This window comes from Macaca mulatta, chromosome 12 (genome assembly GCF_049350105.2).
Source record: "Macaca mulatta isolate MMU2019108-1 chromosome 12, T2T-MMU8v2.0, whole genome shotgun sequence".
Lineage (NCBI taxonomy): Eukaryota > Metazoa > Chordata > Mammalia > Primates > Cercopithecidae > Macaca > Macaca mulatta.
Genome location: NC_133417.1, coordinates 79633243 through 79684610, shown reverse-complemented (window position 1 = coordinate 79684610; position 51368 = coordinate 79633243). Strand labels below are relative to the sequence as shown.

Below are 51368 nucleotides of genomic sequence, written 5' to 3'. Positions count from 1 at the left end.
GTCAGAATACAGGATTCCCGAGTCTCTGGGAGAAAGTCACATAACAAGAAACAAAGCGTTTCTCAAATCCATCTAGATTTGTGGGGAGGGACTTGCGGAGGGACCAAGGGGCTCTCCTGGAAATAAGACCTGAGTGACTTCTTTTGAATATCTCTGGCCTCAGAATAAAGCGATGATGTTCCTAGGCCCAGAGGCCTTGAGCAGACAGAAGCTGGCCTCTGATTGTTAAACCTCGAAGTCCTTGTAATTCACCCACAGAGGGGGGCTCTGAAATCAGTGGAACATGTGGGCTCTGAGAGCATCCAGCCCCCTATTGTCCTCAGAATCCCACCTTCCTGACGACATCCAGATGTGTCAGCATTCCATGGGTCTGATTAGCTGTAGAATATGGTATTTCCATGTTCCCAGGGTTCATCTGAGTTAACTCTGCTGCTAATTGGATTTGTATCTGGCAGTGGTGACATCAAAAAAAAAAAAAAAAAAAAAAAAAGGTTTTGTAGTCAATTAGGTTTCCCTGGAACACACAGGAAGGCGTTGTCCTGTCAGCGCTGAGGTGTCTCTGCCTTAATGAACTGCCCCAGACAAAGGCACAGAAGAACATTATCATGCCTGAGTGCCTGTCCTTAGTGGCTTCTGTTGAACAAGAAACTGAGCTGGATCTGGGCACATGCAAGCTGGCTTTACTGCACTCTCAAATCGCCTGCTTCCCTGGGAACACATCTGAATGTGATCAGGTGCATTAGAGCCACTTTAAAAAATCATCCCCAAGGAAATGAAATGCACAAATGGTATTCCTGCAGCCTAATGACCGAGGGCTTGGTTTAACTGCACCAAAGGCAGGAAATGACCACATACAAAGCCAGTTACAACCCCCACTGCCCCCGTAACCCAACCACATGGCACACACCTGGAGGAAGGGAAGTGGAATTCTTCCTGCAAGGTTTTTTTTGGGTCTAGAACAAATTATTCTTCAAATGTCTTAACAACCTGAGTGTGGGTGAAAGTGATGCTTAGCTGTATCTTATGGAAAAGATGGCATGTTTTAGAGAAGAATCATCTAGCTGGCTGGGGACCGCAGGAAGGGCCAATGGCCACTGAGGGAAACCAGCAAGGCCTTAGCTTTTTTCCCCTTTGGGTCTTGGTGGGTCAAGTTCTGCCACTTTTTTTAGAATACTGGGAGTCTCCAATCTCTGCCCCAAAGATCTGGAGGCACTTCCTGCTCGAAGGGAAGCGGAAAGGCAGGGAGAGTTCCATATTCATCCCTCAGCAGCAGTCACACTGCCAGGACTGGGAGTGGTCTGAGAGGAAGTGGGCTCTCTCCGGGATAGTGGGGAGCCCCAAGAGGAGTGACCTTGTGAGGAGGTGGCTTCAGTCACAGACAGTGGTGGGAGTGAGCCAGGCTGTGGTCAGTCTGTGGTGAGGAGGGATTCCATCCAGGGGCGGGCAGCACCCAGCATGTGCTCTGCCAGGCCAGCCCCTGGGCCTGAGGTCAGCCTATGCTGTGTTTGCCTTCTGGATCCCATGACCTTTCTGTAAATGTGATGCAACGTGGTCCAACCGCCCCTGCTATGGGAACTGGAACTGCACATTTCCTGCCTTTCATCTTCAGCGTGTTAGGAACGAATATGTCAAAATAAGCAAACCACAGCACCGTCACTGGGGCGAGGGGCAGGGCTGTGGCTCTGGGGGAGCAAAGAGGTCTCCAAGCAAGCTGTGCCAAGAGAAAAGCCTGGGGCGTGTTGTCTGCCCACACCAGGCCAAGCGAGTCTTCTGCTGGCCAAGGACAGGGGTGTTGCTCAGTCAAGGTGCACAGCCTGTGTGGGGACATGTGCTATGGTTGTCAGGACCCAGCTAATTCTGGGTTCTTTCTGGGTGATGCTGGGAAAGGTTCGCTGTGGAATTTTATCATTTGCTGGAGAGCGTGAGGCCCTCCCTTGATCTCCTGCCATAGTGGGATTCTGGAGAAAAGCCAGGCTTTGGCCGGGCGCGGTGGCTCAAGCCTGTAATCCCAGCACTTTGGGAGGCCGAGACGGGCGGATCACGAGGTCAGGAGATCGAGACCATCCTGGCTAACACGGTGAAACCCCGTCTCTACTAAAAAAAATACAAAAAACTAGCCGGGCGCGGTGGCGGGCGCCTGTAGTCCCAACTACTCGGGAGGCTGAGGCAGGAGAATGGCGTGAACCCGGGAGGCGGAGCTTGCAGTGAGCTGAGATCTGGCCACTGCACTCCAGCCTGGGCGGCAGAGCGAGACTCCGTCTCAAAAAAAAAAAAAAAAAAAAAAAAAAAAGCCAGGCTTTGAAAAGGGAAATTCAGAGAGCATAAATGCAGACCGTGAACGCAACAAGCATAACTTTTGGGTAATGACACTGATCTTTAAAAAATCAAACATGTTAGAATTTATGTCCCAAAGTGGGGTATCCTTGTGCCATCTCCTTGGGGGTGGCAGGGAAGAAGGAAAGGGTGTGCACTTACCCTATTCCGATACAGGGGGAAGAACTGCCTAATTAAAGTGTGAGAACATTCAGACACCAAATACAGAGATGGTCCCAGATCTGCAGAGCCCAGCATTGCCTGGCTGGCTGAATGTTCTCCTTAGTCCCAATTTGCTTTCGCTCCTTAATCCCAATTTGCTTTCTCTCTCTAGCCCCCACCCCACCCCACATCTTCACTGCATCCCCACAGCAGGCAGCCAGTTTTTTTCCTTCAGCCTCTCGTCCCTGAAGGCACGGCTCTTTCTCCCAGACACCAGGTCCAGTGTAAAGATTCAGGCCACATAAACTCCCAGGAAGCTCCCTGGAATGTCTCCCTTGGGTCTCTGACAACAACCTCCTATTTCTAAAACCTGCTTCCCAGTTCTGTCTTTGAATTGTTCTCTCCCTATTCCCTTGTTCTCACTTTCTAAGCTTGCTTCCTCTGGCTCTTTCTGTGCCCTTCCTAAGCCATATGGGAGGGGGCAGATGATCTGTCTCTGTCTCAGGGAGGAATTTCCATCTGCAAAGTATCGGTCTTTATACATATGGTACAAGAATAAGCTCTGGTTTAGGACAAAAAGGGATACACAAATGCTGTGTCACTGGCAGGCTGGGGATGCTTGTCACAGAGTCAGGCACTAGGAACAAGTTCTTAAGGTGACCATTCTAATCAATGACAGGGTCCTCCTTAACCAGCACCATGCCAATTCACCTTCGGAATAGAAATGAGCACAGAAGTACATGCCTACAAATTTTTCAAGTACTTTTCTCTAGGAAACATGAGCCAAAGATCAGTCTCCAGGACTGATATTTATATTTTTAAGAGGCAGAACTTGAGGGGCCCTCTGAGAGGGGTCAGCAGCTTCGACCTTAATGCAGGTTTAACTGCATCAGGTCTGGAACTGGCCTGGCTAAAACAAAGACCGTCACAGTCCCATCTCAAATTAGGGATGCCTTGTGGTGCATTTCTTCCCACCCAGAATGTATCCTGAAAGCCCCCATCCTAGGAGCAAGGGGGAAAACATCAGGACAGCAGCTGTTCGTCCAGGACAAGGGGGGCCCAGTCATCCTCTGAGCCTTCAGTTCAGTGAGAGTCTCATGCTCAGAAAGGTTTCTCATGCCTGCCTGGGCTCCCCATGTTTCTAAGAAAGGAGGTGCAGGGTGGCAAGAGGATAGAGCCAAGGCTAAAAGTCCCCAGAATCCTATCTCCTGCTCTCTTAGCTCAGGTTCTCAACACCAGCCAAAGTTGCCTTTGTTGTTTTTGAAACGAAAAACAAGCATCATAAAGTCAACTTTCACCAAAACAACTTTAAGTACTTCTGAAAACAATTTTATGGAAAAACAGAAAAGAACCAGACTGCACAAAACTGGCGCAACCACTAAGAAAGAAAACAGGTTTTATTCCTTTGATATGTTGCACAGATTGGGAGGAGGGGATAAAGGCATTGCATAGAGTTCAGTTAGGAGGCTGAATATCCGGAACCGTATGGAATTTCCCCTGATTCCAGCAGGACACGTGCCCTCTGAAGGACACTGTCTCTGATTTTGCTGAAGGACATCTCACATTGGCGGAATTATTTCACTTGTACCGTCGTCCCTTGGAGCTGCACTCCTCAAAAGTGACTGTCGGTGGTGCTGTAACAGCAGCGGATGAATGCATCCCCCAGGGGCGCAGGGATTGCTCAAAGGGGCCACAGACAGACAGCACTCATCTTTGAGGTCTGGTATTTTAAGCATTCATGTGCATTTTGCATTCATATTTATTTTCACAGAAAAATCAAACTTTATATTGTTCATTGGTTGAACTCATCTATAGTCCTGGCAATGGACCACATAAAGACAGGAACTGGAAATCTGGACCAAGGTCAAGGGCAGAAACTCTCTCACAGGACTAGGACTGGACCTAAGCAAGACTGTGTCACCACAGTGGGCAGGGAGGGGCAAAGCGTGCAGTAGGGGGTGATAAATGGTAATCCCAGTCAAAGGCAGGGACTCAGGCACCAGGAGCTGGGAGGTGCCACGGCCAGGTCTGGAGAGTAACGAGGACAGCTCTGGGAGGATGCTCTCAGGACTCGGGGACCTCCTGGCCAGTGTGGCTTAGCTGAGGAAGGAGGAACTTCCTCAATGGCCCTGCCCATGCTGAGCTCACCCATGCTTCTTGGGATCTCACCTGACAACAGGATGAGTCCCGTTCCCTTGGGTTGGAGGCTTCCTGTTCCTTCTTGAACAGTCCCTGGAGTTCCTGTGCAATGACAGGGGACTTTGACATGAGATAGGAATAGGCTTTGGACTGCCTCACCCGGAAGCCAGGTGGGGCTCTGTCCCAACACTTCTCAGGATGAGTGTCAGCACATTTTTTTCTCAGCCGGTTTCTGGCTGGAACTCCAACAGCTAAGCAGCCATACTTCTGGGTTTACAAGTTGTTATTCTATCCCTGAAAGTATTCAACAACATTTGGGTTTTAGTCATAAGATAGCTAATGCAATAATTTTGTTTGCTTTGCAGCAAATTAAATAAAGAATTGGAGCATATTATATAAATGGTTAAATCGATTAATTTATATTTTTCCAAATCCTCAAGTAAAATTGAAGCTCCAGACAGATGCACTATGTTTACCCAGGAGCTCCAGGCCTCCCACCCAGGGACTGCCAATGTGCCCAGAATTGTGACAAAACTAAGCTAGTGCCACTAATGCATTGACTGAGCCAGAACACACAGAAGGAACTCGTAGAAGTTGGCAGTTTAAATAGTACTGATCATGGCCATATAATAGGCTAACAAGGCTAATGTACTTAAAATAGTATGACAGATGAAGTAGTGTTTGAATAAAATTCAGCCTTAACTAGCCAATCTTTAAAAGTCTAGCTAGATAATTAGGGAGCTGACACACATGTTTTAATTTGTTGTAAGGCCTCTGTAACAAAGAGAGAAGGTAAAACGTCATAAATATTGAACACATCTACACTCTTTCCACTGAACTGCAGAACACTAAATCATTCTGTCACATACAAGGCCCATCCTCCTCACCCGTAATTAGGGAAGCATTCCCAAGACCAAATTACATAGTACTTAAGAAAATTATGAAAATGAGAATGTAAACAATATCACATTTGACCACAGCACTTGTCAAATGTACCCTGCATATCACGGACTTTCTCTAAAGAAACCTGTTCGTGCATTTATTAGTGTCAAAAGACAAAGTTACAACAGATTTCATTTAAAGATCTTAATTGGCTTGTATTTGCAAATCTAGAATATCGGGCAATACCTCATTCTACAAAATAGAATGAGTGTTCCCGTGAGCCGAGCAGAGGATGTTGGTTTTATGGTCAGAAAAGGGTTGAGGAAAGCAGAAACGGAGAACAAAAAGCAGATTGATTGTTTCAAAGTTACTTTCCTTGTAAAGGTTGAAGCAGAGGGGCCTTCCTTGTCATGCCAGCTAAAACTGGCCTGTTTGGGGATTGGGCTGTTATCTCCGTTTCTTTCTTGATTTCTTGGAAGATCAGATAAACAACTTAGTTTTGGCTTGGTGGGTGTGAACTTCAGCCTGAGTGACTCCATTTTGGTTTGGTCGGCTAGGCCTAGTGCGGGAGCTCAGTCCAAATCAATGGCCTCCTATCAATGTCACGTAACATTACTCTACACATTTTAGGACTAAAAGAGAGCAGCTTAGATTATTATCACGTGTAGAGTCCTCACAGGCACATTTCACTGTGTATCAGAAACCCTTTATGAATTCTGTTTGATCTTCATCAGACATTTACCCAAAAGGATTCAAAATGGTTTACATGCTTTGGAAAAGACTAAAGGCTGTCTCCCAAATTTCCAGCTCTTTGATATTTGGCCACTTTTTAGCCAAAAAGATATGCAAGTCTTTGTTAGAAAATCATGTATTAACGATTAGTGGACAACTAACTACCATTGTCTTAAAGAACAGGAAAAGAAGAGAGGGAAGAGTCCATTAAAAACTCCAACAATATTTTAACATTTCTTGTATTGTCAGCTTTATGATATTTTGAGAGCCCTGAAAAACTTATCTTTGGCAGTTTTTTAGGAGAAAAGATTACTGCTTATCATTTTTCAGTGTGTAATGAATATAGTAACTATCCCAGCTAGACATGAGGTTTCAAAAGCTAAATTCAGTCGCTGATTTGATTGCATTTTTTGCACCAATGCAATTAATTCCACTGGAAGATGATAGAAAAATTTCATTATACAAAATGCATGAGAGGTGAAAAATAATGTTTAACTAAACTCTTTACCAAGGCTATTACTGCTTTGAGGAAAATCACTTAAAAACAAAATTAAAATTTCTAAATTATCTGTGACTCTGCTGAGATAGATATTATAAAATACTGTAATATTAGTGCAAATTTTTTTCTGAAGTGAATTCTTTATTAATTTCATTTTTGATCATTCTTGACATAGTGGCAACAGTAGAACATTCTTGGTTCAAATTAAAACTAATTAAAATTTATTTAGGGAACACAAGTGAATAACAATGTTAACAGTTAGCACCTCTCAGAATAGAAACTCAAGCAGCTGACAAAATGGAAGTTGAGAAACATTCATGGCTTTGACTATTCCAAATCACAGTAACGTTTGCTTATGTAATTGAAATAAACCCAGGATCCTACATGGTCCAGTCTTGGCACTGGTTCAGTCCAGCAGAAAAATAGAATTGAAAACAAATCTTTCCTGCCTTTTGAGAAAATGCCAAAGGTAGGAGTGCATTTTAAATATCCAACAAAGCGCCTCAAAAATAATGTTTGCACTCCTCTCCCACTCTCAAGTTATCTGGCCAATTATATCTCCTCCCTCTCTATTCCCCCAACTTCTCCAGACACCCAGATACTTTCCAATTCTCTTTTTTCTCTGCCTCAGTTCATTTTTCATTGAACTTAGCCTCCCAGGCTTCCTTAATTTTCCTTCAGTCTGTTATTACCCAGACTGTGTATAACAAAGAAAAGTTCAAAACATACTTTTTGCTACCAGCAGGGGGTACAGGAAGGACACATCGGACTCTGCACCACACTCATTTTTCTTGGTTTGTGTCTGTCCCAGAGAATATGAGAAGCTGGCCACGGAAGAATTCTTTCATCAAAGCATTTCCTGCATTGATCAAGTGGTTGGACCCCGGAGCTGCCGTGGCGAAGGCCTGGCTTCGGTTCCTGTTGACTCTGTGCAGTACTGTAGCCACAGTCCACGCTTACTTCTGCCAGGGGTCCACTGGGTCAGAAAGTACCCCAGAGGCAAATTATCCCTTGAGAGGAAGAGGCGCAGATTTTTCTCCTCCTTCTGAAAGGAAAGTTAAGAGAAAGATTACATATATAATTTAATGTACACACATGTATATTTTAAAAATCAAAGCACAGCTGTTCTAGATGAAGGAAGGGTGGGAAGCAGGGAGCACCACCCTTTTGGCCACTCCTCCCCGTCTGCTATCTCTCCTCCTTCCCTTCTCTCAAGGCCACCTCAGAAGAGTTTCTTGGAGCACAATTTGAACCATGAGTGTAGTGGAGAGAGCATCGTGTTTGGGGTCAGAAATATCAGATTCCCCTCCTGGTACCTGTACCTAAGTGAGCTCAGACACATGACATATGTCACGTGCACAGCTGAGCTGTTGCGAGAATGAGGTGATAGGTAATAGGATTGCAGTACAGGGTGATTTCCCCTCTACCCTTAGACCCAAAGGAAAAGGGAGAGTGTGAAGCAGGACGGGGGCAAATCCATTCCTGCCCCTGGAAGAAACAGCACCAAGGTTGGGGGGACCCATAATGATGGTCAGCAACCTCTTTTTTTTTTTTTTTTTTTTTGAGGCGGAGTCTCGCTCTGTCGCTCAGGCTGGAGTGCAGTGGCCGGATCTCAGCTCACTGCAAGCTCCGCCTCCCGGGTTCACGCCACTCTCCTGCCTCAGCCTCCTGAGTAGCTGGGACTACAGGTGCCCGCCACCACGCCCGGCTAATTTTTTGTATTTTTAGTAGAGATGGGGTTTCACTGTGTTAGCCAGGATGGTCTCGATCTCCTGACCTCGTGATCCGCCCGCCTCGGCCTCCCAAAGTACTGGGATTACAGGCGTGAGCCACCGCGCCCGGCCAAGTAACCTTTTTGTATGTAGTTAGAAGCCTTTGTATAATCTAGTGCTAACAAACCCAATCATTACTACAGACTGTCAGCCTGATTGCATGGCACTGAGCTTGGCTGAAAAAAACAAAAGAAACTGACCATTGCAGACAGGCTGAGACATGACAGAGGCAGGTCATCTGGTGTGAACCGGATGAAATCTCACGCCCGAAGAAGCCTAGATTTGCACATGAATTGCCTTTGACTCTTCAGCCCTCCAGTACAATTACTCAGAACTGTAAGCTTGTGAAATAGAAATGCAAAGTCAGGCTCTTTCAGGGGCTGAAAGTTGACCCCCCTTTCTTGACTCTTCTGAGGAGCACCTGCAGTTCCTGAGGTGCCTTTGTCACCCGAAACGGCCTGCTGGGCTGGCTTGCTGGAGTTTCCAAAACACAGGCCCTGGGGGGCACAGCAGGAGAGACACCTCGTCCGGAGAAAGCCTCTAGCGCTCAGCTGCTGCTTTAATAACCATTTGTTGCCACCTGCTGGCCACTGGACCAAGGCACTCCATGCTGGAAACAGGAGTTTGGCTAAGCGTTAGCCAGGCCCCAGGGAGCTGCACCCAAATGTAGACAGACTGTGTTTTCTCCAAAGAAGTGACCTTGGGAGGATCCACAATTATTCCATTCATTAAGCCACACAAGAAGGTGGATTTTATAAAAGAGATATACTTCATTCATGCATTAATCAGTCAATTGCAAACACTTTTGGAGCTACATGCCAGGTACCCTGCATGGCACTGGGGGTGATTGATAGTCACATTTTATTTTATCCCCAAATGACATTATGATCTTCTACCCTATTCATTGGTAGTGTGATCTTCTACCCTATTCATTGAATTAAGCTTTACATCCATTCATTCCCTCATCAGCAGTTATTTACTGACTGCCTACTCTATGACAAGCTGTCAGCCAAGAGCTAAGGATACAGCGGTGAGCAGAAACAGGTGCCATCTCTGCACTCACTGGGTTGCAATCTAGTGGGAGAAACAGATGTTAATCAGATAATCACACAAATAAATGTAACATATGCACCCATGACAGGTATAATAGAAAAATATAACTGTGAGAAGAGCAGGTCTAAGTGACTTTGGTTGATTCTAAAATGGAGATTTAGCTATTTGATGATATGCGTTAAAATTATGTAACATGTTTTCATTTTCTGACCCAGCACTTCTACTCTTAGAAACTCATCCTAAGGCAATAGTTAGGAAATTGGGCTGATTTATATGTATAAGGATGTCCACTGCATGATTATTTATAAAAGCAAAAATTAAAAATAAAAAATGAAAACGTCCAATAAGAAATTGGCTAAACAAATTATGATACATTCAAAAAACAGAACATTCTCAGGCATTAAAAATGAAAATGGGGAGGGCACAGTGGTTTACGCCTGTAATCTCAGCACTTTGGGAGGCTGAGGTGGGCAGATCACCTGAGGTTAGGAGTTCGAGATAAGTCTGGCCAACATGGTGAAACCTCATCTTTACTGAAAATACAAAAAATTAGCCAGGCATGGTGGCTCACGCTTGTAATCCCAGCTACTCGGGAGGGTGAGGCAGGAGAATTGCTTGAGCCTGGGAGGCAGAGGTTGCAGTGAGCTGAGATCACACTGCTGCACTCCAACCTGGGTGACAGAGCAAGACCCTGCCTCAATTTAAAAAAAAGAAAAAAGAAAAAGAAAAGAAAAGCATATATAGTAAATCCCATTTGAAACTGTTTTTTTTTGAGACAGAGTCTCACTCTGTTGCCCAGGCTGGAATGCACTGGTGCTATCACAGTTCACTGTAACTTCCAACTCCTGGCCTTAAGTGATCCTTCTTCCTCGGCCTCCCAAAGCACTGGGATTATAGGCATGAGCCACTGGGCCCAGCCCTCTCTGGAACATTTGTAATGTTGTTGATTGGATCAAAACATTATATATTTATTATTGTTGAATATTATTGTTAGCTCATTACATTCATCATGTAAATATGCTGTATGCTGTTATTTTTTCTACTCAGAAAAAGGCACAAAACAACAACAACAACAAAATTCTTTTCACTCTGCTCCCACCAGCTCCCACCTAATTTCTTTGTTACCTTTTGCAGTAAAACCTCCAATTTTGCCCCCTTAAGCCGATTTCAGTCAGGTTTCACACACAGGAGGTTGCCAGTGGCCTCCATCGTGCTAAGCCCCATAGCCGTTTCTGTCCTCATCTCATGGGCTCACCCCCACCCCCACCTCCTGCACTGGCCTTCACCAGGCTTCCAGAACTCTACCCTCTTGTGGACCTCCTCCTGCCTCACTGTGTCCTCCTTCTCAGTCTTCTTCGCTGCACTCCCCTCTTCTTCTCAACTTTTTTTTTTTAATGACACAGAGTCTCACTCTGTTGCTCAGGCTGGAGTGCAGTGGTGTGATCATGGCTCACTGAAGCCTCAACCTCTTGAGCTCAAGGGCTCCTCCCACCTCAGCCTCTCAAGTAGCTGGGACCACAGGCACACACCACAGTGCCCGACTAATTTTTTTATTATTTTTCATAGAGGTGAAGTCTCACTATGTTGCCTAGGTTGGTCTCAAACTCCTGGCCTCAAGTGATCCTCCTGCCTCAGCCTCCCAAGTTACTTACCAACTGTTTTTTGTTTTTTTTTGTTTTTTTTTTTTTTTTGAGATGGCGTCTCACTCTGTTGCCCAGGCTGGAGTGCAATGGTATGATCTTGGCTCACTGCAACCTCCACCTTCCGGGTTCAAGCGATTCTCCCGCCTCAGCCTCCTGAGTAGCTGGGATTACAGGTGCCCACCGTCATGCCTGGCTAACTATTGTATTTTTGTAGAGACGGGGCTTCACCATGTTGACCAGGCTGGTCTTGAACTCCTGACATCAGGTGATCCGCCCACCTCAGCCTCCCAAAGTGCTGGGATTACAGGCATGAGCCACCACGCCCGTCCTCCAACTTTTTAATGTTAGTTTTCTTCTCTTCTCTGCCTATACTGATTGCTTTGACCTTATCCTGTTGTGGCTTTAAGCAACATCTACTCTAGATCTCCCAAACTACTGACTCAGAAATCCAACTGCCTGCTCACATTTCTAATGGGCACCTCCGATTGATCACGTTCCAGGCAGAACCCTTCAATTTCCCCCGCCTTTAAACCTGCTCATCCACGGTCTTCCTAAATCCGCGTGTTGGCATTTAAATCCTTCCTTATGCTCAAGCCAAAACCCTGCAAATCATCTTAAACACCTGCCGTTTTCTTGCATCCTAGATCAAATCCTTCAGGAAATCCCATTAACCCTCATGTCAAAATACATTTCCCAAATCTAACGACTTCTTATCACCTTCACTGCAACCACTCTGGTCCAGTTCATCACCATCTACCTCAGGGATTACTGCAGTAGTAGCTCCTAATTTACACCCCGACAGCCTGGTGTCCTCAAAGCAGCCAGAGTCGACCTTTGACAGCATATGTCAGATGGTGTCACCCCTTGGCTCAAAACGCTGCAGAGGCTCCTCATCTCACAGAGAATGAAAGTCGAGGATGCATGTTGCATCCCCCTTCCCTTGGGCTGCTCCCTGACCTCATCTCCTAGCAGTTTCCCCACTCTCGCCCTGCTCCAGCCTGCCAGCTTCCTGGCTATGCCCGAGCACGCCAGTCCCATTCCCCTCAGGGACTGTGTTGCTGCTCACTCTGCCTGCAATGCTCCTGCCACAGATACCTGTCTGCATTTCCTTCAAATGCCACCTCCTCAGTGAAGCCCACCCTACCTGCTGTGTTTAAAATAGCCATCCTCTTCCAGCTGTCCTGGTCCCCTTTTATCCCACTCTGCTTTTTCTTTTTCCTGTAGCATTTCTTACCTGATGACACATTAAACAATTTACTTTCTAGTTATAACAATTTACTTATATAAATTACATATATGTTATTTATGTAACATATAAGAAAAAGATATATAAAGATATATATTTATATATAAATAAAAAGATATATACATATTTTTTACCATTTATATATTATATATGCTTACATATTATTACATAATATGTAAACATATATATTATATATGCTTACATATATTACATAATATGTAAACATATATATTATATATGCTTACATATATTACATAATATGTAAACATATATAAACATATATACATAAATATATAAACATATATTACATAATATATGTAAACATATATAAACATGTGATATATAATATATAGCCATATATTATATAACATGATATATAAAATTGTTTAAAGGATATATATCTTATTTGTATATTATATAACATATAATATATAAATAAATTGTAAAATATATATATATTTTTTAATTTTCCATCTCCTCCAATTAGAATGTGTTTTTCCTGAGCACCAGGAATCTTTGTCTGCTGGGTTTATTGATGTATTCCAAACGCCTAGAACACTGCTTGGCACATAGCAAAACCCAGTGAAAAAATTTTTAGTGAGTGAATGAATGGAATGTATGGAAAATGGGTCTGAACAGACACAAACTAAAACATTAAAATAAATATTCTGGGTAGAAGGAGAGCAGGTATTTTCATTCATCTGTTCTCTAATTTCTCTATAATAAATTCAAATTACTTGAATAATAAACTTTTAAATAAAAAATAGGTTACTCCTGAGGATAATATTAATAGCAGTTTTAGTAATTTATTTTAGTCTACGGTTTCAACTGTTCACCTTTAGAAGAAATTTGGTAAGCTAGTGGCAATGAGGGGGGAAGCCTCCAATGATATCACTGTGAAGACCCCATGCCAGGCAGTGGGAGAAATTCTGTCCTGAGTTGAGGTTCCCCTGACCCTGTAGGGAGTTGACTTGAGAGGTGGCAGATTGGAGAGAAGAGACAGAGAAGGAGAGGAAGCTAATACAGGGAGGGTTATTGAGGCATGTCTGTCATGGGCAACAGGGACTCACTCCCACAGAGAGACATCGTAGGGCACGCTTGGGGGTGACCCAGTCCAAGGGGTGAGGGAGAGGGGATATTTATACTCCAACATTGGTTGAGGCCTGTTTCTGTAGGCAGTAACACTTCTGCATCTCAGGCTTGTTTCATGTGTTCCCATCGCCAAAAAAAAAAAGAAAAAAAAAATCCCTCAGTTACAAGGTTGCAGGCATTGGCAGTAAGCAGAAAGCCAGAGGCACCTGGGTGGGCACAGAAAAGTTCTCAACAGATTCCTCAGTTCGACCCAGTTCTGCTGTGTGGGTGGGACTCCCGTGTCCGTTGCTGTCTGAGGTTCCTGGCTATGCCCCTGGGAGGTTCTTCCTTGCCCACTTTCCCTCACTCACTGCCACATTTGAAGGAGGGGATGGAGAGAGCACCCTTTTTGGAAGACTGTGCAGATCTTGGAGCCTGCTTTCAGGCTGTGCGTGTTTGGGAACTCAAGGACTGCTTTAAACCTTGAACAACCAAAACTTTTGTAGCCTGGGTTAGTGAATTCTTTGGCAATATAATTCCTTCAAATACTGAGTAAGCTTCTGCAATATTTGTTTCCAACATTCCCACGTGCCTATATACACACATGGGCTTCTTTCCTGGACACACCTTTCCAATCGGATGTATTTATTTGCATCCTAACCACTATACCTCTCTCCTTCAACTTAATAGCAGCCATCGTGAAGCCATCTGAAAAAAATAAGCTAGGCTATGAAGAAAGCATCCTTAAAGTGATCTTTGCTGTTGTGATGAAGCTGCCTGTTTAAACACAAATCTTAAAGGGCTTTGGTTGCTCAAAGCCTTTATTCCATGTTTTCACTTACTCTTTGAAGTTCAAAACAGAAGACTCCACATTTCTGGACTCATTCTATTTCTTTTCATTTCTGCTCTTGAACCAGCACATTTTTGCCTCAGCTCAGCTCTTCCTTGTACTGACTTGCTAAACAAAGCCAGAAAGAGCTATCGTGCACTAACTTTGGGTTTACCAACCTCTTCTCCGGGAGTTACGGGCTCAGTAGACACGTTGTTCACCAAGTAATTGAGGACAACAGTTTATGAAATTATTTGGTACTATATAACATGGGTCTTCATCTTTTCAGCCTCCAATATCAATTTTCTTGCCTTCTGCTGCAGTGCTACATATTTTAGAATTTATTTATTTATTTATTTATTTTTTTTTTTTTTTTTTTTTTTTTTGAGACGGAGTCTCGCTCTGTCGCCCAGGCTGGAGTGCAGTGGCCGGGTCTCAGCTCACTGCAAGCTCCGCCTCCCGGGTTCACGCCATTCTCCTGCCTCAGCCTCCGGAGTAGCTGGGACTACAGGCGCCCGCCACCTCGCCCGGCTAGTTTTTTGTATTTTTAGTAGAGACGGGGTTTCACCATGTTAGCCAGGATGGTCTCGATCTCCTGACCTTGTGATCCGCCCGTCTCGGCCTCCCAAAGTGCTGGGATTACAGGCTTGAGCCACCGAGCCCGGCCTTAGAATTTATTTTTAACCTCAGGATACTAGTGCAAAGGGCTAAACTTTTTATTAATTATGGAACACTAGCTGCTGTACAAATAAACCCAAGGATTTTGATGGCTCAACACAATACATGTTTTGTTTTCACTGAAATAGTGCTGGGTGGTGACCAGGTGGGTAGGGGGTTCCCCCTCCATGCAGTCGTTCAAGGATTTAGAATATCAAAAGCAACACACACCTTCAGAACATGGTTTCTAAGGTTGCCCCGGGGACCATGTCCATTCTAGCCGGTCAGAAAGCTGGAAGGGCAGGGCTGAGTCTGAGAATATTTTTCCACTCATGCCACTGGCCAGAGGTCAGTCTCATGGCTGCATTTAGATGGAAGGGGCTGGTCAGAGGGTGGGGGTTGTATTTCTCCCACAGGGCTATTCCGTGGAAGGGAGAGAACTAAATTTGTTTTAGCAAACAGTTAACTGATCTCCCACAGTTTAAACAAAAAATATAAATAGTATGAGCTTGCAGCTCTCTCCTCTGCCCTCCGAGCCCCTTCTCTAATGATTTGTTCGAATCCACTGGAATGAGAGGATCTGTCAGGATGTTGTCGTGGGCTTGAGGTGAGAGGACCTTTCTCACCTAGTTCCATGTGGGAAGGAGGCCTGGAAGGACAGGCAGGATACTTTTAAATAACTGTCTCCTTCTGTGAACCCACCTCACGCCCTGCAAAGAAGCGCAGCTCGGGTAACAATACTTCTCAGACTGAGAAATTACTAACTGCTGGTTTTCAGGATGTTTTTCAAGCAAAAGAATTGAAAAGCGGAACCACTCTGCTCTCTGCTTCCCTGAGTGAGAGAGTGGGCAGAGGAACGGATGGAATGAGGCAGGGACCCGGAACAACTGCTGATGCGGTGGGACACTTTTTCCCGGTAATTACTCTTCACTTGAATCACAGTGCACAGGACGTGGGCAATTTGCTCCAGCTAATGGTTCGTGTGGGATAGGTATTGCCTGATACAGAGGCAGGGGTTGGAACAACCACTCTGGGGGCCAGTAAAGTCAGTTTTATGGAAGAAGCTGTCTTTGTTAAAAACCAAACCCAATCAGCATGGGGGCTCTCCAGCAGCGGACTCAACACCAGCTACACTCTTCTGAAATCCAGGCAGTCACAAAAGCCCCCCGGCACCCTCAGCCTAACACTGAGGCAGAGGAAATGAAACTGAAGCCATGTTTGCAGAATGTGGATTTTTGTGGTTTAGGACAAACAGCTGACTATCTACTCAGACCAAATGTCCCTAATCAAATCAACCCACAGAGACGAGGTTCTGGTTTACACAAAAGGGAGGCGGTTTGCTCACCATTCAAAATAATTCCTTCCTTTCTATACATTTTTTTTTTTCATTAAGATCTGACTCCTGGTGCATTTAAAATATAACGCAGTTCATACTCAGCTTGTCAAGGGTAAGCAATTGTGTAAAGCGAGGCACATTTGTAATGGTGTACAGTGCCAGTAACTCCCTGGGCTCCAGGGCTGAGGGCAGCCCAGCTGTCGCTCCCGCAAACAGGTGGTGTAAAACAATAGCTCTAGTGAGCCGACTTGCTTTCCAAACCCTCCAGCAGCCAAGCGCCCAGTCAGAGTGCCAGTGAGAAGTACAGGCCACCACTCTGCCCTGGTCCACACCAGCTCCGGTGGCCCATGGAGCCCTGGCCTCTCCTCCTGCTCTTTAGCCTTTGCTCAGGTAAGTGCTGGGGTCAGGGGATCGGGGAGGGCTCTCCTTTGAGGCTAAAGTCCTGGAGGCCCCCAATCAAAGTCTTGCTTCTTTGATGAGACCACAAAACGGCAGATCCTCCCCAACCAGAGGCTGCTCTGTCAATTTCTTCCTGATGTTAGCTTGATTGAGTTTTTGGATAAAGATTTTTAGTTTGCGTTATCTAATTAAAATAGAAACTGCCTGATCAAAGACTTCAAGGTACACACACACGTCTCTCCCTCCATCATGCCTGGCAGCCAACTCATCCCTCTGAACACTCTGCACCACTTGTAGGACCTGGACCACTTGTGGACCATGGTAGTGTCCTGGGGTTCATATTTAAACAACGACAGAGACTTAGAACAGTGCCTTATAATCACAAACAATGGAATTAACAAGTCCTTTTACTGCCCCAGGAGAATTCTAATAATAAAGAGGACTGATTGACAGCTACATGTGCTGGAGATAGAAACCAGTTAATAATCGTAACTAAACTCTCTCCACAGAGACAGAAGTATTTTGTAATTTTTTTGAATTTGTGAAATAAAAAAGAAATTCCATATGAATGCATTCCTATCTACTTTTTTTTTTTTTTTTAAAGGATGTTACTATATATAGGTTTGGGTTTGAATTGAAACTATAAAACCTTGCACGGCATTTGACCTGCATTCTACTCTGGAATGTGTCCTAACACAGCAGCTGAAACACCATCCTGAATCCCAGACTTCCGCTAGAGGGAAACAGGAGATGTTTGCTGATTGCTTCACATAAAAGTTTACTGGTGATATCATCCCAACTGAGAAACAAGGTGGCTGACATCCTGTGATTTTTCATTTCCAATATTGCTCTGAAAAACACAGGCCTTCTGGGCAAGAGGCAAAAAGCTTTATTATTAATTTTTTCAAATAGCAGAGTTGAGTGAAAGAGCCTAAACTCAGATAAATTATATCCTGTGGGATTTGGACTCTGTCCAATCAAAGCTGACTTGGTGTGTGTGTGTGTGTGCAAAACGACACTCACTGAAAAATTCTTAAATGATATGCTTTAATGTAAAAATCCTTAAGAGAGCTCTTAGGATTTTGGTTATTGCTAACCAAAAATGCATGATTAGCTTGTTAAAGAAGTATGTGATATGTATTTAGGGCAAATCTCGAGTTTGCTGGCATTGATTTCCATGGGTGTTTTACAGAAATTTAGAGCTAGATCAGGCAGTCCAACATCCTCAATTTTTTATTACAAGGAAGCTAAAGCTGACCTGCCCAAGGTCACTTAATTTATACATTTTGGAATGTGGTCAGTTGGAGACTCGGTTTATTACATTCACAGTCAGAAAACACAGCCTGAACTAGCCAAAGGTAGCAAGAGATACAGGATCAGGTTAAGATAATAATGATCTAAGATAATAATGATCTAAGATAATAATGATCTAATAAGGACTAGTAACAGTTCAAACTTTGTTTTGACCAGCCCGGGGAGCTATTTCCTACAGACAAATACAAACTGAACCAGTGTGGTACAAAAGGAACACTTTGAAATTGTGGTTGAGTTTCCCTTCTTAGAATCAGTCCTTTGTGGACAAAATTGTCATTTATATCAGGGACCTTTTTCTTGTGTTAGCTTAACACAGCGTGATCTCTGTTCTATTTATACAGCACTTTTCACTTCAACTTTTTCTTCTCTTTGCCTCTGGAATCCCAAGCACTTCATTGCCATCTTTCTTATGGCATATCACTTTCCAACTTGTTCACAGTTATTTACGTAAATGACAAATGTCAATCTCCATGAGGGTAGGAAGAAGGATTCACTTTTGAATATCTCAGAGGTCCCAGAATAATGCCTTGCTTACAGTAAACGCTCAATAAATAGTTCATGAATAAATTAATGTTACCATCATCTGACTAAAGATTACAAATATAATCTTGCTAAAAAGGGAGATTTGACATTATTTAATATTTTATCTGCATATTTGTTTATTTATGCCCTACCTTTTTACAAAAGTATTTACTGTGATTCACTGAATCCGTGAAGAACTAATCCAACTCTCCAGGCCATATTGGAGTTGGGAAGGGAATCATAGAGTTCTGACTTTGAGTCCTGTGAGTTTTCTATCACTCTACCCTGCTTTGGGGAGGAAAAAAGAAAAGAATACCAGTGAACCAATCTAAGAAATGAAGCCCTCCTTCCTTACAAATTCCTTAAGGAAGGAACAGACACCTTGTTATTGGCTAGGGTGGGAGAGGAGGAGGTGACTGTCGCTGAAATGCTGATTATGCCTGCTTCTGTCATCCTCCCCTTCCTCTTAGTGGGCCATAGGGTTGCTCTGCGTAGTCCTCCTGCTACATAATGCTGACCATCTGCTCTGTCCTCTGCTTTCTAATATGTTCTTCCTGTCAAACTGGAGTGAACAGTCATTTAAAAATAAGCAGCCCAAGGCAAGGCCAAAGCAACAGCTTCAAATTCAGTGGCCAAGGCGCTCAGTAATCCATTCCAGTCTGCAACCCCACCGTGGGAGGGATGAGGCCCAGGATAGAAAATGTATGGAGGACAGAAGGATTATCAAGTCCCAGGGGCTCAATGGGGTGGTTGCAAAAACTGGATCTTCAAACAACATATTCCCTTCAAGAGTCCTCAGATGCAGATGGTTTTGGGGAAATGTCATGTGAAATCTCTGCATGGTTGGGCACTGAGTGCCCTTGGAACATTTTGGGTTCAGAAAATTTGTGAAACTAGCCATGTGAGGTGGCTCTTGCCTGTAATCCCAGCACTTTGGGAGGACAAGGTTGGTGGATGGCTTGAGCTCAGGAGTTTGAGACCAGCCTGAACAACGTGGCAAAACCCCGTCTCTACAAAAAATACAAAAATTAGCTGGGTGTGGTGGTGCGCACCCAGGTAATTTTTGTATTTTTTTATAGAGATGGGGTCCCAGCTGCTTGGTTGGGGGAGGCTGAGGTGGGAGGATTGCTTGAGCCTGGGAGGTCGAGGCGGCAGTGAGCTGTGATTGTGCTACTGCACTGCAGCCTCAGCAATAACCTGTGGAAAGGGGAGATCTGGTTACGTGAATGAAGGCAAATGCATCATGTGTCTACTTCCTCTCCCAGCTCTGAACACACAGTCCCCAATGCACGGAAGGCTTGAGTTACAAAGATCCTTCATAAGACACTTGGGATTTGGAACACATTTTCTCCTAGGAATAGTGGCACTTGCAGTTGTGAGTTTCCAGGACAGCTCACAACACACTGTTAGTATCAAGAGTTAGTGCAGGAGCTCAGCGCAGAATGACAGGATTCTAAACCGAGCTTTGCCCTTACTGGTCACATGACCTTGGACAAGTGGTCCAACCTCCCTGAATCTCAGGTGAGGATATCTGCCCGCCTGCTTCATCTGAGGCTGATGAAGATTGAAAAGAGCTGTAGATAGAAAAGGGGGCCGTGGGTTCTGAGAGTATTAGATGATATTGCTCTCTATCCTGAAGGAAATGTAGTAAAGATTCCTTGGAATCGCTCGTGTTCCAAGTAGGAGCCCCAAACCCAGGTCAACAAAGCACAGTTTTCACTCTACTTTAACAAGTTAACTAGGACGTGTACCTGCCAGCAGTGGTATTTTTTAAAAATCGTGGTCAAATACCCATTTCATAAAATTTACCATTTTAACTGCTTTAAAGTATACAATTCAGTGGCATTAAGTACCTTCACATGTTATATGACCATCACCACTATCTATTTCCAGAACGTTTTCATCACCCCAAAGGGAAACATCATGCATATTAAGGAGTCTCACCCCATCCCTCTCTCCCCCCAGTCCCTGGTAACTCCTGCTCTGCTTTCTCTCTGTATGGATTTACCTATTCTGGATACTTCATGTAGATGAAATCATACAATATTTGCCCCATTATGTCTGGCTTCTTTCACTTAGCAAAATGTTTCCAAGCTCCATCCATGTTGTAGCATGTGTCAGTACATCATTCCTTTATTCCTTTTACTTGTCTGAATAATAGTTCATATGTATACCATAATTTGTCCATCCATTTACCTGTTGATGGACACTTGAGTTGTTTTCACCCTTTGGCTATGGTAAATAATGCTGCTCTTCTTTTGGGTGTGGACCTAGGAGTGGAATTGCTGGATCGTATGGTAACTGTGTTTAACTTGTTGAGGAACTGCCATTTTACATTCCCACCAGCAACATATGAGGTTCCAGTTTCTCTGCAGCCTTCCCAACCCTTGTTATTTTCCACTTGTTAATTATGGCCACTCTAGAGGGTTTGAACCAGCATCAGTTTTGGCTGTTCATGGCATCATGAGATCTGACGCAGCCAGTACAAGATTTCATTACACTGCTCTGAAACACCAAGATTGGCTTTTTTGTGGGCTTTTTTTTCGTGTGTGTGTGTGTGCCTGTGTGTGTGTGTGTGTGTGTGTGTGTGTACCTGGCAAACTTGATTCAGCCATGCTGTATTTAGGAATGTCACCTGTCCAAAGTACAAGTGTTGTGATTATCTGGCATACCCCACTGTCACCGGGTAAGGGACTGCACCAGTAACTGTAATTGGAAAACAACTTAAGGCAATAACGGCTGCATTTGGGAGCCTTTCAACAAGGAGGGCTGTGTGCCTTCCATTAGAAGGAAGGAACTGAGGCATGAGCCTCAGTTCCTCATGTTCATGTGTTTGGAGGGTGGGGAGCAGAATCTGACAGTGTGGGTGTCATCTGCTGTCTCAGCTGGCCTCGTCCTGGGCTCCGAACATGAGACCCGTCTGGTGGCAAAGCTATTTAAAGACTACAGCAGCGTGGTGCGGCCAGTGGAAGACCACCACCAGGTCGTGGAGGTCACCGTGGGCCTGCAGCTGATACAGCTCATCAATGTGGTGAGACAAGAGCACTGGGGGCTGCCCACACACCCGGACCTCTCACCCCTGAGTTTCCTCCCCTGGGTCCCCTCTCTCCCCCCAAAAAATGATGCCTTATTTTTTTTTCCAGGATGAAGTAAATCAGATCGTGACAACCAATGTGCGTCTGAAACAGGTAACTTAGCCAGATAATCGCATATATGTCACTTTTATTCACCTGAAATTAAACCCGGGCCCAGAGGAAATCAATCTGGGTAACAGGGATATATACCAAAATGTTGAAAGTAGATATTTGGAGATGGTGAAAGCATGGATCCTGTTTGGTTTCAGTTTTGCTTTTTTTTTTTTTTTTTAAACTTTAGGGCTTTTTCTGTGTGTATTAGTTTGCTAGGGCTGCCATAACTGGGTGGCTTAAACAACAGAAATTTATCATCTCACAGTTCTGGAAGATAGAAGTCCAAAGTCTAGCTATTGGCAGGGTTGGTCCCTTCTGAGGGCTGTGGGGAAGAATCTGTCCTAGGCCTCTCTCCTCAGCTTGTAGATGACTGTCTTCATGTTCAGATGGCGTTCTTCTTGTGTATGTAATACATATACGTATGATATATATGTATATTTAAATTCATGTATATATCTTTAAATTCCCCCTTTCTATGAAGACACCAGTCATATTGAATGAGAGTCTATTTTAATGACTTCATTTTAACATAATTACCTCTCTAAAGAACCTATCTCCAAATTAGGTCACATTCTGAAATACTGGGAGTTAGGGCTTCAGCGTGAATTTTAGGGGGACACAACTGAACCCATAGCATTGTGCTTTCCAGTTTTGCTGCAATGGGCACATAGAGGTGGAGTACCCCTTTCCCAAAATGCTTGGGACCAGAAGTGTTTCAGATTTTGGATTTTTTTTTAATTTTGAAATATTTGCATATACTCACCAGTTAAACATCCCAAATCTGAAAATCTGAAATTCAAAATTCTGCAATGAACATTTCCTTGAGTGTCACGTTGGTGCTCAAAAAGTTTTGGATTTTGGAGCATTTCAGATTGCAGATTTGGGATCCTCAACCTGTATTACTTTTCTTTTGAGACAGAGTCTCACTCTGTCGCCCAGGCCAGAGTATAATGGCACGATCTCGGCTCATTGCAACCTCCACCTCCCAGGTTCAAGCAATTCTCCTGCCTTAGCCTCCCAAGTAGATGGGATTACAGGTGTGCACCATCACGTCTGGCCAATTTTTGTATTTTTAGTAGAGATGAGGTTTCACCATGTTGGCCAGGCTGGTCTCGAACTCCTGACCTCAGGTGATCCACCCGCCTCAGCCTCCCAAAGTGCTGGGATTACAGGCATGAGCCACCACGCCCAGCCATTACTTTTATAATGTAGAAAAATATATGGTACTTTTTAAAAATGATGCTGCCTGCTTGAGGAAAATGTTCACACTAGGATCTTTCTCCTTTCCTGGGGGTGGACAGGGTGACATGGTAGATCTGCCACCTCCCAGAGTGACTTGGGGGGTTCCTTTGTTTTCTCATCTGTAGAATGAGGTCAGTAATCACCCTCCCTCATGGGACTGTTGTGAGGACTAAATGAGTTAATATAGGTAAGGTGGTTGAAACAGTGTGAGCACATCATCAGTGCTGTTTGCTGTTCTTATTTACTGAAGTGAAAGCTGAATTCTGAATCCAACTTTTCTTATGGAAGCACAATTTCTGTCAATACTGAATTCCCATGCACATCAGGGCTCTTGATAATCTTAGATTTTAAAAATAAATCTAATAATCTCCTGTTTTTGACTTTTTAATTAGCTGTATGTCTTTGTTTCTAGCAATGGGTGGATTGCAACCTAAAATGGAATCCAGATGACTATGGCGGTGTGAAAAAAATTCACATTCCTTCAGAAAAGATCTGGCGCCCAGACTTTGTTCTCTATAACAAGTGAGCAAACTGCATGGGTGGTGGAGGGCGCTCCTGGGGCAGGTGGAGTAAAGTGCCCTAATGGAAGGGCTGCGCGCTCGGAATGCTTCTCACCACTGCTAATATTAAATCACCCAGGATGGTGGCTTACACCTATAAACTCAGCACTTTGGGAGGCCACGGTGGGAGGATTGCTTGAGGCCAGGAGTTTGAGATCAGCCTGGGCAACGTAGCAAGACAACGTCTCTAGAAAATTAAAAAAATAAATCACTCTAAACCAAGAGCCAAGTTGATGGGCTAGGGATGCCATACGGTGTCTCATGACTTAAAGAGAAAGGATTACTGCAGCCAAATTGAATCCAGGCTGAGCGTGGGGGACATTTGATCCCTGAGAGCCCCTGAAGCACGTGTGGCAACTTTCCAAGGCACCCAAATACCCTATCGCTGAGTTCCTTGGAATCCAGTGTCCTCCCTACCAAATATTTCTGAGCCTACTGGGGTTGTTACTCATCACATCCTGAACGCCTTCCTGACACCCACTGCTGCTGTTGGCCTGGGATGCCTTCACTGCCCGTCCACTGGGCCCCACGACAGACTGCATGTTGTGAAATTATAATATTATTCAAGACGTGCTAGTCTAATGACACATTCATTAGCATACGCCCTTCATTTGTCAGGAAATGCTCATTTTCAAAAAGCATCCTTCCAGAAGCATGCGACACCGGCCCGGAGGATTTATGGTCTGACATTATACAACATGTGTTGGGGGTCTACAAGCTGTGTGTTCTAGCAGACTCAGGGAAGGTGACAGGGCTAGTGGATGAAAACCATACCCTTTAAGGCAGGCCCTTTCAAGCTTCGATTTTCTGCCACATGTTGTCCAATTATACCTGGGGTTCAAGTTTGAGCCAAATTTTTCGATCATTTGTGTAACCTTTTTGGACAAATGGGCTGATAAAGTATCTTTCAGTTCCTCTTCCAGTAGGAATCTGAGAAGAGCAATTAAAATCCTTTGGTTCTTTTGCCAAACTCACTGAGGAACACCCTGGTGAGGAGAGAACTCTGTTTTACTTGCTTACTGGGAGAGACTGAGACAATCCTATGACTCTGCCCTTCGGGCTGCTTTGCGTGGGTCCAGTGCCACACAGTTTTCCAGGTACAGAGCCCACTTCAGTCCCAAGGAAAAACCAATGGGAAGAAAACCTCTTGATTTATGACATGAGGGACCAACATATGCTATGATGTGCCTGAAATCCCACTGAGACAGACCCCATCCCGCCCATTCAACACCTATTCTAACACCCTGCCCTCTGCTAAATCCCTTGAACACAGACTGTTGTTTATGGAAAGAGTAAGTTGTCCACTGAATAAGGCCAGCAGAAGTGGCTTATTTTGTTTTTTTAGAACCTCCCATGGTGTCTGTATTTTTAAAAATAATAAATCATTGCCAACAGTTGAAAACCAAGAAATATCACATTAAAATCTGTTTTTTAGCCTCTCTAGAAAAATCCAACATTGAAACTTCCAGAATTTTTTTTGAGACAAGGTCTCTCCTCAGTTCCTCAGGCTGGAGTGTTGTGGTGTGATCATAGCTCATTGTAACCTTAAACTCTGAGGGGCTGAGGCAGGAGAATGGCGGGAACCCAGGAGGCAGAGCTTTCAGTGAGCCGAGATCACGCCACTGCACTCCAGCCTGGGTGACAGAGCGAGACTCTGTCTCAAAAAAAAAAAAAAAAAAAAAAAAAAAAAAAAAAAAAATCTAGGTTTCCAGCTTCTGAGGAAGAATCCAAATCTGGCAAGATTGGGCCTTCATTCCCACACGAGCACATCAGGGAACACTGCAAGGTGGCACCTTCCTGACAGGAGAGAGGGGCAGTCTGTTCAGCAGTGTCACCCTGCACTCATTCCTCACCTGTCTGGCCCTGGAGGTATCTGAGTTTGTGACTCCACTCCAGAGAGTTCTAAATCGTTCTTTAAAAAGCAGTAGGCCAGTCAGGCACGGTGGCTCACTCCTGTAATCCTAGCAGTTTCAGAGGCCAAGGCAGGCGGATCACTTGAGGTCAGGTATTCAGGGCCAGCCTGGTCAACATGGTGAAACCCAGTCTCTATTAAAAATACAAAAAATTAGCCAGGTGTAGTGGCGGGCGCCTATAATCTCAGCTACCTGGGAGGCTGAGGCAGGAGAATTGCTTGAACCCGGGAGGTGGAGGTTGCCGTGAGCCAAGATTGCACCATTGCACTCCAGCCTGGGCAACAAAGCGAGATTCTGTCTCAACAACAACAACAACAACAACAAAAGTAGTAGGAGGCCCCTTCCCTAACCTGCTTGTCACAGTAACGAGCCCCTGGAGGTGCTTTTATGTAAAATTCCTGTTTTTTTTCCCCCAACACAGTACATCAAGGAGGCAATAGATGAAGATTAACATTACAAATACTCCTGAGGGTGGAAAAATAATCTGGGATGCAGTGGACCCACGTTACCTGTTATTTCTTTAAACCTGTGGGTTCCTACATTCTTTCCCAGATACTCAGATTCAGGGTTTACTTAGAGGGTGTGCAGGACTCGGTATTTTTAACAAGCACTCCAGTGATTCTTATTATCAAGTTTGGGAAACATTGTAATAGATAAGAAGTGACACTGCCCAAAAGAGCGCTTCTATAATTAGCACCTGAATAATTAACAGCTGTCTCCTGTTAACATTCCCAAGCGGAATGGAATGCTCATCTGTCACTTGGAGCCATTTTCCTCTTTTATCCCAATTGTAGTGCAGATGGTGACTTTGCTATTGTCAAGTTCACCAAAGTGCTCCTGGACCACACTGGCCACATCACATGGACACCTCCAGCCATCTTTAAAAGCTACTGTGAGATCATCGTCACCCACTTCCCCTTTGATGAACAGAACTGCAGCATGAAGCTGGGTACCTGGACCTATGACGGCTCTGTCGTGGCCATCAACCCGGTAGGTGGTGGCCACATATGATAAGGGTGGTTTCAGGAAAAGTGTGATTCGGGTCTCCAACTTTTCCTGGGAAAATCATAGGCTGTCAGTACCAGTTAGAACTCAGGAATCATCCAGGTTGATGGTTCGAGTTGTTTGGCAAGGGAGAACAAAATGGGAGCTTAAATTAATTTGTTACGCCCAGGCTCAGTCTCAAAAATTTTGATGTAATGGGCCTGGGTGGCAGTAGGGCATCAATATGTATTAAAGCTCCCAGGTGACTTGAATGTGTAGCCAAAATGGAGAATGCTACTAGTCCAAACGCCCTTATGTTATAGGAAAGGAATCTAAGACCCCAAAGAAGTAGTGCCCCAGAGTCCCTCCTGGGTGTGTGACCCACAGAGCTGGAATCTGTGGCCTTGTCACTGCTGATTACAAAACGCTGCCCCTCATCAGGGTGACCTGCCTGGGATTTCGAAACCTCATTTCCTTTCTCAGGAAAGCGACCAGCCAGATCTGAGCAACTTCATGGAGAGCGGAGAGTGGGTGATCAAGGAGTCCCGAGGCTGGAAGCACTGGGTGTTCTATTCCTGCTGCCCCAACACCCCCTACCTGGACATCACCTACCACTTCGTCATGCAGCGCCTGCCCCTCTACTTCATCGTGAATGTCATCATCCCCTGCCTGCTCTTCTCCTTCTTAACTGGCCTGGTATTCTACCTGCCCACAGACTCAGGTGGGTGCAGTTGCCATGACGGCTGCTGCTGACGCTGATGGGTCTCGTGCTGCTATTTTGGGGAAAGCCAGAAATAATCATGTGCTAACAAACAGGCAGATCGACCCGAACCATCATCATTAGGAGGGTGTATTTGCTGAGTGGGCGTGTGCAGTGGTGAGAGTCACCGTGAGTGGAGTTCACAGCTGGGGCAGACATCCAGAGCGGCAGGGAGTTGAACATGACCCTCAAGATGCACGTTGTAGCTCAGGCTGGTTAAAGTACATTAACCACCAATACCTATTTGCTGAATACCAACTGTGTGCCCAGAAATGTGCTGGGTAAGGTGTGTGATCCCAGACACTTCTCATGCCATTTCCACGATGAAGTCACCTTCTATATACTGAATAATCCTGGTCTTGCTCCTTTACCCGCTGCTCACCACTTGAAAATAGATTCTGCATATAGAGATATGCAGAATCTATTTCCAGACGGCGGCATCTTCACACACAAGACCTTACTTCCCAAGTGGCTATTCTTTCTCACATATCAGCCTAGACAACTTACTCACCTCCTACTGAGTAATCATATCTGTGACATAATTTTATCAAACAACAACAATCTACTAGAAAGGAGGAAAGGGTACCCATCTGCCTGCCCGCAAGTCACTATTCATAAACAGTTTACGGCAGACAAGTTTGGAAAAAAGAAAGATGCTACAGACAGACCTCAAGTTTATGACAGGTAGCAATTTTTATCAAAATGACTTAAAAAAACACCCACGAAACTTTAAATCCAACTTGCCAACTAGGAAAAAAGATTATTCATTTACTCAATGAATATTTGCTGAACAAATATTATGTGGCAGATAGACCGTAGAGAATAAGACAGAAAGTGCCTCACCCCACAGAGTGCATGGTCCAGTGACTGCATTCGGGGTTTTGTTTTTGTTTTTGAGACTGGGTCTCACTCTGTTGCCCAGGCTGGAGTACAGTGGCGTGATCACGGCTCACTGCAGCCTCAACCTCCTAAGCTCAAGTGATCCTTTCACCTCAGCCTCCTGAGTTGCTGGGACTACAGGCATGTGCCACCACACTTGGCTCATTTTTGTATTTTTTGTAAAAATGGCGTTGCACCATGTTGCCAAGGCCAGTCTCAAACTCCTGGGCTTAAATGATCCGCCCACCTCGGCCTCCCAAAGTGCTGGGATTATGGGTGTGAGCCACTGTGCCTGCCCTGCACTCGTTTTTAAATAAATTATTGCAAACACAATTTTTTCAATCTTCTAATCAAATGCAACTTTTTACATTAAAAAAATAAATAAATAGAGATGGAGTCTTGCTATGTTGCCCAGGCTAGTCTCAAACTCCTGGCCTCAAGTGATCCCCCCTGCCTTGGCCTCCCAAGGTGTTAGGATTACAAGCATGAGCTACTGCACCAGGCCCTCAAATGAAACTTTTAAAAATAAAAACACTGTCGGGGCATTATAGGAACTAACAAGAGTCTCTATAAACCTTAAATGATTTGCACTTGAAAAGCACTTAGGGGCCAGATGCAGTGGCTCACGCCTGTAATCCCAGCACTTTGGGAGGCCGAGGCGGATGGATCACTTGAGGTCAGGAGTTTGAGACCAGCCTGGCCAACATGGTGAAACCCCATCTCTATTAAAAATACAAAAAATTAGCCAGGTGTGGTGGCACATGCCTGTAATCCCAGTTACTTGGGAGGCTGAGGCAGGAGAATCGCTTGAACCCTGGAGGCGGAGGTTGCAGTGAGCCGAGATGGCACCACTGAACTCCAGCCTGGGCAACAGAGTGAGACTCCGTCACAAAAAAAAAGAAAGAAAGAAAGAAAAGAAAAGAAAGAAAGAAAAGAAAGAAAGAAAGAAGGAAAGAAAGAAAGAAAGAAAGAAAGAAAGAAAGAAAGAAAGAAAGAAAGAAAGAAAGAAAGAAAGAAAGAAAGAAAGAAAGAAAAGAAAGAAAGAAAGAGAAAGAAGGAAGGAAGGAAGGAAGGAAGGAAAGAAGGAAGAAAAGCACTTAGGACAAAGATTATGCTTGATGATAAATGTTGGCTATTATTATTATAATTATTAATCAAGAAATTTTATATAAGCGGACAAATATTTTGTATTTGTAGTTGTCTTCTTTTTCACTTGGAAAGGTTTTCCTACCCACCAGGTAGAACTGACAATATGTTGTTAGCATCCGCGCTGTATCCTATACATACACACACATTCTATACATATTCTAGAATCTGGAAGCAGCCAGTAGGGGAAAGCTTCATCATTGAAAGCAGGGTAACACAAGGGTTTCCAGCAGCACCAACAGCAAGGCCAGCCCAGGGAAAGTCCCTCCCAGAGCTTCTCTGCTGCATCTAGTAAAAGATTTTTCATTTACTCAATGAATATTTGTTCAACAAATATTCATTTGTGAGGTCAAGCCTCACAAAAATACCTCAGTGCCATTCAGCCCCTGACCTTCCTGCTGCCAAGTTTGCCCAGCCAAAACCCTCCTGAGATCAAAGGGTCTGCAGAAAAGAGGTGGGGGCTGCGGAAATCCCTGCTCCATTAGTATGCAAAACAAAACAAACAAAACAAGAAATAAGTGAGAAGACAAACTTCCTCTTACATGAAAATGAGACAGTGAGTGGTGTGAAACCACCGTATCAGAAGATCACTCAGGATGCCAAGGAGAACTCCTTAGCCTTTCGGATTTTGTCCTTTTCTTGGGTTTTGGTGTTACAGCTTGCTCCCTTAATAACAGAAAGAAACATGTACTTCCAGGCTGCCCATTCATCTGCTGGGTAATAAGTAGGCCAGGGGTGATTCAGTTTTATGAGGTTTAATGCATCCTGCTGCAGATGGGAAATGCCACACCGAGTCCAGCTTGTCCACCCAGAACTCCTATCAGTTTCCTGGGTTCCACCAAGGATCAGAAATCTGGAGCATGAGATGAAATATTGTTCCGTTTTCTGCTTGGCAGCCTCTAATGGAAATGCTTGCCACTGGCTGCTGTCAGAAAAGTTAAGGTATGGAGGTTACACAGGAAATTCTGCAGAAAAAAATGCTTTGAGATTTCCCAGAATAATGCTTTGAGAACATGTCGGTCACATTCCTCTTACCCTTGGGTTTCAGTGAATGAGTTTGCTTGGGCTGCCACAAAAAACACCACAGACTGGGAGGCTTAGATAACAGAAATGTAATTTCTCACAGTTCTGGAGACTAGAATTCCAAGATCAAGGTGCCAGCAGAGTTGGTTTCTTGTGAGGCCTCTCTCCTTAGTTTGTAATGGCCATCTTCTTCCTGTGTCCCATGGCCTTCCGTCCACGCATCTGTGTCCTAATTCCTCTCCTAATAAGGACACCGGTCATACTTGATTACTCACTACCCCATATCACCTCATTTTCATTTAATTACCTCCTTAAAGTCCCTGTCTTCAAATAGAGTCACGTTCTGAGGTCCCAGGACTCAGGACTTCCACATAGAAATGGTGGGGTGGGAGGAACATTGCAGCCCAACCCAGATAGGTGGTTGTGGGATTTTTTTTTTTTTTTTTTGTCTTTCCAGGGGAGAAGATGACTCTGAGCATCTCTGTCTTACTGTCTTTGACTGTGTTCCTTCTGGTCATCGTGGAGCTGATCCCCTCCACGTCCAGTGCTGTACCCTTGATTGGAAAATACATGCTGTTCACCATGGTGTTCGTCATTGCCTCCATCATCATCACCGTCATCGTCATCAACACACACCACCGCTCACCCAGCACCCATGTCATGCCCGACTGGGTGCGGAAGGTGAGTGGGGAGGCCCTTGCAGACTCCACGTGGGGGCACATCTACAGGCCTCCCCTTCGAGGAACCAATGGGTTTCTAGCTAATACTTGGGGCTATTTAGGAACTGAGTTCTTTTTTTTTTTTTTTTTTGAGACGGAGTCTCGCTCTGTCGCCCAGGCTGGAGTGCAGTGGCACGATCTCGACTCACTGCAAGCTCTGCCTCCTGGGTTCACGCTATTCTCCTGCCTCAGCCTCCTGAGTAGCTGGGACTATAGGCGTTCACCACTAGGCCCAGCTAATTTTTGTATTTTTAGTAGAGATGGGGTTTCACCGTGTTGGCCAGGATGGTCTTGATCTCCTGACCTTGTGATCTGCCCACCTCGTCCTCCCAAGGTGCTGGGATTACAGGCTTGAGCCACCGCGCCCGGCTGGAACTGAGTTCTTTCTGGGCTTTAGAATTTTTGGAAGGAACTTTCTTTGGCCTCTTTTTAGGAATAAATAACTCCTGTAGCCTTCCCAGAGAGAAAAGAAAAACAGAATTAACAAAGCTCATTTCAAATTCAAGTTTAAAGAATCTCTTTAATTAGAGAAGATCAACAAACGGCTCTTTTTATTGAAATGCCGTGAAATTCTCGAGATTTCTTTTGTATGTTTTCCAATTTGTGAACAGACTGGCTGACTTTTTGCTGGTGAAATCATCTGTTGAGAATAGAATGAGGGCTAGAGATGCGGGGTTCCTCATAAGAGAGGGTCAAAAGGTGACTTTTAGTGAAGGACTTGCTCTCAAATATTTACGTTACTGAATTTAAAAATTTAACATTTCAAATATGTCTTTCTTTGACAAAACTTAACAGAGACACTGAAGTCCAGGATCTTTTGTGCAGAATGTAAAATATTTGTCAGGAATTGACAAAAGAAGCTACTGCTCACAATGTACTCTTTTAGGAAGAGAGTTAAGAGTCCCTGTTTCTGTAAAGGCTGTTAGACGGCTCCTGGCAATACCTGTACTGCAGTTTCTTCAGGAACAGGAAACAGAAGAAAACAGTCTAGCTGTTTTGTGGGATATATTGGAAGTGGAGGCGCCCCTTCTTTAACCATTTGATCCGGGTGACACATTGCCAAGGCAGTTTCCATACCTGTAAGGGATCCTGAAGCTTTTAAGCTCATTGGTGGCCCCAGGTCGATGACTGCACATGGGCTCCCTCCGGTGGCGAACTTCTCACATTACAGAATCATCGCTGTTAACCATAGCCATTTCACAGGAAGGACACAGAGGGATCTTTGAAAAAATCTAGTATAGTTCTTTTGTTTTAAGGACAAGAAGACTGAAGCCCAGAAAAACTGAATGACCTGCCCCAAATCACACTGATAGTTCAAAGACAGAGTTTTATGCTTTCCTTGTGGACAATAATTCTCATGCATGGATTTCTTTTCTGTATTAGGTTTTTATCGACACTATCCCAAATATCATGTTTTTCTCCACAATGAAAAGACCATCTAGAGAAAAGCAAGACAAAAAGATTTTTACAGAAGACATCGATATCTCCGACATTTCTGGAAAGCCAGGGCCTCCACCCATGGGCTTCCACTCTCCCCTGATCAAACACCCCGAGGTGAAAAGTGCCATCGAGGGCATCAAGTACATCGCAGAGACCATGAAGTCAGACCAGGAGTCTAACAATGTAAGCTTTGTGGCTTGAAATCCACGCCTCTGGATTTAAATGGTCAAATGCATAAGCACAGATGGTGAGTTGACTTGACAAGTAGGTGGCATACAACAGGCAGCTACTGACCTGAGATGAACCCTGGTGACCACCTCTAGACCACCTTAGTAAGTTATCACTTTGTAAATAATCTATTCAAAAAATAAAGATAATGTCAGCCAAGGGATGGCAGGACTTAGAGATCTACAAATTAAAGGGCCCTTAGATGATGCAAACCACCTTAGGGAGACTCTGTCTAACATTTTCCTCTCTCCCAGGCAGCGGAGGAGTGGAAGTACGTTGCAATGGTGATGGACCACATTCTCCTCGGAGTCTTCATGCTCGTCTGCATCATCGGAACCCTAGCCGTGTTTGCAGGTCGACTCATTGAATTAAATCAGCAAGGATGAGCAGAAAGTGAGCTGAGCCTAGCTCTGCCCCAGAACCTACCAGAGCAAAGAAGGGCAGGAGAGGAAGATTTGTCTGCTTGCTACACTCGCACTTATCAAACGTGTAATCTTCTGTACTTATTATTGATAAGATTTACCTTTATGTAAGTTTATAGCCTTGAAGTGTTTTCACATTGCTTCTCCCTTTAGTTCTGCTGTCTCCCTGAAGAGTGAACCCTCTTTAGTAAATGAAACTAACCACTAAAAAAGTGTTCATTTCCAGTGTCTGGAAGAGTTTTTCCCAGGATAACTGAGGTTTTCTGTTGCATTGTCATTGCTGTTATATTTATGTGTTTACTTATTTTGTCTAACCACGAGACCACTAGGGAGTTGCTGATGTTCTTTTTAAAATGTAGTGTATCCTTTGCTTAACAGTCAGTTTTGTACCTACTAATAAAACCCCATCTACCAGTCCTAAAGAGATAAGGCATTTGATTCAGAGAGAGAGGGAGCAGTAGAAATGAAATAAACTAAAATGCAAACTGCATCAAAAATCCATGGGTTTTTTTGTTTGTTTGATTGTTTTTTGAGACAGGGTCTTACTCGTATCACCCAGGCTAGAGTGCAGTGGCCCCATCTCATCTCACTGCAGCCTCCATTGCCAGACTCAGGTGATTCTACAGGTGCACATCACTACACCCAACTAACTTTGGTATTTTTTGCAGAGACAGGGTTTTGTCATGTTGCCTAGGCTGGTCTCAAACTCCTGGGCTCAAGTGATCCGCCCACCTCGGCCTCCCAAAGTGCTGGGATTATAGGTGTGAGCCACTGCCCTTGATAAAAATTCCATATTTTAAAGCAGATTTCTAGACCTGAGAAGTCAGAGAAGGTTTACCTGTCTCATATGGCACCTGGGCTTGATCAGGGTCTGAAGGGAAACAAGTCCTAACAGTAGGGCCTGGGCACTGTGGAAATCGTCTTGCCTGTATGGGTTGACTTCATCCTCATACCCTTCATAAAATCTTAGAATGTCCCTATTTTACAAATGAGAAAACTAAATTTCAGGGAAATTCTGTAATGTCCCTATTTTACAAATGAGAAAATTGAATTTCAGGGAGGTAAAGTTCTCTGCTCAAACTAGAAGAACTAAGATTTGAATCCAGACTTTGAGATTCCAAAGCAGCTCCAGGCTGGGTCAGTTCATCTGTTCACTGGCTCTCCCAGCCACCCCTGGCTCCATCTAGGCCATCCTGTAACTCTGCTCAGTGTTTTCAAGAATTTCACTCTCAGCAAAAATCCATCCTTCTGTCTTCCCAATTAAAATTCCTGCCTGCCCCCTGCTACCAGCCCTTATTCCAATCATGTTCGAGGTTCAAGTCCTATAAATGAAACCAGAAATGTATTACACATCACCATTTCTAAAATTCTGAAGAAGTAAGTGGAAGAGAAAATGATTTCTTTTCACATTGAAAACTTTAATCCACAATATAGTTTACCCAAGAACTAGAAACTGTGCAGCTACAGGCCAGGCTTAGTTGATGGCCTCCAAATCACCATAATCCAACTGTATTTGTCAAGGTTCTCCAGAAACACAAAACCAATAAGATATGTGTGTGTATCACAGTTTCTAGTTGTAGAGTAAACTATATTATGGGTTAAAGTTTACAAGATGAAAATAAATAATACATATGAGACATCATAAATATATCTATGAGGCTGAAAAGTCCCACAACAGGTTGTCTGCAAGTTGGGATTCCAGTAGCATGACTCAGTCCAAATCTGAAGGCTTCGGAACCAGGAAAGCCCATGGGATAATCCTCAGTCCAAGGCTGAAGATCTAAGAACCCAGAGGGAACATCAGTCTAAGTCCTGGAGTCCAAGAGTCAGAGAGCCTGGAGTTCTGATTTCCAAGGGCAGGAGGAGGAGGGTGTCCCAGCTCCAAGAAGAGAGACACAAGTTTGCCTTTCCCCTGCCTTTTTGTGTTCTATCTGGGCCCCCAACCAACTGGATGGTGCCCACCCACATTGAGGACAGATCTTCCCCATTCAGTCTGACTGACACATCAGACTCCTGTGGAAACAAATATACCCAGAGATGATGTTTTACCAGTTCTCTAGCTATGCTTTAATCCTGTCAAGTCAAGACCTAAAATTAACCATCACAAACCCACCCCTTGTCAACTTGGCACCCATACCCATCTCCTTAAGCCATACTTGGTCTCCAAATAAAGACAATAACAAGTTAATAGTTCACCCAGTGTGATACAGCTATCCTACATTCAACCAAAAATGCATTAACCCCTGCCCCAGAAAGGAGGTCAAGTCCTTGATTGATGTTTACTCCTCCCGTGAGATCCCATAACTTAAATACTATGATATAAAATTAACAATACTTCAATACTGATATAAAGTCAATATCTTATGCTACATAAGAGAGAGGAGTGAACACAAAGATATTTGCTTAATATATGTATATATACATACAAATGTATTTTTAACAAAGGGGAGGAAACACTCATGACAATTATGGTCCTCATTTCTGTAACTGGTTGTGTGGTCATAGCTGGTATTTGTAACTACCTCCTTCCACTACCCATTCTGTATTCCCTTTGCAAGCACCTCAGCTGGTCATGGCACTTTTCAATGTGGGGTGACCCACGCTTTCATTCCTGAAGGGTCTGGGCCATTTGTAGTCAGTTCTGCCTGAATTGGGTTGCAATTTCCCATTGACCTTAATCACAGGGTATGCTAATGCTGAGAGATGCCCCAAGGGATCTCCTGTATTCCAGACACACTCTTCCTTACCTGCATTGCGGAGTAGTAGCCCAATTTCCTTTTGGAAGTCTGGTTAATCACCCCAGCCTGTACCATAACTCCCTTCTTAGCCTGTCAACTCAGGGCATAAGGAGCTCAAAGTGGCCAAGTGGCAGTCTGAACTCCCAGTTCAATGGAATCATTGTTGTGTCTCCTGGTGGAAGCATTCCTCCCTCTGTAACTAAGAACTTCAGGCCAGCAGAGCATAAAGTTGTGCAAATGGGAAACAAAAATTTTACTAGTGGATCACCAGGGATAATGACGAGTGGTGTCACTCCCATTTTCACCCCTTGATTCCTGAGTCCACGAATCCTGGTTATGGGAGAAACAAGACCATATGCTAGACACTGATTCAGAGCATATACAGCCTTCTGGAGAACCTTGCCTCAGCCCTACAAAATGCTGTCACTTAGCTGGTGCTGTAACTGCAATGTCAAAAAGCCATTCCATTGTTCTATAAAGCCAGCTGATTCAGGATAATGGGGAAGATGGTAAGACCAGTGAGTTCAATAAGCATGAGCCCATTGTCACGTCTTTGCCTACAAAGTGAGTTTCCTGGTCAGAATCAATGCTGTGTGGAATATCATGATGATGGATAAGGCATCTATAAGTCCACAGATGGTAGTTTTGGCAGAAGCATTGCATGCAGGAAAGGCAAATCCATATCCTTGTGTCTATTCCAGTCAGTGTCAGTATTGTAGTACTCAGTAAGTGTCTATTCCAGTAAAGACGAAATGCTACCCTTTCTATGATGGAAGAGGCCCAATGTAGTCAAGTTGCCCCCAAATAGCTGACTGATCACTCAGAAAATAGTGCCCTATTGGGGGTCATCTTTGGTCTCTGATGCTAGCAGATTGGGTTTTCAGTGGGTGACTGTAATCAGGTTGACTTTGGTGAGTGGAAGTCCATGTCGCTGAGTCCATGTATAACCTCCGTTCCTGCCACCATGGCCACCTTGTTCATGAGCACATTGGACCATGTCAGGGGTGTCTGGGGAAAAAGGCTGACAATATCCACAGAACAAGTCGTCCTAACCACCTGATTATTAAAGGCTTCCTCTGCAGAGATCATTTTGGTGAGCATTTGCATGGGCCAAAAATATCTTCACATCCTTTGTCCACACGAGAGGTCTACCCACATACCTCTTCCAGGATTTGTCACAAATTTTGCAATTATGTGCCTTCCAAATCTCTGACGATCCAGTCAAACCATGGGATACAGCCCATGGATTAGTATATAATCACACGTCTGGCCATTCTCCTTCTATGCAAAGTGCATGGCCAGGTGCACTGCCTGAAGTTCTGCCCACTGAGAAGATTTCCCTTCGCCCGTGTCCTTCAGGGATGTCCCAGGAAGGGGCCATAGTGCTGCAGCTGTCCACTTTCAGATGGTGCCTGCATATTGTGCAGAACCATCTGTGAATCAAGACCTGGCCTCCTCTTCCTCTTCAGCGGATCGTAGGGTACTTCCCATGAGGCCACGGGTGCAGGCGGAGAGAGAGAAACCATGGGCATTTGGGCCACTTCATGTAACTTACTTGTGTCTGCAGGGCCTGCTTGGGCCTGATCATGTATATACTACTTCTATTTAAAGATGGAACACTGCTGTGCACACCCAACTTTATGGGTTGGTAGATCAGATAACACCCAGTTCATGATAGCCAGATCAGGTTGTGTGGTAACTTGGTGGCCCATGGTCAAGCATTCAGTTTTTACCAAGGCCAAGACCTATCTGTCAAAAGGAGAGTACTTATCTGTAAATGATGGCAGGGCCTTGCTCCAAAATCCTAAGAGCCTCTGCTGTGATTCTCCTATAGCCTCCCTATCTGCCACTGACCCCTCAAGCACCATTGGATGTGCTGGATCGTATGGCCCCAAGTGGCAGAACAACTGGCACAGCAGCCTGGGCCTGTTGCAGAGCCTTCTCCCATTCTGGGTTCTACATAAAACTAGCGGCTTTTTTAGTCACTTGGTGGATAAGCCTGAGTAACACACCCAAATGAGGAATATGTTGACTCCAAAATCCAAGTAGGCCCACTAGGCAGTGTGCCTTTTTCTTGGCTGTAGAAGAGACCAGGTGCAACAACTTAACTTTCACCTTACGAGGGATATATCAACAGGCTCCATACCACTGGACTCCTAGAAATTTCAGAGGTAGAAGGCCCTTAAATTTTGATTGGATTTATTTTCCACCCTCTGACATGCAAATTACTTACCAACAAGTCCATAGTAGTTGCTACTTCATGCTCATAAAGGTCCAAGCAGCATAATGTCATAAACATAATGGATCTACTCCTAGGGTGCAGAAGATCAAACCAAACTCAGACACCAGTCTCCTCTGGAAACCCCCTCACAGCCACACTCAGAAGTGGTGCTTCACCATCCCTCTAGGTATTCCTTAGTTCAGTCAAGTTGACACCTAAAATTAACCATTACAGCAGGGTATAGGCAGGTAGTTGGACTTTAAAGTTTTAATGGCCTAGAATCAAATGCTGCATTTTCTATTTTACTAGCTGTTTGACCTTGAAGAAAGGTAATTAACCTTTCTGAGCCTCAGTCTCTGCATTTGTTAAAGGGCCTTCATTGACTTCTTGTAATGATTACACGAGGACATGGAGATTTTCAGCACCCATAATCACAAACAACATCTTTGTTGTTTTCTTCCTGCCTTTTCATTCATTCCTCAACTATTCTGATCCTGTGGGTCCAGAAACACTGGTTTGTTTTGTTTTTGTTTTTGTTTTTTGTAGAGACTGGGTATGTTGCCGAGGCTGGTCTTGAACTCCTGGGCTCAAGCAACCCTCCCATCTTGGCCTCCCAAAGTGCTGAGATTACAGGTGTGAGCCACTGTGCCTGGCAGGAAGCACTGTTTTTAGAAGGCACCTTACATAGTTCTTTTGCTGGGGTCCTCAGACCACCCTTGAGAAGTATTATTCTTGAAGGATGACCAGAAGTTTGGGCAACAAGGGGAGTGTGGGCTGTCACATAGTTTTCGAGGTCATGCACATGAAAGTTCAGGGTACCCCAACATCATACTACATGCCCATAGTGCACCCAGAGCCAAGATGCATGACCTGCAAGACCACAGGCAGTGGCCCTGGGGAAGGAGGCAGAGGGAGGATGTTTCAGGCAGAGTGCCGTGGGGAGGGGTGGGGCATGTCTGTGTGGTGTGTGTCTGTGTGGTATGATACAGGGTATGTTGGAGACACTGAAGCTTTTTGGGGAGCACACAGGGTGGGAGATAAGGCAACAGGTCGGGAGGTCCTTGGGTGTCATGTCCAGGAAACACTACTTTACCTGGAAGCAGTGAGAATCCACGGGAGGATATTAGCAAAGATGGGACCAGAGGCATGGATGGCCACATGAGAGGTGAGCTGAGAGGGTAGGTCTGCAGGCAGGGACAGTCATTGAGCTTCTAAACCAGCCAGGTGAGAGCCACTGAGAGACCTGAACTGAGCCCAAAGCAGAGTATGTGTTGAGCAGAGGACAGACTTGAGAGATGTCCAGGAGGAGGGTCTGGATTGGTTGCTGGATGGGGAAGAGGAAGCAGGTGCTGAGATGACCAGGAGGGTCCAGTCAGGGGATCCAGCGTGTGATTCTTTGTAAAGACAGGTCAGGAAGAGCAGGTGTTTGTGGAATGGGAAAGCAGTGATTAGTTAAGGGCTGATCATATTTAATGTAAAATTCTCGTGTGACATCCAGGTTCTGGTCCCCAGGCATCTAGAACAGGCATCTAGAACTCAGAGGACAGGCCGGGGAAGGAGGTAAAGATTTTGATCTAATATCTTGGCTTGAGGTGACTGCTAAGGTAGTATGAGGAGTGGGAAGAGGAGGATGTGCCAACGTGATTCTGGGTCACATCAATCCCAGGAGCCAGGAGATGGAACAGGCTGAGGGAGGAGAGGTGGGATGGGGAGAGAGGGGATGTGGAAACCATGGAGGGCCCTGTCAACTGTGTCATCTGAGAGCGCTGTCACTAAGTACTGAAAGGGGGGCTCAAGGTCTGTTGTGCAGGAGTCACTGGCCAAAGTCATGAGCTTCAGCTAAAGAGGTTTTGGTAACATGCAGGGCAGAAGCCAGGTGGCTCTGTGTTAAAGAGGAAACGGGGAGTGAAGAAATGAAGACCAGGAGCTCTTTATTTTTTCCTGAGACAGGGTTTTGCTTTGCTGCCCAGGTTGGAGTGCCGTGGTGTGATCACAGGTAACTGCAACCTCAGCCTCCTGGGTTCAAGCGATCCTCTTGCCTCAGCCTCCCAAAATGAGGGAATTACAGGAAGGAGCAACTGTGCCCAATCAGGAGTTCTTGAGTGAGACAGGCAGTGAGAGTTCAGGCAAGAGTGAGCATGGAGTGTAAGGTCACAGGAAGGGTGTTTTATTTGAATGGGAGCTCTTCAAGCTGTTCATTTCTCAGGCGTGTTCTAGCTGAGGCAAGAAGCCAGAAAAGTACAGTGACAAGAACTGGAGAAGGGGAGTGATTCTGAGGGGACCGGATGGAAGGGCTAGAGGCCAATGCAGAATGGGATGTAGGCCCACCTGTTAGAATGGCTGTTCTCTAACAGTCTAGATCTAGCAAAGGGAGAAGGGGAACCCCTGTACATTGTAGATGAAAAAGTCCTTCATGGTTTCCACGTTCTCTCTCCACATCCCACCTCACCTCCCTCGGCCTGCTCCATCTACTGGCTCCTGCGATTGATGTGATCTGGAATCACATTAGCACACCCTCCTACTCCCACTCCTCACACTGCCTCACACTGCGCGTGCATGCGCGTGGGCACGCGCGCACACATACCCTGAGGAATATTATTTAGCCTTAAGAAGGAATACTGGCTGGGCACAATGGCTCATGCCTGTAATTCCAGCACTTTGGGAGACTGAGGCGGGCGGATCGCCTGAGGTCAGGCATTCGAGATCAGCCTAGCCAACACACTGAAACCCCATCTCTACTAAAAATACAAAAAATTAGCTGTCCGTGGTGGTGCAAGCCTGTAATTAGCCGGGCGTGGTGGTGCAAGCCTGTAATCCTGTCATTTGTGACAACATGGATGAACCTGGAGGACATTATGCTCAGCAAAATAAGCACCAAAGTAAATGAATCAGCATTTCAAAGAGCTGTCTGCACTCTTATGTTATTGCAGCATTATTCACAATAGCCAAGATAGCAGAGTCAACCTAGAGCCCATTGTGGGTAAATGGGTAAAGAAAATGTGATGTGTGTACATGCACAGAGGAATATTATTTAGCCTTACGAAGGAATCCTAGCTGGATGCGGTGGCTCATGCCTGTAATCCCAGCACTTTGGGGGCTGAGGTGGACGGATCACCTGAAGTCAGGAGTTCGAGACCAGCCTGGCCAAATCCCATCTCCATTAAAAATACAAAAACTAGCCAGGTGTGGTGGTACATGCCTGTAATCTCAGCTACTTGGGAGGCTGAGGCAGGAGAATCGCTTGAACCCAGGAGAAGGAGGTTGCAGTGAGCCAAGATGGAGCCCCTGCACTCTAGCCTGAGTGACAGAGCAAGACACAGTCTCAAAAAAAAAAAAAAAAAAAAGGAATCCTGTCATTTGTGACATGGATGAACCTGGAGGATATTACTCTTAGTAAAATAAGCCAGATGGAGAAAGAAAAATCTGCATGATCTCTCTTATCTGTGGCATCTAAAAATGTAGACCGCACAGAAACAGAGAATAGAATAGTAGTTAGCAGTGATTGGGAAGCACAGGGGAAATCAAAGATGTTGGTCAAAGGGTACAAACCTTCAGTTACTAGATGAATACATGCTGGGATCTAATGTACAGCATGGTGACTATAGTTAATCATACTGAATCAGACATTTAAAATTTGAGAAGAGAGTAGATCTTAAGTGTCCTCGCACGCACACAAAGGGTGACTACATGAGGAGATGGATATGTTAATTACTGTGATTGCAGTGTACCAAATCATCACGTTGCACACCTTAAATATGTAAAATTTGCATTTGTTAATCACACCTCAAGAAAGATGGCAGTGGGCGGGGAACAAAACAAAAAGGACATTAGGATTGCATACACGGGAGACCTGGCAGAGGGAGGCTGGCTGACTGGGCAGGGAGAGGATGGTGCTGTGAGCCTATGAGGGGTCCTGGGGCATGTCAGGTGTGTGCAACAGGAGCTCAGGTTCACACTCAATAATGCTATTTGTCTGTGCAGTTTGAAGTCAGGACATGATGGGGAGCAGAGTCTACCTCCTATTTTTCCTACTTCCAATTTCTCTCTACTGTTGAAGAGAGAGAAAGCTCTCACATCTGCAATATTTGGGGAAATTATCATAACATAATGATCTTTTTGAAGACTTTCATCATCCTTTTGTACAAAATTAGTATCAGTTTATAATCCAGTTTCTCTGTCCCTGTTCTAGTAATGGTCACATGATGCCCCTTAGAATAAAAAGGTGTGGTAATCTAAGTAAAGCTGAATTATCAAAATTTAAACTATATATTTGCATTTTTAGAAAATCATTTGTTTATATCAATGGCTAGAATTGATTGTCACATTCATGCATTCATAGACTTAAAAAAAGTATTGAAATAATCATTAGGTTAGAATGATGGGATAATGACATTTTTTCACAATTTTCTATAAGACTATTCTTAACAAATATCTATAAAAGTGAAATGTGAAGAATCTGGGTCTTCGCAACTTTTTAAACCTTGAGAACAGAAGATAAATGTTCTTATATCTAATTCAACTCTAGGACTATTGTTCTTTTAGCCTTATTTTAAATTCAATATGGTAAGATGAGAGAAGCATCAACTGAGTTGTATAAATCTTGAGCATACAATAACTAGGTGTTTTCTTTAACACTGGAGTGTTATTGTCAATTTTATATATCTAATGAAAATAGCAACACATCCTTCTATCCCTGAAGCTGGGACAAATAAAAACTTTTTCTTTTTTTACAGGCATAAACTAGGTGTGGGTCTGGTGTGGCGATTGCTGAGGGTAGGGTCCTCTTTTGGCCTGGGTGACTTGTTATTCAAGTGCAGAAACATGTGTCCGTGAGCATTTGTCTCAGCCTGCTGCTCTTTATCCCACCCTACATGCCTGAGAGTCCTGGAGGATGGTTCCAAGGCCACATTAGGCATTCACCTGTGTCACTTGACTGCAGATTGAGCTCATGGTTGGGCCACTGTCTTACTTTTGCAAGTCTCTTATCCCATTTCTAGCTCATTTTTCCAACACAAAATAATTTTAATGGTGGTATCATGCCCAATAAAAGCATCATGATTAAAATCTAATAAAGGTTCTAAATGCTTGGCTGTAACATACCTGTCAAGAGTGTGGCTACATTGGGTAGGCTTCTCTGCTCCCAGTGCTAACGCGAACCTCTCAGCTGCAGTCAATACATCCTTTTCTTTGCTTTTGCTTCTGTTTCTGAGATGCCTCTCCCCTCTCCCATCTTTAACCTCCAAGACTTGTTTCAGCTCATCCAAATTCATAAACTCATGCTGAATCCCTCACCTTCAGAGGCCCAAGTCTCAGTCTCAGGCCAGCAAAGCACTCATCTTATTAGTCTTGTATTGTAGTGACTTACTTGTCTAATACACAAAAACTCCCTGTTCTCACAGTTGTATTAACCCATAAGCTGTTTTCTATGGCGTGGATTTTCTCCTAATTTCTACAGAGCACCCATCACTCAGTGAACACAAAGTCAATGTTCATTAAATTGAAGAGACAACAGTCTCTACCCAAGCCCAAGGGAATTGGTCAACCAGTAATTGAGGCCCTGTTTTTCACCAGCCCATTCTATGGGTAGATGCCCCAGATATAAAGAAAACAGAAGAGTGCTAGGCTCTGTTCTCTGGTGCAATCTAATTGGAGTGGCATAAACATAGACAAGGGACATGCTACACTGAGAGGCAATCCTCCTTAGATAGAAATGTTTTCGCGTGATTTAACATTGTCATTAACTTCTGGAAGCCCCCTTCATCTCCTTTATTTATGCTAGTCCACCTTTTTTTCAAGCCTACTTCCTATTTTTCAAATCTGCCCTCTCCTCGTCATTCCCATGGCCACCCACACCGGCCTACGTTGTCACTGCTTCATATCTGAATCCCTGCAGTAGTATCAGCATCTGTCTTTTCTATCCTGAACATTGACATTCACCAAAATCCACCAACATCTGGGGAAACAGCAAGACCCATTCCAGTTTGAAGCTCTTGGGTAATTGTGTGACTCCACCTCATTCCTTGTGGGAGAGAATCACTGCCTGATGCCAGTTCTTCCTGGTTGCATTCAAGGCCTTCTCTGCTTTGATCCCACATTTTCTGGCCAACTTCAGCTCCTTATGTTCAAATCATTTGTGTCATTTTATTAAATAAATCAGCTGACAATTGTTTGCCTGCATGACTATTAACTGGGGAAGGACAATAATTCCTTCCCCAGGATAATAAGGCACCATTATCTGCCTTTTCATTACAAAACGAATCTAAAACCTGGTGCCCTTTTCCTTTCCAGTGTCAAGTGACTTATTTGCCCCAGAAATTTCTAGGATGTTGCCAAGCTGATGAAGCAAAGAAACCATATAGTTCCCTTGGCACAAAATGAAAGGATGACAAGGAGAGCAAACCAAATGTAATCATAAAATCGGTTGGGCTTCTGTTCTCCCTTTAGTGTGAAATGTTTAAGATTTCTTGGTCTAGGCCGGGCACAGTGGCTCATGCCTGTAATCCTAGCACTTTGGGATGCTGAGGCAGACGGGTCACGAGGTCAACAGATCAAGACCATCCTGGCCAACATGGTGAAATCCTGTCTCTACTAAAAATACAAAAATTAGCTGGGCATGATGGCACGCGCCTGTGGTCTCAGCTACTTGGGAGGCTGAGGCAAGAGAATCGCTTGAACCTGGGAGGTAAAGGTTGCAGTGAGCCAAGATCGCGCCACTGCACTCCAGCCTGGTGACAGAGTGAGACTCCGTCTCGTTAAAAAAAAAAAAAAGGTTTCTTGGTACTGGTCTAAATCTTTTTTCCCCTGAGGACATGGCACCCTTTGTCATTTGTAGCTGGGCATGTGTTTGACATGGAAGGCTGCCTTGGGTCTAGAGATGTGATTCAATTTACAGCAGATGGGTGCTTATCTTATATTGGCTTAGTGGTGTTCTAAGAAAATGAACATAATGCCTTACTTTATTCCTGATATTCTTAAACTTTATTTCTTTTTCTTTTCTTTCTTTTTTCTTTTCTTTTCTTTTTTTTTTTTTTTTTTGAGATGGAGTTTTGCTCTTATTGCCCAGACTGGAGTGCAATGGCGTGATCTCGGCTCACTGCAACCTCCACCTCCTGGGTTCAAGCGATTCTTCTGCCTTAGCCTCCCGAGTAGCTGGGATTACAGGCATGTGCCACCATACCCAGCTAACTTTGTACTTTTAGTAGAGACTGGGTTTCTCCATGTTGGTCAGGCTGGTCTTGAACTCCCAACCTCAGGTGATCTACCCACCTCAGCCTCCCAAAGTGGCCGGATTACAGGCGTGAGCCCCTCTGCCTGGCCGCTCTTAAACGTTATTTCTTTCTCAAACTTTGAAGTGCTCCAACCCTAATCTGGATACTTCAAAGGATTCTAGCTCAGGTATGGGTTCGATTGTTAAATGCCCAAATGAAACTTTAGAAAATAACTGATTCATACCAAGATAAATTATAGTATAATTTTTATTTTAGTTCAGAAAATCTAAGTGAAAGGTAGGTATATTCAGCTTCCTACTTGAAAGAGTTAACTCAGTTCTAAAGTTGTATGATTACCTAGCCTAGTGAAAAGATTAAAATTTGGTGATAAAGCTGTACTGAGGACTTATCTGGGTGGGGCGATTAGGCCATTTTCTAGCCTGAACACATTTACCTGATGCAGGGCTCTCTGTGAGCTCAGCCAGCTGATGGACCCTTGGCTGGGGGAGCCAAAGGAGGCTTACCTGAGGCAGTGATGGTTGAACTGAACTCTGAAAAATGAGTTGAGGTTAACAGGGCAAATACGGGGAAAAGAATTGTCTTTGTCCAAGAGACTTGAGAGTATAAGGGTCCTGATGTAGGAAAATGTACAGAACTTGCCTCCAAAGACTGAAGAAAGTCAGATAACTGGAATCAGAGCGAGGGGAAAGGTGGCATAGCCAACATGTATCTGCAGAGATGTGCAGGGCCTGGATTACACAGAACCTTTGGATTAAAAAAATTTAATCTCCAAAGAATGTACAAACAGACAATAAGCACATGAAAAGATGCTCAATATCACTTCAGGGAAATACAAATCAAAATAACAGTGAGACACCACGGTCGCCCACTAAGATGACTACAGTAAAAAAGAAAGATCATAACAAGTGTCACAAGAATGTGGAGAAATGAGAACCCTCACACGTGCCTGCAGGGAATGTGAAAGGGCAGTGCCACACTGGAAGAGAGTTTGGCAGTCTGCAAAAAGTTCAGAAGAGTTACCATTTGACCCGGCCATTCCACTCCTATGTACACACCCAGGAGAAATGAAAACAAATTCCTGTGCGTGGATGCTCAGAGCAGCATTACTCATAATAGTAAAAAAATGGAAGTGACCCAAAAGTCCAAGTGATAGACAGAGAAACAAAATGTGGTGTAGCTATATGTACTAGTTTGCTACAGCTGCTGTAATGAAGTGTACCACGACCTAAACAACAGAAACGTGTTGTCTCACAGCTCTGGAGGCTGGAAGTCTGAGGTCAAGGCGTTGGGGTGGTTGATTCCTTCTGAGGGCTATGGAGAAAGGAGCTGTTCCAGCCCTCTTTCTTTGGCTTGTAAATCTCTGTCTTTGTGTTTGAACAGCTTTTTCCCTGTATGCACTACTGTGTTGAAATTTTCCTTCTCTATAAGGACACCAGTCACTGGATTAGGACCTGCCCTACTTACCTCATTTTACCACGATTATCTTGAAAGATCCCGTCATCAAATAAGGCCACATTTTGAGGTGCTGGAGGTTAGGACATCAACATATGAATTTCTAGGGGACAAAATTCAACTCCTCACACTCTACAGTGAAATATTATCCAGCCATGAAAAGGAACAAAGTGTTGATCCATGCTACAACATGGCTGAACCCTGAAAATATCATCCTAAGTGAAAAAAGCCAGACATGAAAGGCCACATATTGTGTAATTCCCTTTATGTGGGATGTCCAGAATAGGCAAATATATGAAAGCGGCAAGGAGATTACTGATTATCTAGGCCTGGGAGTGTTGTGGGTGATAGCTAAAGGACACAGAAATTTGAAGGCTGGGGGTGAAAATGTTCTGAAGTTGATTTTGTGATGGATGCTAAAAACCATTGAGTTGTATATTTTAAAATGTATGGTATGTGAATTATATCTCAATAAAACTGTTAAAGGGGGGAAAGCTATGTCATAAAAAACGTTCAGAGTTTATTGATCAGAAAAAAAACTACATGGTTTCTTTAAAAATTATAGCTGAGACATGTCTGGGCCCCAGGGCCCTCCTTTCTCAGATTTGCTGGCACTGCAGGCTTTCACACACTTGATTTGCTCCATGGTAAGGTTTGTACAGAGTGCAACATATTTTTGGACAGATGAGTAGCACATTTGTTTCTCTAATTTGTTTTCCTTACATAGTTTCTGAGGGAAGTGTCCATTGGTAATCTTGTTGCCAGTTGGAAAAATTTTTATCCTTATCTGTCTGGAAAAGTAAGTCTATTTTATCTTTTTCCTCAAGGTAATCTTGTCCAGGTTTGACAGCAGGTCATCTTTCTGGGGGTTCCATGCTCCTAGTGACAGAAGACCCAACCACACCCCCTGCCCCAAGGATGTGTAAAGCGACACCAGACTTACTCTTCTGCTTTAATAGTAAATAAAAAAGAAGCCCCTCCCCTCCGGGTTTCCCAGCACGGGAGCTACGGGAAAGTGCACTGCCTCGCCGCTCCACACTCGCTTGAACGCGTAAGAAATCCTCGTCAGACTCAGCTCCGGGCTGGGAGGCTCCAGCCCGGAGAGTCCCCGGCGCAGCAAGCTGGCCCCAGCCCGGGTGGCGGTTCGCACCCACGCACGTCCAGCCGGGGTCACCACCTGGAAGCGCTGCATCCCATCACCTGCCTCGGGTTCTTCCAGTGCCCACCGAATCCACTGCCCAGTTACGGGGAGGATCGTATGGGGTGTGGGGAGGAACTCACAGCACCCTGGAAAACAAACCTTACGCACCCTGAGGGCACCAGGACCCTCTAGCAGCGACGCGCCTCAAGTTGCTGCAGAGGCTGCAGAAGGTACATCTAGCCCTGTCTACATGGGCTCCTTGGGCGGAATGGAACATCTCACTTTCCAACCCGAGCAAATCCAAGCCTCCTGCGAACACCGCCGTCCCCAACAGCAACAAATTCATCCATCCCAGATTCGCCACCAGGGTGCGACGGTTCTGACCCTGCGGGCCTTACCCCTTGGCTTGCAGTGTTGACGCTGTACTGTCCGAAGGCTTTTGGCAAAGTTGCTTCCCAAGCGTGTTTACTGTGGAAGGGTGAACAGCCACCAAAGACACCACCTGCAACACAAGAACACAGGAGGTTAAGAGCCACGTTTCTTTTCTGCATTAGGGGCAAAAGTGAGAGTTTCAGGAAGATGATGCTTATAATTAGAAACTCTTAACTTTCCCCCACTTTTACCTTTTTAGATCCATGGTTCAATTGCAAATACCTTCATTAAGCTTAATTGTCATTTTTTAAAAGGGATGGTAGGGGCTGCATTGGCAGGACTCACTTGTTCCTTCCCATAGGTTTTGTTCATTCCTCCCTGGGCACTTCCTGGCTGGGACTCGGGCGTCCCCGGCATATTGCCAACTGCTCTGAGCCCCTCTGAGGTTGTCTACTAGGGAGAGTGCTGGTGGACCTGTGTGATCCAGAAATAACAGCTCTTAAAAGTCTATGTTTCTATGATAATTACAGAATAGAATTTTAACATTGGAATTAACTTTTATCCCAACATTTCTCTATATAGTTGCAAAACTAGTTCAGAATCTTAATGATCCACTTTTCCTTAAGAAGAAGAATTGCATTTCTGTTTCCAGAAAGAATGCCTTGTGAAGAAGCTGCCACCTCTTTAAATACACAGATCACAAAGCAAGTGGGAAAACAGATCTACATAGACACACAAATATTTATTCCTTCCACAAATGGAAGGATGCTAAGAGTGTTCTGTGTACCCGGAGCCATTCTTGGCCCTTGGGAGAAAACAATGAATCAAAATCTGGAAATATTTTATTTTACATAATAAATAATAAAATGAAGTAGAAATGATAAAAAATTTTCAATGGCATTAGAGGGTAGAGAGGAAATAAACAAGGAAATCTGTAAAATAGGTTGTGGCGCTTTGGAAAACGAAGCAGGAGGCAGGGTGGTTGGGAAAAGCCCTGGAAGGGGATCTGTGGGTGGAACCCAGAGGGAGTGGAGCAGCGGGCACAGCCTGGGAGGCCAGTGAAGCTGGGAAATGCCCGACACCCTTGAGTGAAGAACAAGATAGACTGAAGAACAAGATAGATTTTCAGGTCATTACAACTGCAGGAAAGGAGAAATCTCTGTTCCTGTCAAGCTCCGAACCACTCTGATCTCCCTACAAAAGACCAGCCCTGGCCTGGTGCAGTGACTCACGCCTGTAATCCCAGCACTTTGGGAGGCCAAGGAGGGTGGATCACCTGAGGTCAGGAGTTTGAGACCAGCCTGGCCAACATGGTAAAATCACATCTCTACTAAAAATACAAAAATCAGCTGGGCGTGGTAGCAGGCGCCTGTGATTCCAGCTACTTTCGGAGGCTGAGGCAAGAGAATCACTTGAACTGGAGAGGTGGAGGTTGCAGTGAGCTGAGACGGCACCATTGCACTTCAGCCTGGGCAACAAGAGCGAAATTCCATCTCAAAACAAAAGACACACACACACACACACACACACAATCCTTTTCCAGGACTGCCCACCTGTTGCTGTGGGGGAGGATGGGGCTCACAGCTTCCTCCCACAAAGGTTAACACCAGGACATCACAGTAACTTCCAAATAATAAGACATTCAAATACCTTCAATTTAGATCAGTCTGAACTTTCCTATTAGGGTCCTTTACAACTCATGCATTTTAAAGAAGTCTATTGCTTTTTATGCATTTTTAAGCAATAGGCTTCTTTAAAATGCATTAATGAATGAATTTTGTTTCTACACAGAAACACTGAATAATTTCTCATAATAACCTCAGTCGTATGCACCTGACATATTTTCAGAAAAAAGAAAATAATAACCTCAGTTGACCAAGACAGATGGGAAGTTCCTAGAAAGATATTCACTTTTTAATTCAACTAAGTAAATACCAATATTTTTACCATTGAATACCAAAACATATTTAAATTATTTTCTGTCACTAAAATAGGATTATTTTCTATAACTAAAATAAGATTATCTGCTTTCGGATTTTTATTTTCTTCCAAAAAAATAAAGATCTGTATCTTTAAAAAAACAAGTGTTTACTTTTTAATTGTTGTGCATGTGAAAGACTTTTTGATTTTAGAACATTTAATTGACAAAGATTGTATATATTTAAGGTATACAACATGATGATATATGTTTAAACATATATATTGTGTAATTGTTACAGTACAGGGGTCCGGATCCAGACCCCAAGAGAGAATTCTTGAATCTCAAGCAACAAAGAATTTAGGGCAAGTCCACAGTGCAAAGTAAAAGCAAGTTTAATGAGAAAGTAAAATGGTGAAAGGACAGCTACTCCATAGACAGAGTAGGGCCTTCCTGAAAGTAAGAAGAAGAACGCATGCACCCTATGTACAATGCTGCTATATATATAGGATAAAAATAGATCTCGGGGAGATGTGCTCTGCTACAAGGGTTTGTGATAAAGCATTAATTTTCATAATTACTATCTTTTGCAAGGATCAATATTATCTTTAAAGTAAAATTAGGAATGCCTTTGTTCTCCAGATATCAGGATATCTGGACACTCCCAAGTCTGGGTCTGTTTTAGTAAACATTATTAATCTGTTCCCTTTACTGTAAACATCAAGAGGCTAGGAATGCCTGATTTTCTGGGAATGCAGCCCAGCCAGTCTCAGCCTCGTTTTCCTAGCCCTCACTCAAAATGGAGTCGCTCTGGTTTGAAAGCCCCTGACATAATGATTACTAGTGAAAGCCATTTTCAAAAACAAAAATAAAGTTACTTTGCAGTGAGCAATTTAAAATACAGTTAGTCAAATAGACTTCACATTCAGATTCATGTACAGTGAGTAAATAGTAAGTTTTCAACAATACTAAACTGATTAATAAAAAAGAAATATAACCTTTTTTTTCAATTTGCAAATGATTTCTTCATTTCAATGAATTTGAAGAAGGAAACAGAACCCTTTGAGTTCACAGAAGCTTGTGGAGGGAGTCATCACTGTCACCATCAGCAGCTCAGGCAGTTCTTACCATGACACGGTCATATTTCAAAGCTTATTTTTGTTGTCGTTGTTGTTTTGAGACAGATTCTGGCTCTGTCACACAGGCTGGACATGATCTCATCTC

General features: G+C 44.2%; 1 protein-coding gene across 1 annotated transcript; it reads left to right on the top strand.

The window, feature by feature from the left end:
- The first annotated feature begins 16615 nt into the window (after window positions 1-16615).
- CHRNA1 (cholinergic receptor nicotinic alpha 1 subunit) lies at window positions 16616-33570 on the top strand. Its single transcript, XM_001091711.5, has 9 exons — window positions 16616-16724; window positions 21455-21600; window positions 21713-21757; window positions 23412-23521; window positions 26267-26462; window positions 26940-27177; window positions 30722-30945; window positions 32367-32606; window positions 32906-33570. The coding sequence occupies exons 1-9, from the start codon at window positions 16682-16684 to the stop codon at window positions 33035-33037; spliced, it is 1374 nt and encodes a 457-aa protein (XP_001091711.1). The 5' UTR covers window positions 16616-16681; the 3' UTR covers window positions 33038-33570.
- The last annotated feature ends 17798 nt before the right edge of the window (window positions 33571-51368 follow it).

What these genes read in the sequence shown, in the direction of transcription:
- CHRNA1 (XM_001091711.5), top strand. Translation starts at nt 16,682, where the DNA reads ATGGAGCCCTGGCCTCTCCTCCTGCTCTTTAGCCTTTGCTCAG. An exon ending in GCTCTTTAGCCTTTGCTCAG is followed by an intron (nt 16,725 to 21,454) that starts GTAAGTGCTGGG and finishes CTGCTGTCTCAG; the next exon opens with CTGGCCTCGTCCTGGGCTCC. An exon ending in CCAATGTGCGTCTGAAACAG is followed by an intron (nt 21,758 to 23,411) that starts GTAACTTAGCCA and finishes CTTTGTTTCTAG; the next exon opens with CAATGGGTGGATTGCAACCT.